The sequence below is a fragment of the Rhinolophus sinicus genome, linkage group LG10, assembly GCF_036562045.2.
Source record: "Rhinolophus sinicus isolate RSC01 linkage group LG10, ASM3656204v1, whole genome shotgun sequence".
NCBI lineage: Eukaryota > Metazoa > Chordata > Mammalia > Chiroptera > Rhinolophidae > Rhinolophus > Rhinolophus sinicus.
In genome coordinates, this window is record NC_133759.1 from 110,638,163 (window position 1) to 110,708,434 (window position 70,272).

A 70,272-nucleotide genomic window follows, 5' to 3' on the forward strand; every position below is an offset into this window, starting at 1 on the left:
CTGCACACTCCCTGGGGAGCCACACCTGATACCCCGTGGGTCTGCACCCCCAGGCAGAAGTAAAGATGTGGCGCCTCATTTCCCGTTATTATTCAGATGGACGGAATTTTTAATACGATAATAAAGTGACAATTTCCATTTTCCCAGGCAATTCATTTCAGCAAAATGACCAGGGTCAGGACCCACTTTGCAAAAACCAGCACTCAGTGATTAAATCAAATACGTAAGCTGAGTTTTAACAGGGCTGTTTCTTTAAATGGGGCCTAGCTGTGGGCACCCCCTGCCCTCCGGAGGTGCGGTGGGAAGGTGGGGGGCCAGGGCAGGGTGGGGGCACCCTGCTAGCTGCAGGCCCCTTCCAGAAACCTACTCAAGTCTCAGCTTCATCTGCTTCTTTAGAATGGGACGCTAGCAGCACCTGCCTCCTAGGGTGGAGGGAAATGTCATGAGAAAAACTAAAGCATCAGGTGCTGGATCCAGGCAATTGTTCCACTGATTATAATTATCTGGGCCCTGCGTGGGGAGTGACTTCATTGGGCTGGGACCCAGGCCAGTGTGACGTCCACCATGGACATCGCTCAGGAAGAAGCTGGGCCCCTCTCCTGGCCAGGACCACCTGGGGGCCCGCAGGCAAGCTCCACACCATGGAGGAGCCCAGGCCCTTCCTGGGAGCCAGCCGCCACGTGGACCTGTGTCAGGGTGCTGCTGCGGCAGCAAGCACGCCATAGTTCTATTTTATTGGTAATTCTGATTTTCAGCATTTTGGGATCATTATCGCATGCGATCCTCACCCCCACGCAGTGAGGCAGGCAGCATTATCCCCAATTTACAGATGGGGACACTGAGGGCGCACAGAAAGGCCCCAGGTGAGCAGGTGGTGGGGGCAGGATGCAGCCTGGCCCCCTCGCCCCTGTTCTCTGAGAGCCCTCCTCCCTCAGAGCCCCGCAGAGCGAGACCCCACATCGGTGCTGCTGCCAGAGGGGCGGGGGTCTCACCCCCACTCTCCAGATGTGGCCTCTGAGGCTAGAGCTGCCCAGGGACACAAGTGTGCTCTCCCCTCGGGGGCTCTCCCCTGGGCCCCCGAATGGCTGTGTGCTGGGGCTGCTCCCTGAGCACCCACTGACCCCAGCACGCAGATATGGGCCCCCCAGGCACACCCATGTGGGTGAGAAATAACTGTTGGGGTCAGGACGTGGGACTGGGGGTCTCAGCACCGCTAAGGAGACTGACTTCACTCCAGGAGTGCTGTGAGCCATGGAGGAGTCTGGAGCAGGAGAGAAACCTGATGGCTGAACCTCGAGAATGGAGGGGTTGTTGAGGAAGGGAGGAAACACGGGGGGCAGTGGCCCAGTGACCACAGGGAGGAGGGGGAGCTGACAGGTGCAGCGGGGGAAGAGGTGTGAGGGAAAGAGCAGAGTTACAGGGTGGGAGCCTGTGGATGGAGGGTCTGTCCTGAGGTCCAGGCAGCCTGCATGGGCAGCCCCACCCTGTGCATCCCAGAACTCCCACAGCGGGTGGATGTGAGACATTACACTGGCCTGTGGGCTGGGGCTCGTCCAGGGAGGTCCCTTCCTTCCCTGAGTGGTGGGTGTGCATGCCGAGTGAGGCTGCAGAGGCCCTAAAGCTGCCTGAGCTGTGGGTGGAGAGCAAGACCACCAGGCCTGAGGGGCCTCGCGGGGGGCCCTGGGTTCTCATTCCAAGAGCAATGGAAATCACTGCTATGAGGCTGAATATGACTCAGGTCTGTGAGTCACAGGGAGGCCCTCTGTGGCTGGGGATGGGGCCGAGGGGCCGGAATAGCTGCAGGGATATCGAGGAATCATTGAAGGTGGCAACGGGGGCCGGACTAGGTGGCTGGGCACTCAGTGGGGGTCATGGAGGCTCAAGCAGGCTAGGAGGGCATCCGTGCCAATGCCACCTGTCAACCCGGAGAGAGCCCTCCTGGGCCAGTGGCTGGGTGAGGGTCCGCCCATGCCCCCTGGCCCTGGCCGCCTGTGCTGCAGGTAACACAGTCGACTGGTAATTCTCCTGATCCCTTTATCCTGCACTTTAATAAATAATTTACCTGAATTATTCACAGGGAAATTTCAACATTATTAAAAATTAACCACCTTAAATGAGTCCATGGTAAATAGCTGGGGTGGCTCTTCTGAGGGTAGGAAGCTGCCCCCATGTCTGGCAGCAGGCACAGGCCAGCGGGTGCCCAGCAGGTGAGCAGGGTGGGGCAGGTGGGCCTGTGCAGCCACCTTTGAGGCGGCCACAGGGGCCAGGAGGCAGGCAAGGCACATCCCTCCCAGCCTGAGCCGCCCGGGGCTGTGCCTCTGGGCCCCTGGCATGAGGGGATGGTACTGCTTGTGCTGAGGGCTGCAGGGAGAACGGCACAATGAGGGGAACCGTCACGGGGACCACGGGGACTGGAAGGCGGGAGCGTGCTCCTGGCCTGGCCAGGCTGGCAGGCTGTCCTGACCGCAGGCAGCCGGGAGCTGCAGGGAGAGAGTGCCAACAGCGGGTCGCGGTGGGCGTGACTCCCAGAGGAGTGTGGCCATCAAGGTCTCTTGCACACAAAGTATTGCTGTCTCTTCCCCGAGACAGAGCAGTGTGCCCAGCTGCCCCCAGCGCTCCCTCACCTCTAACATGTAATCACCGCGGAAATCGACAGTGAGGGAGTTCACGTTTCTTTTCAAGACAAAGCTGGAACCCTGACATGCACACACAGCGCACCTCGTTTCAGAACAGCCTTGTCTCAAGCTCTCGGTGGCCCTGCACGGCGAGAGGGGGCCCTTCCAGATGCTGCTGGCTCAGGCGTGTGCACAGTGGTCAAAACTCATTGAACGGTATGCTTAAGGTGGGCGCATTCGTCACATATAAATTATACTTCAATACAATCGATTACTTGTAGAATTAAATAAAATTCATTGATTAAATAGACAGTGATTAAATTTTAAAATCCAGGCCTGCTGCTCAGAGGCAGGTGGGCAGGCAGCTCGGCTGAGAAGGCAGGTGGCCACACGTGTGTTAGAAGCTGCTGTGGGGTCTGCCGCCCAGAGATGCAGAGGGAGGATTTAATTAAAGCAGGCCCAGCCGCACCACACCTGGAGCCGGAGGGCCAGGCGGCCAGGCTTGCGGCCCCCGGGAGGATGGCTGTTTAACCTGCCTCGGCCTGACTTTGCGTTAATAAAATCACATCTCAGGATGACCTCACAGCCGCCTTTCCACGCTCCTGAAGGCCACTGGAAGGCCCTCATAAAAGGTTATTAAGGAAAGTAAATAACTCGAGGGTGGGGGGCTTCCTGGCAGAGGCATCCTGGCCCTGGGCCATGGCAGGAGTGGGAGGGAAGCCCGGAGCAGAGCCATTTAATTAACCATCACAGGAAGGGGGTGGGGCGGGCTATCACCCCCACCGGAAACTGGGGTTATAGATGTGAGGAGAGAATTGTGGGCGGGGCAAACTCAGGGTTCCTCCGAGGTCTGTCCCTCTGGGACGCAGGACGAGTTCGCTGCTGCCCTTCTGGGAGACAGTGCAGGGCTGAGCGGGTTCAGAGTGCCCGGCGAGTTCTGACGACAGGCCACAGAGGCTCCCACATGTTTGACATGGGGACTCCTCAGTCAACAGGGGTACCAGAGGTCCAGATTTCTCATCTCTACATGGCAGCTGGGCCTGGGGGTGGCCCCGTGTGACTTGTTGGGCTGGACAGTGCAGGTACCCACTCTGGGCCTCCCTTTGTGCATCTATAAATGGTGAAGGGTTGCCATAGTGACACGTGACAGGCCCAGCCCAATGCCTGACAGCACAGGCTGGATTCTATCCATCACTGTTCTGGAAACTGCTTTGTAAACTATAAAGGGCTGTGCACGTGTGAAGATGCACAGCTGTAGCTCTCGTGATGCATGGCGGACCCCCTGAGTCTGGGGGTTGAGCTACTTGCGGCTCGGGGTAGCTTGGCCAGAGGTGGGCATCCAGTCCCTCTGCAGGTCCTAGGCTAGCACAGCTGAGGCTAGACCTGTCCCAGGATCTCCACGAGCTGGCCCTTCCTGCTTCTCCAGCAGCTGGGCTTGGGCCTTCTGGACCGAGGGCCTGGAGCAGAGAGGTCCAGAGACTTCAGTTGCCTTGGTGCTGTCACAGTCTTCCCTGAAGCCACCTCCTGTGGTGGTTTTAAAATACATCTGCAGAAAGGTGGAGACTAAGTCCCTTCTTGAGTGTGGACTGAACTTAGTGACCTGCTTCTAATGAAGAGAATGTGGTAAGAGACTGTGCGGATTCTGGACGAGGTCATCAGGTCACTGCAATGTCTCCCACTGGGGGGAAGCCAGACGCCCGGGGTGATGGAGCCCCAGGAGACGCCCGGGGGCCGGGAACTGAGGCCTCCTGCCAACAGCCACGGCGCCAGCAGGAAGTGGAGCCTGCGGCCCCAGTCGGGCCTTCAGATGACGCAGCCTCACCAGGGACCCGAGCGGGCACCTGCCAGCTGAGCTGCCCGGATCCTTACTCCCAGAAACTGTGAGACCACAAGTGTGTGTTGTTATAAGCTGCTAAATTGGGGGGTAATTGGTTATGCAGCAAGACAAGGAATGGTGGATGGATTCTTGCTCCCCTCTAAACCCACCTTTTTCCCCGCCTTCTCCACACCACATGACATTTTTCAATTTCCTAGCAGGAACCAACACCAGAGGGTTTTAAAAGTGTGTGTGCAAAAATAGAATATAATACTCAGGAACAAGTTTAACAAAAGAAGCACACCACGTGTCCTCTGAAGACTATGAAACATTGTTGAAGGAAATGTAAGAAGACCTAGGTAAATGGAAAGACTCCATGTTCATGGGTTAGAAAACTTCATATTGTTAAAATGTTAATACTCCTCAATTTTTACAGATTCAGTGCAATCTCTATCAAAATCCTAGCTGCCTTTTCCCCCAGAAATTAACAAGCTTATCTCAAAATTCATATGGAATTGTAAGGGGCCCAAAATAGCCAAAACGGTCTTGAAAAAGAAAAAAGGTGGAGGACTCACATGCTTTTAAAACTTACTACAAAGCTGCCGTCATCACAACACGTGGCAGTGGCATGAGGACGTGCACAGAGGTCGATGGACTTGAACTGAGAGGCCAGGAAAACCCGCACGTACACTCGCTGCTAACTGATTGCGGACAAGGGAGCCAAGGCCGTTCAATGGGGAAAGAAGAGTGTTTTCAACAAATGGTGCGGGGACACCTGGGTGTCCACATGCAAAGTAAGAAGTAGGATCCCTAACTAGCCATATAAGAAACATTAACTCAAATTGTATCAAAACATAAATGTAACATCTAAAACTATAAAACTCTTAAAAGGAAACGTAGGAGCAAATCTTCATGACTTTGGGTTAGACAATGGTTTCTTAGCCACGACACCAAACGCACAAGCAACAAAAGAAAAAATAGATAAAACGGGCATCTTCAAAATGTACAACTTTTATGTTTCAAAAACGCGAGAAGACAACCTACAGAATGGGAGAAAATCTCTGCAAATCAGATATCTAATAAAGGACTTGTACCTAGAAAATATGATGAAAAAACAAACCACCCAATTTTTAAAATGAGCAAAGGAGCTAAATAGATGTATCTCCACAGAAGATATACAAATGGGCAACCCACACATGAAAAGACGCCTCACTAGCCTGTGGCGAATGCAAATCGAAGCCGGCCCAAGTGAGCCTTCAGATGACGCAGCCACCCTTGCAAGGGACCACGAAACACTGAGGCGCCACCTCACGCCCACGCATGGACCGAGCAGAACCCTCTTGTGCACGGCTGGTGGGATGTAAAATGGTGCCACCCCGTGGAAGAGTCTGTCTGGTGGGTCTTCAGATGATTACACAGAGAGACACTGCATGGCCCAGCCCTGCCACTGGGGCCACATGTCCACACAAAACTCTACACGGGTGTTCACAGCAGCTTGCTCCTGATATTCCTGAATGGGAAACAACCCAAGTGTCCATCAACCAGTGGTGGACAGCGTGGCCCATCCCCACAGCGGAATGTCATTCAGCCGTGAAAAGGTATCAAGTGCTGCTCCGCGACCACATGGAGGAGACCCTGGAAATACTTCACTAAGTGAGAGAAGCCAGACACACAAACCACATGTCACCCGTGAGTTCCTTTACACGACGTGTGCACAACAGACACATCTGTAAACACCAAGCAGAGCTGGAGTGCTGGAGTTGTGGGGGGCTCGGAGGGAAATGTGGAATGACTGCTAAGGGGACGGGCTGCTTTTGGGGGTCATGAAGGCTCTACAACTGGCTGGTAAAGGTCGCACAACTCTGTGAATGTACTGAAACTCACTGAATTGCACCCTGTAAACGGGTGAGTTCTATCTCCATGCAGCTGCCCAGACCCATGTCGTGTATGCACACGACCTACTAAGCTAGGTGCCCTTGGCCTCGCCGAGCTCCACGCCCAAGCTCAGGCCTCCGCCTCCTCTCTGTGCAGTCCGATGGCATGTGCTGCCCCAGCGGCCACGGCCCCTGCAGTGGTCCCCCTACTGGCCAAGCGGAGCAACCTGGTCTGGAGGTGCCTGGGCTCACGCCCCTCTCCCCAGGCAGCCCGCGCCCCAACTGAGTGATGTGGGTGAGAAAGTCCCAGCCTCTAGTCCCAGGAAGGGGTGTTGCTCCCACTGCACAGCCCCGGGGGCCAGGTCTCTGCCCAGCTCCCCCATCTTATCCTCATCCCCCGGGAGACCTCTCCCCTGACACGCGCATTGCTCGCCCAACAAGCTGTGACCTCACGAGCCCTCCTGGGGCTGGTGGCTGGATTCAGGGTGCGTCCAGAGCACTTCCTCTGCAAGCACCCCTGGCCAGTGGCGCTCTGCCAGGACCGCCCCGTCCTCCTGCCCTAGTCAGCTCCTTTCCTATCTCTGTGGGATGGATGGTGGACGCAGAGTCCAGCTCAGAGAGGACGAAGGACAGGCACCCCTCATCCAAGGGGTCGGCTTCCAGGATGGGAGCGGGACCAGAGCCTCCGGCCTCAGGCGTGGTGCAGGCTGCTGCCAGCCGCTGGCCCAGCTCGCTCTGTGCCCCCAGGGTCCCGCCCCAGAAGTCCTAACTCTGCCCCAGGGAGTTTGCTGTGCTGTGAGGATGGACCCCTCATGGTGTGAAGCAGGGTACAAACACCTCACCCCCACACTGCCCACGCTGGGGTCAGGACTCCATTGTCCAAATGGGGAAACTGAGGCTCAAAGATGGGAAGGGAGAAGTCCAAGTAAGTGAGGGAGGAGCGAGACCTGTACCTGGCGGGGCCGGGCTCCAGGGTCCTCACTCACCTCGTCGGTTCCCCTCCATGGTGACTGCCCCCCACTATGGGCGGATACTCCAGAATCTGCAGGACGGCAGAGCCAGGGTATATGATGAAGACGGGTCTCCCTGGCTGGTCCAGGCTGAAGGTGCCATATCTCTATGTGACCTGGAAGTGCCCTTGGCCTCTTCGCTTTAGTTTCTCCAGCTGTTACCCAGGAGGGGGTGCCGGGCTGTGCAGAGCCCGGCCTGGGGGAGGGGCAGGGGCTGCACAGGCTCTTCCCACACTCACCTGCCTGCTCACTGCAGGGTGCTGGGCCAGTGGGTGCCCCAGCTTTCTCACCTATGAAACGGGCTCATCTGGAACCCACGTGTGCCGCGAGGAGTGGGTGCAGCTCGCATGGCAGTTCCAGCTGCGTCTGCTCCCCCTGCCCAGCCAGGCTCCGGCCCCTGGGTGCAGAGGCTCTCCCGCCACCTGGCTGAGTGCAGACAGCACCCGTGCAGCCTCCAGCTCTGGACCAGGGCCCATCGACTGCACACCCCACAGCCGACACCGCCTCTGAATTAATCTGGATTTTTTAGCACAATTAACGAGGTAATCGGGGTCAGCAGAGCCTTTGAAGCACCGTTCAGCACAAAATCCTAATGCGGGAATTACACAAATGGATCCTGTCGATATAATGGATCCCACCACTCGCATGGAACAAGCTGCAGGGGCCTGTGCCGGCTGATTCAGCCACCTCGTCTCCATCTTCGAGGGGCAGGCGGAGGCCTGGGCTGCCCGCCCTCCACATCCCCATTACTGCGAGCTTGTGACACATTGCAGAGAATTCATTAGGGAGAAATGGTAACATTTGAAGGTATTTGTAAACCTGACCAGAAACCGCACCACTTGGAGGAAGGAAATGTGTCGATTCCAGACGAAGACCAGGGGGAGTAGAGCACGAGGGGCCCGGAGTCCGAGGCTGCAGGCAGGACAGAGGACACTCCTGGCACCCCAGGGAGCAGGGGGGTTGTGGTGCGGTTTCCATGGAGCTCACAGCAGAGGGACCACGAGGGCCAATGGGGCAGGAGCCCAGAGAGGGCAGGGCCTTGCCCAAAGTCACACAGCACAGAAGCGAAGCCAGATGGACTCCTGGGGTCTGTGGCAGAGGCACAGGGCTGGGCCCAGGTGAGTTGTGACAGAGGCCTGGCCAGGGTGGCCCTGACCACACCGGTCTCCTGGGAGGTGCAGGTCAGAGTGGGGAGCCCTTGTCCTCTCTGCCCGCCATTCCTCCGGGCCGTCAGCGGGACCTCCTTTAGCTGACGAATCTGGTGTGTGTCTGAAGCCCTGCTCCTGCCATTGCTCTGCCTCCTCTGCTCCTACCTCATCCCCAGGCACCAGGCTCTTTCCTGCTTCCCGCCCTGTCATAGGCCATCCCCCACGCATGCAGCTCCTGTCCAGCTCCAAGCCTAAGCCCCCTTCCGGGGCTCCCTGCAAATGTCCCCTAATGCCTCCTTTCCTTCCCTCCTTTCCTTTCCTAATGCCTCCTTTTCTTCCCTGGCGACAATTCCAACGGTGCTCACTGCCTTCTGGTCTGTCTGCGGCTCCAGACCCCATGCGCCACCCTGTACCTGGAACGATGGGCCCCACGAGCACGGGCCGGGCTCCTGGGTGAGGCCCCATGTGTGGACGTGCCGTGGGCCCCACATGCGTCTTCCTGTCCACCCCTGTGAGGATGGCAGAGGAGATGGACCCACAGGGTCACACACGCAGGGGGCGCCCATGGAAACCTGCCCTTCGTCCAGCCCACCGGTCATTCTGGGTGGGGACGACGGGGGCTGACTGCATCCTGGTGAGACTTGGCTGGGGGGTCTGGGGTCTTGGTGGACGGTGTGTGCTCAGGGCAGAGCCCCCACATGTAACCAGCGGGTGACCCTGCCGCTGTGACCACAGAGCATGAACCCCATACCCTTGCAGGCGGGTGGCAAGCCCCACTGTGACCAGCGCAAGGACAACTATGGGGAGCAAGGCCCATCGCTGCACAGAGCAAGGGGAGCCAGCTCGTGGCCCTGGGGCAGGGCTGTGGGTGGGAATGCCAGCAGGGGCCGTCCCCAGCAGGTGGGGGGGAGGGTGACTCCCCTGTCACAGCAGGCATTGGAGCTGCAAAGGGATGCTGCTCCCGGCCAACCTGGGATGGGACAAGCCGCAGGGAGACATTCAGGCCTGAAAGGGGCCGGGGGTCACAGGGAGTGAGTGGGACAGTGGATGGGAAATGGACTTGGTGGGGCTTCTTCCTGGGGGAGGGGGAGGCCCTCAGACAGCAGGGACGTCACCCTTACTGGCAGGTGACAGGCCAGTCCTGGCTCTGGACAAGAAGATGGGCCTGGGGGTCCAGGCTGAAGCTGTCACTGCCACACTCAGTCTTCTAGCGTTTGGGGTATCCAAGGGCCTGGGCTGCTCAGGATGGCTGCTGGGGGTGGTGCCCCTTGGGGCTGTCTCCTGGTCCCTCCCCAGCAGCACATTCTCCCAGGTGGGCTCTCAGGCCCCCCTTGGGAACTGTGGGCACTGAAGCCACCCCTTCCGGCTGGAGTGCAGAGGTTAATGAAGGCAGTGAGGGGTGGGCTGGGAGGAGCCGCTGTCTCTTCCGGCAGGACCAGGACACGATGGGGACATCAAAGCTCAGGGCTTTATGAGCCGTGGGGGCACCAAGCAGAACGAACTGGGGGTGGCTCTGGGGCTGGCGCTGGGCTTCCAAGACCTGCAGCCTTGAGGGGCGGGGCTGGGGGGTGGCAGGCAAGCCCCTGGGGAGGGTACCCATGGTGCAGCTGTGCTGAGGGCATCACAGCAGCGTAGGAGGAGGGCTCTCCCCACACTTGACAGATGGGGAAACTGAAGCTCGGGACAGACGATTTGCCCAAAGCTACACAGCTGGCAAGTGGCCAAACCAGTGTTAGACCCAGGCCTGGCTGACCCATAGGATTCCCGAGACCCCAGTGGGTGCTGCCTGCCCTGCGGTGGAGGTCTCCCTGCCAGTGGGCAGATGGGTCCTGGGGTGCTGTGGTGGCAACACCTGGGTTCTCAGGACTGGCATTGGGGGACAATACCACTGTGTGATTCCTGCAGGGCTCAGGGAGTGTGCAGGCCTGGGACCACAAGGAGGGGACCCTTCTGCCCCGAAGGCCAGGGACGGTCTCTCCTCTCTATCTCTGACATTTTCTCCGTCTCTGTCTGTCCCAGCCCCTCAAATCCTCCCCAGCACCTCCCTCCCGACAGCACCACCTGGCTCCTCCGCCATGTTTTCCCCAGGACATTGGGGCCCCTTCAGGTCCCATGGGGCTCCAGCCATAAGGGCAGCAGTGACTCAGCACTGGGAGGTCAGAAGCTATGCCCACAGCCAGGGAGCTCCTTCCCACTCCCACCCAGCCCGTCCCCATGGCCACCCCCTCAGGGCGAGACGCAGAGACGGACCCAAGCATCCCTTGAGGCTCCAGCAGCCCCGCTGCTCTGCCTGCCCATCACTGAGCCCCAGACCCCAGGCCCGGCATTCAGAGCAGCCTCGCCCGTCGAGTCCTGCTTCCCCCCTGTCCTGCCCCGGGCTGCAGCCTGTCTGAATCACCACCCGTCCAGGCCCCTGCCACCCCTCCAACAGTCTCCTGGACTGTTCTTCAGCAAATGAGCCCAGCTCATCCTGTAAGACCTGGCTCCACCATCACCTTCCCCAGAGGTTCTGTGGCCCCAGGTCCCCAGCTCATCAGATTGTGTGTGCCCTTGCTGCATTCTCGGTGAGGACAGACCACACCCACCCTGTGTGGGTCAGGCCTGGAAAGGAAGCCCCTATCACCCCAAGGGTCTGGTTCAGCCCTGCTAGTTACTGCTGTGTGACTCAGGAGGGGCCCTTTGCCTCTCTGAGCATGTCAACCCTCTTCATCCAATGCCCCCACAGCCCTTTTGGGCCAGCTGTTAATATCATCCTTATCTTACGGCTGGGGAAACCGAGGCCCGGAGCAATGAAGCCATCCCCCCTCCATCCCTGCCGGGACCACCCACCACTGCTTTCTGAGGGCAGATTTTAATTAAGCCAGTTTGTAATTACCTAACTGCATCTCTACTTAATAAAACTCGGGGGAGTCTTAATTTTTTTTTTTTTTTTTGCCTTATTTAAAAATTTCATCACCTCCTGCCGACATGGGGGAGAAGGGTCCTCGCAGAGTCAGCTCATGGGCCTGGTTCTGGGTTCAGAAGGGGTCTTGGAGAGCTGGCCGGCAGAGAGGGGCACCGGGCAGCCCCATGCCTGCCCATCCTGGGTGTCCCCACCCCACCTGATTGTCACCCCCATCTGGGTAATACCTGCCCCAGGATACCCTGCAGGGTCTCACGGGCCCCTCCTCCACCTACAGCCCTGCCTGCCTGCCGGAAACATGCTGAGGATCAGATGAGAGTTCTGCTCACTTTCTCAGTGGAGACACAGAATGTGCAAAGGTCCAGGGGCTTTCTGGGAGCAGACAGCAGGGTGCTCATGAGGGTGGGGGCATGGACCAGGCCTTGGAGGCTGCGACATGTGGTAGTGTGGCCCCTTCCACACCACCTGAGACAGCCAGCTCCAGCTTGCACTCCTCACCCTTCCGTGTACCCATCCCTCGAGAGTTCTCTGAGGACCAGCATGTGCGGGGGCCGGTGTGGGTGCTGCCATGGGTGACTCATCCACACACGGGTCAGGCTTGCCCAGCTGTTTAGAATCTGGAATCTGCTATCGACTGAAAGGCCAGGAGAGCTCACGGTAAAACTTGCCTTTCTGGCTTCTTGTAAAGCACGGGCAGACCCCCAGAGGGAGCATCGCGCTGGTGCTGAGCGGTGGTGGCCAGGTGTGGCTACCAGGTTGTGCTGTTGGCCTGGCAGCACTTCCTGTCCCAGCCGGGCCTGCCTGGCGCAACGCCCAGCAGCTCCGACCTCAGCAAGGAGCCACCCCCAAACCCTAGGCCCCAGTGCTTTGCCCCCACAAGTCCGCACCAGGCTGGGGAGCCTGGGCTGGAAGCAGGCCCATGAGCGGTGCCCCAGGACTGCCCTGCCATGAAGAGTACCCCATGACCTCCAACTCAGGCTCAGGGGCCTGGCCAGGGATGCCCTAAGCTCAGCGTACAGACCTTCATGCAGCCCAGGGTGGGGGCACCTCCTCCCTGGCCCTGGTCGGGCCAGTCTTGATGGGGGTTGCTCCTGGTCCAGGAAGCCCCGGGGGCTGGACGTGCCGGTCACTACTCCTCCTCTTCCCTAGCACGCTGTCTGTCCCAGACCCATCCCAGACCCATCCCAGACCAGCGCTGACGGATTGACGCAGCAGGTTAATAAGCGCTCTGCCTCCCTCCTGAAGGCTAATGAAATATTAATCGGCCTGGTGAGGTCAGCAGAAATTGCTCGGTGGTGGCAGTGAGATGTGTGTAATTAATTCTCCCGCCGAGGGTCTGGCTGAGGGGCCCCACGTGCACCCAGCTGCCCCCCACATCCGCCCAGCCTCTGCTCCCTCACCCTGCTGCTGGGGGCCCTCTATAGCCCCTCTCATTCACAACACCCAGCAGAGGTGAGCAGTGGGGCCACGTGCCTGTTCACCACCAGCCACCCCCACGTGGTCTCCGCCTGGCGGGAACCCTCTCCTCCCCTGCCCAGTACCCTCACTTTGTGCCCAGGACACCATCCACGTGGCGGGCTGGACCACGGCTGCCACTCTGGTCAGCCCTTGTGCGTCCGCCAGGCAGGGCCTTGGTGGGGGCTTCCTCCCATCCGTCTGCTGGGGCTGGACTCACAGAGCCAAAGGGGCTGGACTGTGACGTCCCTGCCTCCCCCTGCCACCTGGTTACTGTCAGAGAAGCCCCCACTGCCCACACCACAGCTGGCAGATCTGGGACTGGGGGGCAGGCTCACCTGGAGGTCCCCCAAAGAGGCTTCCAGACCAGAGGGCTCAGAGGTGCCCAGACACAGCCAGTGTGATCCCTAGGCCAGTGCAAAGGGAAGGCTGGGCCCCGTGGGCAGCGGCTGGATGCCAGAGTGGAAAGAGCCTTTAGAGGTCACCTCTTGCTCGTTTATTTAGGGAGGACACAAAGAGGCCTGCCTGGGGGTTGCTCAGCTGAGTGGGTGGCGTGGGAAGGAGGCTGTGGCCAGGACACCTGCCCGGGTACAGGCCTAGGCCCACAGGAAGGTCCCAGCAGCCGCCTGCAGGGCAGGGTCACCTGGAAGAAGCCCTACAATGTGACAGGTGGGTCCTGGGTCCGGGGTCAGAGACGGGACAGGGCAGCCAGCTCCTTCCCTGACCGATGGCTTCAGCTGGGCTGGGGGACACGGGGCTCCCAGGAATGTGGCCCCAGCCTGGCTCAGGTACCTCCGGGAGGCGGTGGGAGCCCTGCACCAGGTCTCTGATCCAGTTCCATGTCAATTTTTTATTTATTTGAAAGTGGGACTGGAAGCGGTTTCAAAGTGAGTCTAACGTAATTAGGAGCTCCCGCTGACGGAACACACTGGAGGGACATGGGGATTATTTATTACCGAGTGACTTGCTGGAAAGGTTAGAGGCTGAGAAGTAATTATTGTTCATCCCCCCATCCCCATCCTCTCTGTTGGAAGGGGATGTGTTGTAGGGGGAGCAGTCGGGAGGTCTGGGCCTATGCCCCCTCCCTGTCCTGCTCCGGGGAGGTGGGCCAACAATTGGTTCCAGAAAGTTCTGGGTTAACAGGGGCCTCTAAGCAGCCCACCCCACCCATCTTCTCTTTTATTCTCTCCCTGGTGTAAGGTCCCCAGGAGGTGAAAGGTGCTACCTTGCTGTGTGAGCAGCCTTGTGTGGGGTTTGGGGCATCTTGAGGCACAGATAACCGAGGCAAAGCAGCCTTGGAAGTTGGCCCAGAAGGTGCCAAGACCCTGGGGTGGGAACACGCTGGCAGCCTGTGGGCTGGGGCAGGGGAGTGGGGCAGGAGGGGACTGACAGAGGCCAGGCTATGGAGAGGGCATACATGTGACCCATCCACTCTCCTCACTTGGCCAGGGTGGGTTTTCAAAAACACAAAACTCACCCCATACCCCCAAACCTGTCCCAGCCTGACACTCACCTCCTGCTTTTTCCTATAACTGCTTTTCCCACCTTCAGGGGGCTTCCTGGTGCGGCTAAGCCTGGGTAAGAAGTGGCAGTACCAAGGGAAGAAAGCCTAGCCTGACTGGCTCGAACGAAAGAGGGATCTGTTGCTTCTTAGAGATGAACTGTCTGGGCTAGACCTCTAGCTTCAGGCATGGCTTGATCCAGGGCTCAAATGTCATCACCAGGTTCCGTGTCTGGGCTCTGACTTTTGTGCAATGGTGGGTCTACCCTCAGGCTCCAAAAACTATCTGAGGATTTCCACTTCCTTCCAAGATAAAGATAACAGGGACTAGATTTATCTTCCCTGTTAGGGGAAGAAAGAAAAAAACAAACAAAAATTTTAATGACCAGACAAAATATAAGCAACAATGGTTTTCAAGACACTGGACATCAGGTTGTGAAGTACAGAGATCCCTGAGAGATGGGAGAAATGAGGGAATTCTGCCACTGAGAGAATTTCCAGGCCAAGAGGCAGAAGGAGAGAACCCAGGTGTAGACTGTCAAGCTTCCCGAGACAGAGTTAAGAGTCTGGAGAGACCAAGATGGAATTTGCAGGACAGAGTACCCAGAAGGAGAGACCTCCACAGACAACAAGGACCCCAGGGACCTGCAGAGGGTCCCTCTTGAGTATTCAGGAGAGTACTGATCACTGCATGCACATGGGGAAATTATCCAATACCCAGGAAAGAACCATCTGAAAGGGACACGAGGACAATGCTCACACAGGGCTGGGAAAGCCAGACTCACAATAGAAAAACTCATCATTCACAGGCCCTGAGAAAGAATATTCAGGAAGGTCTTGCCTTGGTGTGGGGGAAATTAACACTAGACTGAGGACAGCTCCAGATGCACAGGTAGACAATAACAGCAAGATTCAAAAGGATCCCAGTAACTTAACTGCATCCCAAAACACAGCTCAAGTATATTTACAGGAATACAAAATTCAACAACCAGCAAGGCAAAATCCACAACATCTAACATCAAGTCACAGGTTATCAGGCATTAAAAGAAGCAGAAAAACATGACCCACAATGAGGAGAATACTCAATTAATTAAAACTGACCCAAAACTGACACACATGTTAGAATGAAAAGACAAGACTATTAAATCAGTTATTGTAACTATATATGTTTGAAACATTAAATAGCGACATGGAAGATATGAAAAAAAAAGAACCAAATTGAACTTTTAGACTTGAAAATTATCATGTTGCATGTGAAAAATACACCAGATGATATCAATAGCAGATTAGACATGATAGAAGAAAAGTTTAGTGAACTTGACGGCATTGTAATAGAAGCTCTCCAGATGAAAGACAGAGAATGAAAACATTTTTTTGATAATGAAAAATATTAGTTGCCTGTGAGACTACTTCCAGTAACCTAATATATGTATGATTGTAGTTCCTGAAGAAAAGCGGAGACAGAAAAACTATTTGAAGAAGTTTGGCTGAAAATTTGCCAAATTTGATGAATACTATAAACTCATAGATAAAAGCTCAACATATCTCAAGTTTAAGAAACATGAAGAAAACTACAACAAGGCACATCAAGTTCAAATTGCTCAAAATCTGTGATAAAATCTTAAAAGCAGTCAGAGAAAAAAAGATGTGTATATAGAAGAATAAAGACAAGAATGGAAACCACGAGGCAAGGAGACAGTGGAGCAACATCTTTAAAATACAGAAAAACCCATCAATCTAGAATTCTATACCCAGCGAAAACATCTTTCAAAACCGAACCTGAAATAAAGATGTTTCCAGAAAAACAAAAGCTGAAAGAATCCATTACCAGCTGACCGATACTAGTGGAAATCAAATGTTAAAGGAAGTCCTTCCAGCAGAAGGAAATCATACCAGATGGATGTGATTCCACACGAGTGAGAAGCACTGGAAATGGTCCCTATGTGGGTAACTAATGGTAACTATATGTGATACCTTTATTATGTAGATCTATTTAAAAGATAATCGACCAAACAAAAATGATAACAATGTATTGTGGAGTTTATAACACAAATATAAGTAAAAAGTATTTTAACACTAGCATAAACACTATGGGGAAAATGGAAGTTACTACATAATAGCAATGATGAGGCTCTTGTACAGAAGCTGTCCAAAAGAGTGAGTCAGTGTCAGGGCTAGTTTTGTAGACATCGCCATCGAGGAAAACTGGGGAAGGGCTCACCACAGTGCTTCCCGCAACTGCACGTGAGTCTACAATTATCTCAAAATTAAAACTTTAAAATTTTAAACTTTCTATGTTAAAAAATCAATAAAAAGGAATGGAAAAAGCCACGATGCACAAAATATCTAAGTTTCAAGTAAAGACAGGACCTGAAGGGGAAAAACTGTCAGAGAGAGAGAGAGCGAGAGAAAATAGTCCAGGCCACCCCTTCGTCCCGACCACACCACTTCCAATATTTTACTTCCTGAGACCATAAGCTCAGAAGACAAATCTTTCTGATGCTCAGTTTCTACGTCTGTAAAGTGAACATAAAAATACCTCCTTCAAAAGCTGGGTGATCTCCACACACTGGGATATCTATCACCAGTCCTACAAAGGGGTGAAGCGCTGACATCGCCGTAACATGGATGAATCTTGAGGACATGATGCTGAGTGACAGCAGCCAGACCCAAAAGGTTACGTATGGTGATTCCACTTACACAAACTGTCCAGAACAGGCAAACCCACAGAGACAAGAAGCAGATTGGCGGTGGCCAGGGGCTGGGGGAGGGGAGTGGAAGTGACTGCTAGTGGGTGTGGGGTCTCCTTTGGAGGTGATGAAGGTTTAGGACCCAGACACAGTAGGTGGCTGGAGAACATTGGGAATGTGCCAGATGCCGCTGAACTGTTCCTTGAAAATGGTTGGTTGTTCCTTTTACGTTGTATGAATTTTACCTCCATTAAAAGAAAAGATGGCTGCAAGGCTGAGCTTATATGAGGTGACTGACCACTGTGCAGACCAAGGCCAGGCCGGGCGGTTGCCGGGTGCCCCATGGACGGGCCATTCACATGATCATCCCCCAATTCATCCTTCCGGCTTCAGCGCCTGGGTTCGCCCCCACAGTAGCCCAGTCACCGGGAATTATTTTTACCCCCATTGCCCAGATGAGCTCATGAGGCTCAGGAACGATAAGGGGTTTGCCCAGGTGATGTGGCTTTCAGAGGAGGAAACATACACCTTCACCTCTCTCATCTCCCCCAGAAACAAGAAAGCAGGTGTGGGGGCTGAAGCCAACTGCTGTCCTGGGGCACAAAGAAGTGCCGACGAGGGTGGAGCCTGGGAGTGGAGGGGTGCACGTGGCCCTCCCTGGTCCACAGCACCCCCACCTCTCACCTGGATACCTGCACAGGTATCTCAGTTTCCCCTCAGCCCCCTGCCCACCCGCCTTATAGAGGGTCTTTTTAAAATGTCAGTCAGCTACCATCATGCACTGCCCCCCAGTAAGCCACCTCAGAGGCCTGACGACTCTTAAGAGGAATCCAGTGACCCCGCTGGCATCACCAGGCCCACCTGTCCCACGTACTTGCCCCACAGCGGCAGCCCCAGGGTCTCCTGCCTTCCCTCCTGCCTCAGGGACTTTGCACTTGCTGTCTTGCTCACCGGAAATGCATCTTCCTCCCCATCCCACCTGGTTGATTCCGGCCATTCTTTCAGGTCCCTGCTCAAGCATGAGGGACCCCTCTCCCCACCCCTGGTTCCACTTCCTCCATAAAGACCCTCACAGCATGTTCGCCTCATCAGAGGGCCTTGAGGACATTGGTGGGAGTGGGAGTCAGGTCCAGTTTGTTCACTGTTGTGCCAGCCCCAGCACAGAGCCTGGCATGGGGCAGGTACTGCGTACAAGGGTCAGCTGCAGAGCAGTGAGATAGTGACCAGTGTCTGGGGCAGCAGGTGGTCTTTCACTCCCGGCAGCAGATACCACACAGGGGACTGTGCCTGCCGGCTGCCTTCCTCCATGGGGGCCAGGGCTCCTGCTAACATCCCTTAGTGCCAGAGGCTGACGGCCAAACATCTGGGCGGAAGGTGGGGTTCTGGCAGGGGAAGGGAGCAGGCGGGCTGTGTTGTTGGGCCCGGGGGGCTGTTGATCAGCGGGGAGACCTGGATGGATTCCAGGCGGCTTTGCCCTTCTGGCCTGTTTCCACGTCTGTAAAATGGGCACGTTTCCGGTCTTCACCTTGCAGGGCTGTGATGAGTCAAGGAGACTCGTGCATGTGTGCCTGCTTTGTAAATTGCGAAGGGCTGTGCAGGTGGGGGCCACTCCTGACGTGCCTGAGCACTCTTCTGCAGGGTAGACCACCCATACCACTCCTTACACCTCCAGGGACTCTGCCTGTCCCCTGCCCCTGGAGTCCCAGCTGCCAGGCTCCCTGGCAGGGGGGAAGGATAGAAGACGGGGGGCCCTGCTGGCTGGAGGACCCCTTCTGGCTCAAGGGAGATGCACAGCAGCCCAGGGGAGAGGGTGGCCAGGGGGCGGGCGGGGTGGACTGCGGCCCCTCCCACCACCCTGTGCCTGCAGCCCCTCCCACTGCCCCGCGTCTGTCTGCGGCCCAGCAGTGGCTGTCTGTCCATCCGTCTGCGTGGGGCGGCCTGCTCAGCCAGAGCTGGCGGGCGGCTGCAGGGCACGCAGCTGTTTGCTGGGCCTTGTCAGGAACCAAACACGTAACTGTTTAACGATTGAACCACACTAATGAATATTGGGCCAGATATTTTCGAGGCCTGTTCCGACTGATTACTTGGAGAGCTGAGTACGTCTCCCAATTACCCAGGCAATTAGGCGACTAATTAAACACTTACCCTCCGCTTCATAAACAGGCGTACGCGGGTGGGAGCAGGAGCGGGAGCTGGCTCGATGCCTGTGCACCGTGGGCAGACCAGCCGGGGGCAGGCGAGTAAGAGGCCTGGCGTCCACACAGGCCAAGGGTCTCTCCTGACCTGCCTGGGGCAGAGTCCAGTTTTCGCAAACCCTGTCAGTTGCCTCCTGCTCCCGGAAGCCCTCTGGCCTGCCCTGGCCCAAAGGTCCGCTGCCTGCTGACTGTGGGGTCCTGGCCCCACCTGGCCTTGCCCACTGCCTGCAGGACACCTCTGCTCTCCAGGCCCACCCTCTGCTCCGCTGCCCCAAGCCGTTTCTATCTGCTCAGAGGAGCAAAGCCTGCAGGCTTCCCAGCCTCTGGCCGCCACTGCCTGCTTCCAGCCACAGTGAGTTCGCTGGAGAGTCTACCCAGCTGTGTCAGGTATGGTAGTTTAGGACGTGGCCCACCGTTACCTCCTGTCAGGCGTGCCTCCCCTAGCAGGGGCAGGGTGTGCTCCCTCCCGGCAGACGGCAGACGAGCCAGGCTTAGTGCCTGGTTCTGCTGAGGATGAAGAGGAGGCTCTGGGCCTTCCCGCTGCAGCAGGCGAGGCCCATTCCGGGACCGGCCTCCATCATGTGTGGAGGCCCAGGCCATGCAGGGAGGCCACACGGGGTCCCAGCATGTGAGTGAGCAGCAAGCAGGTCATTCCAGCTGGCACCAGGTAGAGACCAGCCAGTGCAGCCAAGTGCAGATTTGTGAGTAAACAGACGTGGTTGTAAGCCACTAGGTTTGGGAGCAGTTTCCTGGGGAGCGATAGGAAGCAGAACGTCTCCAAGACCCTCACACGCTATCCCCCCAGACGTCCACCCAGAAAGGACAGAACTGGAGTTCAGTAAGCGAAGGGCTTGCCCTAACGTGCTCTGCCAGCAAGTGCTGCATCTGGACTCGAACCCAGGCCTGCCTGTCCAGCTTAGCTTGACTCGTGCAGTGTCCCTGTCTCACTGCACCAGGCCAGTACCCAGGGGACATCAAAGAGGGAAGGATGGCCCAAACAACCCACAGGGACAGAGGGAGTGCTCCAGGAGCCCTAGGGGGTGGGCCCTCACGTGCTGGTCAACCCTCAGGGCTTGGACTGGAGGGTCACCTGTCACAGGCCAGCTGGGCCATGTCACTGACTCCGTGTGGCCCTGGGTGGACCTTGTCCTTCTCTGGGCCCATGTCTTTGGCTTTACAGGAAGGACTTGGAATGCTGTCCCCACCTGGTTCCCAATGCTCCCTGGAGAAGTTAGGCTATGGGGTCTGGCCTGGGCACCCACATTTCCCTCCCTCACAGCCCCCCACCCTGATTCATGCCAGGACCCTGCAGCCACATCCTCGAGGCCGCTCCATGCCACCCTGACCCCGCAGCCCCCTTCTCATCTGCATTCTGCCAACAGGAGTCAGGTCAGGCTGTCTCATCGTGGTGGCCAGGGCTTCTGCCTGTCCTTCAGCTTTCCTCCCTCCAGGCCCTTGCCCAGCCAGGCCACCTGCCCAGATCCTCTGCAAGGTCCCACAGAGGGTGCTGGAGCCCCAGCAGTGTCAGACGTGTAAGTAAACACAGCAGGAAAAAAGGGAGGGTAGGAGAAAAATGAACCCGTGTGAAAAGAGTGTGTGAATGAATGAATGAGTGAGTGAATGAATGAGGAAGCAGATGAGGCAGCAGGCCGCACAGGGGTGTTCCAAGAGTGAGGGCTCCACACAAACCCATGTGACTCGGCAGGTCACGGCATCACTCTGAGCCTCAGTGTCCTCATCTCTAAATGGGGTGACATCCTCCCTACCTCTCAGGGTTGCTGCAAGCTGGTGAGATGATGCCGACAGCGCTTAGCACAGGGCCTGGAGCCAGGCGCACGGGGACCATGAGTGTCCACGTTCCCCGATGCGGGATGGGGTTCCTGCCATCCCCAGCTGAGGTCCAGGCAGCAGGAAGATAGGGCCTGGCTCCGGGCCACTGGATGGGGTGCTGTGGCCTCCTGACACAGCTACTTGGCCCGGAGCATGAGGTTCTGCCTTTGCTTCTGGATTGTCCCATCTCCCTGCCCCTCTGAGCCTGGGGCGCGTCTGGTCAGTGCTTGCCCACAGGCCCGGCAGCCAGGACCCCCAAGACTGCCCTCCCTATTCAGGAGCACCCCCAGAGCCCAGAGGCCAGCCAGGCAGGGCGGCCAGTGCTGGGCCTCGGAGGGAAGCCCAGCCAGACAAAGGCGCTGTGTCGGCCCAGCTGGCAGGACGCATTGACGCATTTACCGCGGCGGCCGGGAGCTTAGGAAAACAGGACCTTGGGTCCGCGCGAGCGGCGGCGGGGAAGCCGGAGCTAATTAAATCTGTGTCTGGCCACAGAGGCCGATTGTGCAGCCAGAGGATGTTAATGCGCATTTTAAATATTTATTGTGACTGAGGCAGGTTATGAAAACAGACATTCCTCCTTTCAACACTCCGTGCATCAGATTTAGGGCTTGTCTGGCCGCTGAGTGATTTTGCAGCAGCCATGAGGCCGGGGCCCATCCATCATGCCCACGAGGGGCCGCGGAGGTGAAAGATCAGCGGCGGATTCAGGGCCTGGTGGCGAGTGGGGGCGGCACACACCTGTCCACTGTCCCGGCCTGTGGGCAGCAGGGAGCCGTGCATGGGTGGCTCTACCCAGGAATGTCCTTTTCTCTGGTGCAGAGGGGCCACCCTCCCACAGGGGCAGCCCCGTGTCTTGGTGACGGCAGCAAAGGCTGCAAATCCACCCTCCTGGGTCCCCCACAGCTGGCTGGGGGTTCCAGCACCCTGCTCCCCTCTGGGCCTCAGTTTCCTCATCCAGACTGTGGGACAGAGTGGCACTGGGCACAGTTGTCGGGAGTAGAAGGCGGTGGGAAATGACGTGGCAGTGTCTGTGGTGTGGATGCCCCACCGGCCGGTGTCAAGCTGCCCTCTGTGTCACGGGCGGCAGAGCACAGATCCATGAACAAGCGGCTCTGTGGCTGGACGGCCGCAGGCGGGTCCGCTCATGCCCTGGGGGCCCAGTGTTTGGTGGTGCCTCCCTGGCGCACAGTCAGACCACAGCAAGCGGCTGCCTCTCCCTTCATACTGAGACAAAAGGTCCTGGATGGCCCTAAGGGAGGGCTGATGAGGCTCGGAGTGCAGGGGACCCCAGGGCCCTGGCAGACTGTTGGAGTGTGGGATACTCATCTGGGGGATAGAGGGGGCAGGAGCAGTGGGGAGCCAGGCCAGGAAGGGCTTGGCTGGGGGTCTTGGAGCGGTCAGTCCTGCTGTCCTCTGGGCATTAATGTCCCCACCTGTGGAGCAGGTTGTGGAGTGTCTGTTGTAACTGGAGCCACACTGGGGTGATGGCTGGTCTGATGGGAGGGCAGCTGGATCCTGGTGAGGCTGGGGAATTGGGATGAGGAGGCCCCCAGGCCATGCAGGTGCTGACTCTGCTGCAGAGTGAGAAGCCCAGCTACATCCTCCCACTTGCTTGTCATCTTTTAGGGAGGGGTTTCTGGGGACAAGGATCCTGCCTCCTACAACCACCCTAGAGCTGTGCTCAGCTGAGCAGGTCCCCAGGGGACACTGCTGAGGTCTGTTATCCCCACTCTAACATGCAGGGCAGGAATCTTCTCTCAGACCTCCTGCTTGCATGCTCCCAGTGACAGGCAGCTCACTACCTTACAGGCAGCTTCAGATTCCCATCCCTCATTTACCGAAGTCCACAAGGGGAGCAAGCGGGACCTCATCCCACATGGGCAGGCCCCAACTTGATGAGGGAAGTGACTGCCTTCCTGAGCCTGCAGCTGCTGCCCCAACTCTGCCCCATTCTGGGGCTGCCCCCATCTTCCTTCCTGTGCCAAGACACCCCATGTCCTCCTTTCCCAACTGTGCCAGGGTGCCTCCAGAGTCCCCTCACCATCCTACCCCCCAGCCCTCACCATGCCTCCACTGTGAGATGGCTCCAGGCTGCCTCTGGGCTCCTAGGGACCATCCTCGGTGTGGAGTGGGCGACCAGTGCCTCCCAGGGATGCCCACTGATGGGCCTGCTCTCCTGCTGACATCCCTGCTCACGACCCTCCTTTGGGTGTTTCCTCCAGACCAGGTAGCTTTGGCCTGCAGCCCGATGGACGGACGCTGAGGCCGGGTCCCAGCACTGCTGCCCCGAGCAGTGGGCACAGCGGCTGGGCTCCCAGACAGACAGCACGTGCCCATCCTGCCAATTAGGACCAGCCGTAACATCAGGTCGGCTCATTAGCAGAGCGCGGAGGGAGCCGGCAGACGGTGCAGCCGGTCGATGGGGGACACGCTGCCCGCCGCTAGGACGGCCCCCCACCTTGAGATCGATGGTCCCCCCATCATGGAGCTGAGGGGACAGCGGAGGCTCCCTGAGGCTCAGGCCCAGCAGGAGGCAGTCTCCCAGTCCCCAGGCCCGACTGCAGGCTCCCCCAAGTCCCCTGGCCAGTCCTGAGCAGATAAGACTGGACCATGTCCCTCAATTTACAGAAACAGGACCGAGGCTGGGGACTTCCCTCTGCCAGCAGGCATCTGGGCTCAGCCTTGGAAAAGAGCCTTTCTCTGGTGCACACAGAAGAGCCACCCTCCGACTGGGTGGGGGGGTGTCCAGGGGGTGGGGGGTGGCGAGTGCTCTGAGCCTGGGGAGGCAGGGCCCTGACTGCTGTGCACCCTTGGACAAGCCCACTGACCTCTCTGGGCCTCTCAGCCTCCTCCTGCTCTCCCCTGCCAGGACCCTGGGGACTGTGCCCCAAAGGCAGGGCCCCTCTGGAGGCCGGCTCAGGTTTGAGATCACGGACAGCAGACGTGCTGACATTACTCATAGCTGCTCCAGCCACAGAAATAGAACATAAGCCACATAGGCAAGTAATTTCAAATGTTCTAGAAGCCAGAGTGAAAAATGTCAAAAGAGCAGGTGCAATTAATTTGAATAATATTTTTTCCTTATCCCAGCAGACCTTGAACACCATCATTTCAACATGCAGTAAATACAAGCAGGAGTGGGACTGAGACGCTGTGTGTGCTTTTCCTCGTACTTTGTGCGTTTTGCACGCCCAGCTCACCCTGTCAAGATGCATAGTGTTTGGGCGGCCGGCGGCTCCCATTTTGGGCAGCGCAGGTCTGTGAGTGATGAGTGAAAGGCAGGCTGCGTGTGGCCAGCCCCATCCCCACCTGGTGCCAGGGTCCCTGCCAGCCCCGTGGGCCCACGTGATGGATGCCCAGAGGAGCAGGTGTCTGGCCAGGCGGTGCTGCGTTAAAAGGCCGCGGCCGTTCCTAACCCTCAGAAAAATAGTGAACCTGGCCGAAGTTTCAAACACACAAACACCCACTTAGCGTGATGGCCTGATGGTCGGGGCTGAGCCCTGCCCACCGCTCCTCTCGCTGGGGTCTCCCCACGGCACTCATGTGGGCAGTGCCTGGGCTGGGGCTCCCTGTCTCTCCTGGTGACCTCAGAGCAGCTGTCACGTTCTCGCTGGCAGGGCCGAGCTCTCCCCATTTCACAGACAGGGGCACTTAGCTGCCATTGTTGCCTGGCCAGTGAGCAGACTTTGAGACTAGAGCCCAGGTGTGGCTGACATGAGTCGGTCTCATGAGCGGGCAGGAGGTGGGGGCTGCAGCGGCCCCAGGCCAGCCTCCCAGGGGAGCGCCATGATCCCCACAAGGGGTTCCCAAGACACACCCCAGACCTTGGACAGGCCCCTGTGCACCCAGTTTCCCAGCAGGTGACCTCAGTGGCAGGATGGGGCTCTGGGAGCCCCCGACCCCGCTTCCTCCTGGGAACACATGGGCAAACACGGGACTGGGAGGTCATCCTGGCTTTCCCGCCACCTCCTCAGCGCCTGGCTTTTGGTCTTTGCTCCAAATCCAATCAATTTCTCACTGCCACTGCCTAACAGACTTTCCTGATGTGGCTGTCAGTGTTAAAAATAGTCAGGTGTCCCCACAAGCCACCCCTGCTCTGGCCCATCCCAGTCCCCAAGTCCTGGCCTAGTGTGTGCCTCCAGCCCAAGGGTCAGGTCTCCCTGGTACACACCCATGCAGTCCCCAGTCCCCACTGGTCACCAGGCATGCCAGGCTGGCCACTGGGCCCCCATTCCCACTCACTGTCCCCTGAGGAGAGGAGGGCAAACAGAGCAGTGAAGGGACAGGGTGCCTACCCTGTCCCCGGAAATCAGCCACAGTGGGCTTTCAAAGGACGGTGAGTTGGCCCCGCAACACTCCAATCTCCCCAAAGCTGGTGGCCCCATTTCGTTTTTTACTGTGGTAAAATACACATAACATTTACACCTTAATCATTTCTAAGTGTCCAGTTCAGGGGCCTTAAGTCCATCCATACTGATGTGCAGCTGTAATCACCGTCTGTCTCCAGAACTTTCCATCTTCCCAAACTGACACTCTGTCCCCATGAAACACTCACTCCCCTCCCCTCCCCCAGCCCCAGGCACCCAACAGCTACTTCCTGTCCCTGTGAATCTGCCTCCTCTAGGGACCTCATATAAGGGGAATCACACAGTCTGTGTCCTTTGTGACTGGTTTACGTCATTGAGCATAATGTCCTCAGGAGCCATCCATGTTTTATGTGTCAGAATGTCCTTCCTTTTAAGACTGAGTAATGTCCACTGTGTGGCTGGACCACATTGTGTCATCCTCTCGCCCACTAGCAGACACCGGGCTGCTTCCACCTGTTGGCTGCTGTGAAGAATGCTGCGGGGAACATGGGCTGCAGGTGTCTTTTCGTTAGTGTTCTCATTTTCTCCAGATAAATACCTAGGAGTGGACTTGCTGGGTCATAAGACAGTTCTAGTTTTATACTGATTTCCATAGTGGTTGCACCAATTTGCCATCCCACCGACTGTGCACGAGGGCTCCCTTTTCCCCACGTCCTTGCCAACACTTGTTTTGTCCATTTTTCTTTAGTAATAGCCATCCTACTAGTATGAAGTGTTCCCGTGTGATTTTTGAAACAGTGTATTTCCGAGAAGAGCGTTCTGGTGCCCCTGCTTTGTTGATGCTACGCACTCCGGATCTGCCCCACAAGCTCCCAGCCCATCCCTGCTTCCCCGCTCCAGCGCTGACCGCCCAGCCCTCGTGCATCTGCGAATCTGTATGGGTCGCACAGCCAGTTCCAGCCCTGCCTTCCTGGTGCAGACTCCTTTATCCTCCCACCTCCCAGCCGAGTGGCCAGGCTGCCAGAAGAAGGCGCCTGAAAAGACAGGCATGGAGCAGAGCCCCCGCCAACCCAGGCGCAAGTCGGGTGAGATCCCAAATCTGCTTGACTCTACTAAGCCTCTGAGACATGGGAGCTCGTTACAGCCGCTCGTGGCTCTTCTGCCCACGTGCTGGTACGTAGGTGACTCTGGGGGGCGTGCTCTGTGCACACATAGGCACAGCTTGTGTACGAGGCAGACAATTAAGTTCCCAAACTCACCCTAGAAAAAGTGCCACATACCTCATTGCTGAATGTCACTACGGTCACCTTCGAAGTACACGCCTTGGGAAGCTGTGCACCAACGCCAGCACCTAGTCCACCCTTCAAAGCAATTTTGGAACTCTTTCTGGAATGGCCATCAGAGCTGTCATCGTGTTACCCTTGATGTCCTGAATGTCATCAAAATGTCTTCCTTTCAATATTTCCTTTATCTTCAAGTAAATAAAGAAGTCATTGGGGGCCAGATCAGGAGAGTAGGCAGGGTGTTCCAATACGGTTATGTGTTTACTGGCTAAAAACTCCTTCACAGGCAGTGCCGTGTGAGCTGGTGCATTGTTGTGATGCAAGAGCCGTGAATTGTTGGCAAAAAGTTCAGGTTGTCTAACTTTTTCACACAGCCTTTTCAGCATTTCCAAATAGTAAACTTGGTTAAGTGTTTGTCCAGTTGGTACAAATTCATGATGAACAATCCCTCTGATATCAAAAAAGGTTAGCAACATCATTGCAACAATTTCACAAACTTAATTGTCTGACCTCACATGTGCCTGTGTGTGTGTGTACATAGGCACATATGCCTGTGACACAGGAGCCCAGTGGGGGCCAGTGCCCAGGCTGAAGACCGCGTGGGGCGCGAGCAGGCCCTGTTTGGGCCAGTCTTCCACTCTGCTGTGTGCCAGGAGGGCCAGGGCTGTGGGAAGCCACCCACGCCTGCAGGGTTTGGAGAGCCAGCTCGGTGCCCCTGGGAGCTCTGAGCCTTGTGCTCGCCTCCCATCCACGCCCCACCCAAGCCTCTCCCCACAGTCTGGAGACCAGGGCCCACGAGGGAGACCCGGAGTGACACAAGGGGAGGTCCCGGCTGCCTGTGGGCTTCCCCAGCATGGCTCAGCCGTGATTCTCCGGGTCAGTGTATCAGCCCAGCCGCCGGTCCGCCAGCCAGATGGTCGCTTCAGCAGGGAGAGAAAAACCTGACACGCCATTTCAAACCGATTTCATGGCGGGCCTCCAGAGAGCCCCAGCGAGCTCCTGACAATCCGATCTGTTGTGAATAAATATGACAAAATTGCCAATTACGGGAGAGAGGCTTCAATGTCGGGCAGCCGGCTGGCCATGGCCACGCACTCGGGGGCTGACACCACCGGGGACACAGCCCAGTGGACCGAGAGCTCTGAGTCTGATGAACAGGAGCTGGGCCAGGGCCAGAAGTGGTACCAGCAGGCACAGGGCTATGGCTGTGGCCAGGGGCCTGCCAGCCTGGGCAGAGGGAAACCCACTGCCCCATGGCCAGCTTCCGCAACGGCCCTCGGCCCACATGGCTCCACCATGAAGGGGACGAGGGCAGGCGGGGAGGCCCATGCATGACCTGGGCCGCAGGTCCACAGCCCTCACCAGCCCGGCTTGGACGCAGCCTCCTGTCTGTCAGCAGCCAGGCCCAGATTTCATAACATAATCCTCCTCCCCCGTGTCCCCAGAGGAGGCCCGGAGATGGCAGGGGCCTGCCCAGCTGCCCAGCAGCAGGAGAGGAGCAGATGACAGAAGCACCTGTCTCCCCGCAGCCCATGCCCCCCCCCACAGGACCCAGCAGGCCCCTGGTGAGACCAGTGCGCCTCTGCTCCACCCACTTCGGCTCCGAGGAGCCAGACAGCAGGTCTGTGTCTGAGCCCAGAGCTGCCTGGCCACGCGACACTAGGCCACCCCTGCCATCTTGAAATTTGTTTTCGTCAGTTATGGTAAGATGACAGACACGGAGACCACTGCCTTGACAGCAAAGTGTAGTGTTCGCACATCCCCAGAGAGTGGCACGTCACACCACGCACTGGTCAGGAGGCAGAGGGCTGGTGGGTGGGGCGTGGCCCAGAGCCTATGCTGTGGTTTTCGGGGGAGGGGAGGGGTGAGGCAGGGTCAGCCGGGGAGCAAACTTAGGGTTGGACAGCTTAAATAATTTGGGGCTATAGGATGATCTCTAGTTGTCTGGTACCTGGCCCTGGGTGATTTAGGAGTGTGAGAGCTAGGTAGAGGAGGCGGTTAGGTGTGGGCTCTGCATCGTGTGGTTTGCATGTGACAGACGTGCCCATGGAGCGGGGGAGTCCTGCTATGTCTAGGATTCGCTAGCCCAGGGAGGGCAGTTTCTCCCCTGAGATGTCAACACATCATAAATACAGACGATAAGAAACATGACTGACACATCTGCTCCTCTCCAGGCCTCAACTTTCATCCGCAGAATAGGAACTCCGAGGAGGTGGGCCCCACCCAGCGCCAGCCGTCTGCACCCCTACAGCTTTCTGCCCCAGCTCCTTTTGTCCCCTCTGCTGCTGACCTGCCCTTACCCCTCCAGGGGCAGGCATAGCTGGGAGGTCACCTCTGTGGACCGGATCTGCCAGCTTGCTCTCCTCTCCCTCTGCCAGCGGGCGAGCAGGCTCCAGAAGCACAGCCCCAGTCCTACCCCTGACACCCGGCCGCCCTCAGCCTTGGTCCAGCCCAGGCACTGGAATCTCATGGCCTTGGGTTAAAACACGAGCTATCAGCCCTGCCCTTTAATAGCTGAATGACCAGGGCAGAACAGTACCCACACCAAAACATAGCCTCCTGTCTTGTGCATAGAGAGCACCAAATAAATGGCAGCCACCATTACCACCATCACCACCATCACCACCGTCACCACCGTCACCACCATCGCCACCGCCTGCATCATATTCGTGATTGTCATTCTCATCTCCTCATCTCTCCCTAGTTTCTGAGCTGCCTGGTGACTAGGATTTCTTCCCGTTCTTGTGGGTCTTATGGTTCTAGAACAGGGCCTGAGGTCACATGGGAAAAGCCCAGACTCTGAACTCAGGCTGACCTGGATTTGAATCCCAACACAGGCTTTGGACAGTGGTGTGAGCTGTGGACTGCAAAATCCGAGGAGAACCATTCCAGGGTGCTCACCACTTACCAACTGCTTGCCTCTGGACAAGTTATTTGATGTCTCTGAGCCTCCATTTCCCCCTTGAAATACAAGCTTGATTTTCACAGGATTGTCTGAGGCTTAAATGGGGTGATGCAGGTAAAGTCTGGGCACAAAGCAGGCACAGAACCAGCAACCTCCAGTTGGTTCCCCCGCCCCCCAAGAGAGCAGCTGGCAGCCCCCTGACACCCCGGTTACCCTTGGTAGAGACCCCTCCATAATAGCCGAGAGCTTCTCCTGGAGCCCTCACAGCACCCGCCCCCTCATGATTCCTGCCAAGGGGGCTCCACGCTCAGGGTCGTGTGGGCACATCTGCTCCTCTGCCTGGATGGCCCTTCTGAGGCAATGCCCCTGTGAGAGGTGGCATCCCAGCCTCCCTGCCTCTCTTCAGTCCTGCCCACCTTCCCCCAATCACAGACCCAGAGCTTTTTCGTAGGAGAACATTTGGAAAATACAGAAAAGCACAAAGAGAAAAACCAGAGTTACCCATAATCCTGCCATCTGGCAATAAACCCTGTTTGTTAAGTATTTTAAATGACCAATGTGATGATAACACTTTAGGGAAAAGTCAGAAAACAGAAAAAAAAAAAAAGCCCCTGTCCATCTCCCCACTGCCCTGTCCCGTCCAGGCCGGTCCGGCTGCCTATGTTTTCACTTCGTCACACCCTTGACACGCACAGAAGTCTGTACGCCCCACCATCCGTGTCACAGGGCTCCTAGCGCTCACGCCCCAGGACTGCCTGCTGTTCCCTCGAGTGGGCACCTTGATGCACTAGACTGCTGGACACTTCAGCTGCTTCCAATTTTTTTTGTCATTAAAAATAATATTTCAGTGAATATCGTTGGGCTAACACTCCTATATTTTGGATAATTTCACAGAAGAGTGTCCGAGGTGGCGTTAGTGGGTCAAAGACAGCAAGTACCTGCATGGCGCTTTATTCAAGCTGCCAGATCGCTTTCTGGGGCTGCCTGGTTGCCAGCAACCCCGGCAATGGGTGCCTTTGTGAACTGGGGACTCGGAGTCTCAAGGGCTTATCTGCTAAGCAGTGGGGCCCCCCCAACCCCCTGCCAGGTCAGGGTCCACCCCTCCCGTCAGGCCCCATCCAACACCACTCAGTGCCCTTCGACTCTAACCATGCACCTGGATCAAAAGGTGAGCGAGACAGTGGCAGGTTTGGGGTTCACGGTGCAGTGGGGAGAGGCATCTGGGAGTCTGTGTGCAACTAGTTCCCAGTTATACCTCCAGCCCTCCCCCCACAGAAGCTCATCTACAACCAGCAGCTCCACCTGGACGTCTGCTGGACACCCGCCTCCTGTGGCCCAGCTGGTGCTGGACTTAGGCCCTCGTGTTGCCTCTGTCCTCGTGCTCAGCTTGGTGCCACTGGCCACTCAGGCCAGGAACCAGGTAGCAGCTTTTGTACTCATCACTCCCACCGTTGCTCCCTCCCCCCTGAGCAAGGTTGGACAGCTCTCCCGGCTGCTATGTCCCCAGGCCGAGCTGCCAACCCCACACAGGACGCCTCAGCACCGTCCTCACTGGTCTCCTGCTTCTCGACCGCTTGAGTCACGGTGCACGTTTTGAATCAAGGTATGCCATGATGGGAACCTCCAACACTTTCCCACTAAGAAGCTGACTCTCACGTCTCACCAGGCCTCTCGGGACCTAAAGATCTAGCCCCTGGTGGCCCTCCCCACCTTGTCTCGTTCCCTGTCCCATGTCCAGGACGCCCAGCCACACAGGCCTTCTTCCTGCTCTGAGTGTGATGTGCTGTTTCCAGCCTCCCAGCCCTCACTTGTGCGGGTGCCTCCCCCAGATCCCACACGCCCGTTTCTGCCTCACCTTCACATCTCGGCTGAACACCTGAGTAAATGCCCTCTTTCCTCAGATCCCATCGACACCCAGTCCTTCCTTCATGTGTAATCCACACATTTCTTATTTCCTTGCTTTTCTCCCTCATGGAGCATAAAAGTGCCATGAAGTCAGGCCCTTGTTGCTCATTACTGAACAATGAACCAGCACAAAGCCCGGCATTTAAGTTGCTTCATAAATGGATGGATGAATGGATGGATGGATGGATGGATGGTGGGTGGTGCGTGGGTGGATGGGAGGATGGACCACACAGTGCACTTAGTTCCCCCCTCCCTGAGCTGCCTTCATCCCGCGACAGTTTCTCTGACTTTGTTTTCCACAGCAGTGACATCTCTGGCTAGTTATTAGGTTGGTGCAAAGTAATTGCGGTTCAAAAGGTTAAAAAATTGCAAAAAACCGCAACTACTTTTGCACCAATCTACTATTTTGCAGAACAGCCTCCATTTGGCTTTGTGGGGCTTCCGCATTAGCAGGTACTTCTGTGCGGGAATATCACAGAAATGATGCTGTGTCTTCCCAGGGCCCCGGGTCAGGAGAGCCTGGGACAGCTATCCCATCACAGGTATTGTTGACCACTTGCTGACACCTGTTGGGTTTCTCCAGTTTGAAGGTACTATTTTTCTCTTTTTAATCAGTTAAGTACATTCAGCTTTCAAAAGGAAGCACATTCTGTCACCTGCTACAGCGTGGATGGACCCTGAGGACACTGTGCTGATGAAACCAGCCAGTCACAAAGGACACACTGTGTGATCCCACTGACACGAGGACCTAGAGATGGTGGGTGCCTGGGGGCTGGGGAGAGGTGGGGAGTGAGTACTGAATGGGGACAGAGTGTCAGTTTGTGAAGATGGAAAGTTCTGGAGATGACAGTGGGGAAGTCAGTGTAGGTGGACTTAATGCCCCTGAACTGGACGCTTGGAAATGTTAAGACGGTAAATGTTACATTATGTATGTTTTATCTCCAAAAGGTGAAAAAAATAAAACATAAAATAAAAAAATGTAAGGGTCTGGAGGGGGCACCTAACGCCACTGGGTTCCTGTGTGTGTCACACTGTCGCCCCCTAATGCCGGCATCCATCATGGTTCTTCCTCAAGCTGGGTTTCGAAGACATCTAGAGGCAAACCAGCTTCCTTCTCACATTCAGAGAGGCAAGCTGCTTAATAACCCCAGGGCGTGATGGGTCCTGGTGACACAGGAACCAGGACAGAAATGGTGGCCGGCAGCCGTTTCCTGCGGGCTCCTGGTGATAGTGCTCTATACCAAGCTTTCTTTCGTCCCCTCAGCAGATGCACAGCCGGGCTCCAAGCTCGCTCTGCCTTCTGGCCCACAGAGTAGGTTCAGAGGAGGCCAGGTCCCTGTTCCTGGTAGGGAGGCTGCTCTGGCCTTGGCCTGGGGCCTGGCCATGGGCCCACTTTCCCAAATGAGCTATAAATATCTTGCTGGGAGGAAGAGGAAGGAGGAGCTGTAGAAGGGACCTCTGGCCCCCGCAGGTTGCTGTCACCCCAGGTCCCTGCTGCACCCCAGAACACAGCCACCTCAGGGGGCAGCCTGAGACGTCAGGGCACCGGCCAGGCCTCGCACCCCATTACAGTTTATGGTCCCGACAGCCTGTTCAATCCTCGCTCGGCATGCCCGTGGGGCTGGCTGGCCCGGCTTTGATTCTCTCCCACCCATCCAAGCGTTTTAGGAAGGTTCTTACAACCCTCTCCAGTGTTGTCCAGCCCTTCCTGCCATGTTCTCTTTTTAGGGACAGAGAGACAGACGGGCTGGTGGCCCTTCCCCTTCCCAAGGCGGCAGCTGTCTTTTCCACCCCGTGTCTGGACTTCTGCCTGGTTTCTCCAGAGCTTCATCTCATCTCTCCCAGGCCTTTGAACCAAAGCTGGCAGCCATGCATCATGGCCAGATAAATGCTGTCCTACGTGGGAAGCCAGAGGCCCAGGTGATGAAAGGGTCTGAGTCCCTGGCCCCCTTCCCACAGGCCACCACAGTCCCTGGGGGCCGAGCGTGAAACTCCATCTGTGACAAGCGTGACAACCACAACACACCTTGTATTCTCATCTTTGCCCGGCCCGGCCCTCAAAGCCTGGCTCATTCACCTTCCCCCCACAGCCGTGAGGGAGGGGGAAACACCCGCTTTCCAGGAGAAGAAACTGAGGTCCAGAGGGGCAAAGCCACTTGCTCAGTGAGTTGGCAGAACCCAAAAAGCCTGGCTAAGATCCTGCTGTCCTCCCTCCAGCTGCTCCAGCCGTTCTGTGGGAGTGTCCCCAGGGGAGTGAACCTTGGAAGCTCGGGGGGTGCCCAGAGACGGAGCCCATCATGCAGAGCCCAAGATCCCCCAGCGCCCTCCGCAGGTGGGGCCTCACCCCTGCAGCTGGGCCCCATGTGCTGGGACTGCCGGCTGCTCTAAATGTTAGTTATGGGTGGCCTGTGTGCTGGCAGCCCCAGGTAGCAGGGTCACCCTGTTTGTTCTGTTCATGAGAACTTCCCATGGCTGGCCTTCTCACCTGCCTCTGTCACCGCCCCGAGCCCCTGAACCTGACCCCACCGCACCACCCCCCAAGCTGGCCAGAAACCTTATCCACCTAGCTGGAGGCTGCTGCCTGGCCCTGGGGGATGGGCTTGGGGTGGGGAGGGGATGGACACCAGCCTGTGCCTCTGCTGCCACCAGCTTCCTGTGTGACCTTGGCTGGCCCCAGCCTCTCTCTGGGCCACAGTTCTCCAATCTGAAAAATGAGGATGTGGCCCGATGCTGGCAGTTCAGACAAGCAGCTGTGGCTGTCTGGATTCTAGTCGCAGAGGGGCCACTCACCCGTTGTCTGAGGCACAGCACTCCCACCCCTGGGCCTCCATTATCTGGTCTATAAAATGGACTAAGGCGTCCTTTCCTGGGCCTCCAGGTCGCAGTGACTGCAGCAAGGCAGTAAAAGCTTACAAACTCGGGGGGCCCTGGGCCTGGCAAGGAGTTTTTGCCTTACGGGGGGCCTATGACCTGGATTTCCCACCAGGCTCCAGGCCCCATCTCCATGTGTCACCTGACCCGTGCAGTGCCCCCCGCAGCCCCTCCCTGCCCGTCTGGGGCTTCTCTGTTCTGAGGCCTCCCGCCCACCTGCTGGGCTCAGATGAAACCCACCATGTGTTTTTTCTGAAGGGGGGGCGCTAATCTGCTGGAACAGGGGCCTCTCAAGCAGCGGGGGTAGGGGTGAAGGCTGCCAGTTCTCAGAGCAGCCAGAGGTCAGGGTTCAGGAAGGTGAGGACAGGGAGGGTGGTGGGGCCCCTTGACTCCTGCCGAGCACTGTGCATGGGGCCACCGAGCACCCCACCCCCTGGGTGCTCCAGGCCGGGCTCTGGCTGCTTCCTCCCCTCCATCCAGGCTTGCACTCTTCCTGGATGGGCCACTCAGCACCCGTCCAGCAATGTGTCCCCATCACCCTCTGAAGGAGACAACTAAGAGACGCCTCACCAGGGGGACATTTGGGCCCCGCCCACTCCCTGTGGTCTCCATGCACCCCCACAGATCCCAGGGGAGGCCCCGCCCAGCCCTGAGAGGCTTAGCCCGAGGCTATAGGATCCCTGTCTCATCTTGGTGGCATGAGGGTCTCTGAAAAGCTGCACAGAAGGGTGAGTTCAGCAGCCTCTTCCATCTTGTTGAGGCCAGAGCTAGGAAGCAGACGGGTGATGGAGCCCCATGCTGTTGGAGCACGGTCCCCACAGCCCACACCCCCCCAGGGCCCGGCTGGGGCCAGGCCAGGGAGCAGACCGCACACGTGTGGGTGGAGGGCTGGCTGAGCCCCTCAGAGAAGCCTAGCCCTCTGCCTCGCTGTGACCTGGCCCATGCCCAGCCCTCCTACTGCTTCATCTGTGGAATGGAGCTGCAGAGCTCCCCAGGTGCTCTGTGGACTGCAGAGTGCTGTTGGCATGTTTGTGGAAAGAGCTCTTGATGAGAAGGCATGGTGCCCACCTACTGTGCAGCCACAGGACCCCATGGGATTTCTAGCCATGGGGAGCGCAGCCCCTCTGCTGCCCAGGGCATCTCGTACGCCTCTCCTCCACCCCTGGGTTTGGGCCAAACAATGGCCGGGGCTCTTTGGGGAGCTCCCCAGGCTGGGCCCCAGGGTTCCCTTTTCATGCTCTCACTGACCTGCCTGGTGACACAGCTAGACCCATCCCCCTGCCACCCTGGGGCCCAGAGCAGATGGGGAGGCAGGCTCCTCAAAGCTGGAGCGTTTCTTCCCCTGTGTTACCTGCCATGACATGGGGAAGCTCAACAGCCTGTGAGAGCCAGGGGAGGGGGCTCCTGCCTGGTCAAGGGCGGAAGGACCCGAGAAGCCTAGGAAGGGGCCCAGGCGGTGAGCTCAGGAGGAGTGGGAGAGAGGCTCCCTGCAGAGTCCTCAGCAGGGCAAAGGCCACCATCGCATCCTAGGTGCCACAGGGAGAGGGACTCAGCGGTGTCCCCACAGGCTGAGCCTCGGCCAGAGATGTCTCACAGGTGTGTGCTGGGTGGCCCAGCGATTCCGGACTCAGGAGCCATGTGCCCTCTGCCGCCAACATCTGGGTGTGTCCAGCGTGTGTCTGGGGGATGCTCCTGCTGGCCCTCGGGGCCTGGCTTGGAGCAGGGCCCCAGAATGGCACAGCAGCACAGGCTCACCACACAGGACTGGGCCAGGAGTGCCCACCGGCTACCACAGCTGTGTGACTCCATCTCTCCATCTGGACAAGGTGGGGGGAGAGTCACCCAACCCAAGCTTGTGCTGGTCATTAGGACTCTGCAGGGATAAGCAGGGGTGCTGGCACCAGACGCCCTGTACCTTGGCCCGGCCCACAGCAAGCAGACCTGCTGGGAGCCATGTGCTCACCCCAGACCTTACCTTTGCCCCAAGGGCCACCCCACTCCTGCTCTTCTGCCATTGGCCCTGCTCTCCTTCCAGAACTCGGCATGGCCCATGGGTCTCAGCCCAGAACGCCACTCGAGGCTGTCGTGGCAGCCTGAGCCTCAGTGTCCCTTTGTGAAATGGGGCAAGAACAGTACATGCCCCCCAGGCTATGGGAGGGCTCAGTGGGCCCTCCCGCTCAAAGCCCTCATCTGCGGCTCAGTAGCGGCTCCCAGCCCATGGCAGGAGTCCCCTCTGGGCACCCTTTTCCAGGGTCTGCTGCTGCCCACCAGACACATGGCACCTTTGGCTGGATTTACGGGTCCCAACCTCACCTGTCCCTGCAGCCTCCAATGGGACAGCTGCTGGCAGCACCTCCAAACAGCGGGGGAGGCTGTCCATGGGGATTGCCGAGGGGGTGGGGGGCCCTCTCAGGCAGCCCAGGCCCTGACACTATTGCACACACACCACCTACTAGGTGTGTTTTCACACCCTGTCACCACTGGGACGTTTTGCATCAGCTTCCAGGGAGGATGACAATCTCACTATATGGAGAATGGGCTGGTGACGGCTAATTGATTTTACAGCGGCACCGAAGGACAGACAATGAAAGTGCCATCAATTTAATCCACTATTTAATGGTTCCAATTTAGCCTCTGTAAATGCTCACTAAACTAATTTCTCTGGGTTCAGCAATCTGAAAAGCTATCATATCTCTAATCTCCTTCAATATATTCATCTGGAAAAGGGAATTTAGCCAATTGTGATGTGCGGAGATGGTCTGTTAGCACAGTGTAAATGTTTATAACACGGCAATCGAGTTCGTTTATAAGGATATGAAAAGTTTTATTGGGGAGGGCACTGGAGTGGAACCGGCGGATAATAGGCAGTTACCCAGCAGGCCCCGGGCGCCCGGGAGCGGGCAGGCATGCAGAAAAACACTCGGATTTGCTCTAATCCCAAATTGTGAGCTCAAGTTCGGCCCAGCGCACAATGCGCCTGGAACTTGGCGGCACAAAGGAGTGGATGCCACCCCCCAGACCCCACCTCCCGCCAGCACTGTGCCCCCACCCACACGAAGGCGGCTGGTGAGTGGGGCAGCGGGACCAGTCGGGGGCTTGGGTCCCAACCGGGTTCTCCCCTTCCAACCTCCAGGGCCCAGGGCATACAGAGATCTGGCCTTTCTGCTCCAGCCATGGCGGCTGGGCCTGTGTGGCAGTGGGTCTGTCCCCAGCAGGGTAGTCGGATGGGATTTATTAGAAAAAGAGAGGTGACCAGCTGTTCTCCATCTTTTCTGAGGCCTGGAGCAGAGGAAGCAGGCTTAAATTACGGAGCGGACTTAGGTTCCACACAAAGGGTTTCCTCCCTGGGAGGGGCTGGGAGGCCTGACACACACCCCCATCCCAGTGACCTTTCCCAGGGTGGGTGCCCGGCACAGGGGCACAGGCGGCTGGGGACAGTGAACCGGAGCCCTCCTCCAGGCGGGGACCCAGGCTCGGGTGCTGAGTGGCCCAGGCCTGAGCCTGCTTGCGCGTGTTTATTTTTGTTTCCCGGGGTGGTTGAAGACCCATTATTCAGCGCTAACGAGCAGCTAACCCACCCATTAAGTGTGGTTTTGGGGCATTGTTGTTCTTCTCACATCCATCCTGTTTTTAGAGAAAATACCCCACAGCAGCAGCACATAAATTAGGGTACCGGGTTCTGGGAAGTGCCACAGGCCTCCTGCAAATTTGAGAGTAACCAGGCGACTTGTGGAAAGGCAGAGAGAGCGGCCCTGGGAGAGACAGCGGGAGGCAGGGCGCTGGGAGGGGCAGCAGCCCAGAGACCACCCCCGCCCCAGGCCTGGGGACCCAGGTGGCCCATCTTGGGCCCAGCCCTTCCGCAGGGCCTGGATGATGAGGACAGAAATCGATTGGCCACACGGCCGTGACAGATTCTCCTGTCCCACCTCCAAGACAGGGGACCCCGGAGGGCAGGGCCCACATCTGGTCCTGGGGTCTCAGGTCCCAGCAGGGCCTGGTGTGCAGCGGGCACTCACACAATTTGGTAAATGGGAAGATGGATGCCTACCTGCTTGCACTTGGTTGGGGGCAGGAGTGGAGAGCAGGGGGCACGGTCAGAGGCTGGCAAGCAGTCCAGTTCTGGGCCCTCCAGTGCCCCTGTGCCAGGTGCAGGGTGCCAGGGAAAGGTGACCTCTCACCAGCGCACTTGGGTGGGACCCCTCACAGCTCAGGCAGGCTGGGTCCCGGCTGCCCAGAGCTGCCCATACAACCACATTGACACCTGGAAGCTGGCTGTGACTCTGGCCCCTGGCGCTGCTGCTCTGGGGTCAACTGCTTTCCCCAGAGCTGCAAAGGCAGAGACCCAGACGCCAGTCAGAACTCGCCCGGGATGACTGGTGCGGCTCCCTCCTGCTCTCCCGCTCTTGCTGTGCCAGCATGTTTCCAGGGTCAACAAAACCACTTCCCTATTCCACTGCCTGCGGCAGGAGGCCCAGTGGGGAGCTGGTTCTCACTACAGTGGCAACGACTGCCGACTGCCTGGCGAGGCTCTCTTCCTGGGAGGGGCTGGACTGGGAGGACACAGGTGCCCTGCGTCACCCTCTGCCTGGGGCTGGTGTCTGGTGGGGAGTTCTCCAGGCCTGCACTGCACCTGGCCATGTTGGGGCAGGGGCCCCAGGGCCAAGGCCAGGTAGGGCCAGGAACCCATCAGCACCTAGGGCCACTCAGCGTCTGCCTTCCTGTTAGCAGGTGGCTCCTCCCTCCGTTTGGCCAAATCAGAGCTTGACCGACATCCAGTCTGGGAAGAGCTGGGGACTGGGCCGCAGTGAGCATCCACTGCCCTCAGGCCTCTGGCCTGGGGGTGGCCAGCGAGCTCGGCTCCTGGACAGTGACACGGTGTGGGCCAGCGGGTGGGTCTGTGACGGCAGGAACATGCTTCCCACTGTAAACTCTGTTTAACATTCCACAGAGCTTCACTGCACTTGTGTTTGTGTCTGAAAAAGTCTGTGTTTAACGTCAAGGGCTGGTAAACTTCCCTGCTTATGTTGTCACGCGACTCCTTATTTGAGTATTTCGATTTAATTTCACAGTTCATATACCTTAAGGTTTTGGCTTTCCCCCTCCCCTCGCCACTCACTCAGAGATGCCAGCCCATCGTGCCCATCCTAGGATGGCTCTGTGGCAAGGGCAGGACCACGCCACCCCAGGATCGGGGCCTGATGGCCTGGGGCAGAGCACGGGATGTCTAGGCGTCCAGGGTGGCACCCTGTTGGGGACAGGAACACGTGAAGAGCAGGGAGGGAGCCAGGAAGTGGGTTCAGAGCCAGCCATCACCCTGTGACTCAGTTTCCGCAGCTGTGGAAGGAGGGGAGGGGCTGTGGGACCTGTTTTCTGCAGTGCCTGCCGGCCCCTTATCTCGTGGTCCACGCCGTGCTGCTGGGGTGGATGGGGACGAGGGAAGAGCAGGAGGCCAGAGAGAGGCCAGGGGCCAGATCCCCTGCCTGCCCTGCCCACCTGCCACTCTTCTGCCCAGGGGGCATCCAGACCACTGTGGCAGGGTGGCTGTGGGCAGGCTCACTCCCTCCGGGCCTGCAGCTCTATCCACCAGGAGCCCATCGGCTCATGGTCAGGCCAGGCTGGCACGGCTCTGCTGAGGCCCACACTTCACCCCCGCCATTCTGGCTCGGGCAGAAACTCTTTTTGGAAGCAGGCGAGACCCTGCGAGGTGGAGGAGCCAGGGGTGCTGCACAGCACCCTAGGGCATCGCTGGGCCAGCCTGGCCCCAGCCACCCCCTGTTGGTCAAATGGACCAGATGGGAAAGGCGCCAGGGCACATGTCATCAGTCAGCACCATGGGAACACCATCTCCATTCTGTGCCTGAAAGTGAAAATCTTCCCAGGGCCTCCGGGCATCTGAAGGCCTCAGGGAAGGGAAGGCGAGGACATGCCTACAACACCTATCTGAGCCGCCCTGACACAGGGCACCCATGGCAGACGCCCCCTGGGACAGGGACTGGAGCCATCAAACAGCCTTCTCCTTCCCGGGGGTACTGAAGCGGGGGGTGTCTAGCTCCACAGTCTTTCCAGAAGTGGAGGAGGCAGGTGGGGGCCCTGGTGTCCCCAGGACTCACACCTGAGGCTCCGAGAGGTCCATTTACTTGCCCAGGATCGCGCCACCGCTCACCCTTCCCCACGAGGCTGCCCATCCCGTTGGGGACCTGTCTGTCCTCAGTGGCCCTGTGCTCCTCATGCTATGGTTCTTCCCCAAGGACCAGCAGTGAGAAGCCCAAGACCTGCCCCAGGTCTGGCCACCCCAGGCCCCGTGCACCCCTGGGGGGGGTGTTCTCCCCAGCACAGGGGACAGTGCTGGAGAGCAGGCCTCTCTATGGTTAGGCAGCACCCTGGAGCATTCTCTGAACAGGACGGGGAAGGAGGGAGGCTGGGGGCCTGGTGAGCGCAGCTCCCGTGAAGCCTGCCCTCCAGCCCCAGATGGCGAGTAAGAGGCAGCCTGAGCCGACGGCCTGTGCCACACGCATGCCGGCTGAGCACGTCCTCTTTCACAGACAGGACCACCGGCCTCCTCTGGCAAGCGCGCCACCAAATGGCAAAAGGAATGAAGTTTGCCGCCTCTGGACTTCATCCCCATCTCTGCGATGGCTTCCCTGGGAGCCGCCCTGAACCAAACCTCCCAGGGACCCCCTTTCACACCCCCCTTTCACACTTCCGCCTCCTACCAGCAGGAATGCCCAGTGTCCCTCCTGTCATGCACTGGTGCCAGCCCTGGTGGCCCCGCATGGAGCCCATGGGGGCATCTAGCAAGTGAAAAGGGAATGGAGAGTGTGGATACACACCCCAAGAGGCTCTCACCTTCACCAAACTCCCGTCATGCCATTCCCCGCAGGATCTGAAACACGCAGGAAGGATGGGACACAACACTCAATTGCCTGAATCTGGAGAGAAGCTGGAGGTAAGGTCAGCATTTGTAAGTGCATGCGTGCTGTGAGTGAACAACAGGCTGTGGTTGACTCTAGCTTCCTAGGGGCCAAGGCAAAAAGGGGAAACACACTCCACTGCAGTGTATCCACGGCAGCACCGGTGAGAAAGAAGCCAGGCACTCAGGAGGAACGCAGCTTTTTTGTTCAGGAGGCCTGAGAGGCTTTCAGCTATCGCTCCAGGAAACGGATTTCTGGAGCTGCTTTAGGCAGTCTCTGAAGGCTGCACAGTGCCATGGAGGGGACACTGGCCGGGGCATCTGGGTCACGTAATCCCAGTGGGAATTGGTTTGCTTGGTGGTCTGTCTCAGTTTTCCCATCTGGAGACAGGTGATGCTTCGTGCCATGTGTGAGCAGCTGGGGAGGCCCTGGCAAGGGGCCGTGGCATGAGGCTGGCTGCGTGGCCATGAACCAGGGGGCTGTGGCTCGCCTGCCCAAACGCGTGCTCACCGTGCGTGTAATTTAGCATCATTGTTTCATCAGTCACAAAATCCAAATGGAAAAACAGACATAAATACGCTCGCCCAGGGAGCTGTGGAGCGAATGTGGGCTCTGAGACGTAAGTGTGGGTGCCTCAGCGAAGGAGCTGCAGGGTCCCTGGGGGGTCAGAGGCTGAGCCTGGGCTGGGCGGTCCCAGCCAGTTCTGAGCAGCAGGAGGGCCCTACGGGGATCCTGCTCTGTCTCTTCACAGATTCGCTCCTTCCCCAGGAGGCCCAGAAAAATCCATGGCCTGAAAAACCAATTTGGGTTTCAAGGCCAGCCTGAGCCAGCTGCCCCTACCAGCCTGGGGTGGGGTGGGGGAAGCCCCTGGGGTGGGGGGCTGGGCTCCACGCAGCATGGTGGGAGCCCCACTCAGCAAAAGGGCTCAGGATGTTTGGAGGCAAAGCCCCAGAGGAGGAGGCCCAGGCTCTGGCTTTGAGACCCTGGGCAAACCCACCCCTGCCTCAGTTTCCCCTTCTGTACAACATATATTTCTGTAAAAGTAGTCATTGTCCCGAGTGTCTGGCTGGGGTGATAAGAATGGGCGCCTCCAGCTGCGCAAATTGTAAGGTGGGGGAAGGGGGCCTGTGAGTCCAGCCCGCAGTAATGGGATGGCCCGAAAGATGCTGTTCCTGGACGGTGCTGTGTGTCTGCGGCTGTTGTGTGACACCCACACCCCGCCAGACTTGTTTTCAAACGGCACTTCCTCAGCCAGCGTAAACGCAATCCCACGCGTGCCAGCCTCTCTTCTCTTTCCCTGCCAACCTCAAGGGTGGCACTGCGGCTTCCAAAATCTCATTACCATCACCATTTCCCGTCCCCGGCAGCTCCCTCCTCTGCTGCCCCCTCTCCTTTTGGAGGATAAATTTCTGTAGCAGCCAATTACAGCCATTTGATGTGCATAATGATGAAACCGTGGAAATTGGAATTGACACCTCGGAGGATCGCGGAGGGAGACCACCAGGTACATGAATCGAGCATTTTCTGAGTTTTCTCCCATTGCCAACCAACGCGGGGCTGGGCTCGGCTGGCGGGGGGTGGGGGGGCATGGCCGGTGGGGGACGTGGGCAGCCCGGCGCCTGCTCTAAGCACCGATCAATTACAGCGCAGACAAGCCAGTGTCACATGTGATTCACAATGTCAATTTCATGCTCGTGGTAACCATTTAAGAAAGCGCCGGGCCGGTTTTACATTTGATAAGAAATCAGCAGCGTTTGTGTTTGTAAAAAGACCGATCACAGAGTGTGACAGGTCCCCGAGATTGCCAGCCAGCGTCGAAGGCCCGTCTGGAGTCTGTCAGGGACCCGCAAGTATTTATTTCAAATGGGTTCCCCCCCGCCACCCCCCTCAAGCCAGGACGTGAAAATAAACTGTCAGTCTCTATTTACAGCTGTACAAGCTGGAAATACAGAGGATTTTAGGTTAAATTGTCAGTTAACAGAATTCAAAATAGAAAAAAGAAATGGGCCTCGCTGCTTTTATTGCCCATTTTGATAGGGAAAGTCATCTGCTCTGGGACGGTGGAAGGAGCCAACAGAGGTGGGGGCCGGGCAGAGGGCTCCCAGCGTCAGGCGGAATCGGGCAATATTAGGGCTAATTAGATGGAGACGGGAGCTGTGGAGCTGCCCTGGCTCTCGCCTTGCTTCTTGCCAACGTGCAGATTTAGTGTCTTCAGGAGCGTGGGCACGGCTAATCCAGCCCAGATGACATCCTTGGGCGCTCGGCTCCTGCTAAAGAGCTGGGAGCTGCCCGGACTTGGTCTGGACAGGGGCCCGTCGGCTCTGCCCTGACACAGGGACACAGAGGCTGAGGGAGGGCCTTGGGGCCGTGCCCACGGACCCATTTCCTCCCCTCCTGGTCCAGGATGGGGTCCGTGGAGCCGGTGCACGACGGCCCTACTTAACTACCAGAGCTGTGCCTGGCTGGATGTGGGTGTGAGGTGCGGGTGCAGCCCTGGCACGAGGACAAGGAGGCAGGTTTCCCATGGCATCTCCAGGGCAACCAGCGGACAAGCAGGCTCACTTCTCTGGTTTCCAGGAGCTAAGGCTCCTTGGCACAAGCCTGGTAGGCAGGGGGGCTGCAGGCCCCAGGGAGCTCGCTGCTCCAGGCCTTGGCGGGAAGTGGCTGCATGGGGAGGAACCGCACTGAGGAGGCTCGGCTCCATGTTAGGGGCCCAGAATGTGACTTTGGAAGCCTTGGTTTTCTTATCTGTAAAATGGGGCGAGACAGGTGCTAAGAAGTGGGGCCTCCTACGTGCTGTGTGACCATGAGCCCTTCCCTGCCCTACCCACCTGCCTAAGAGGAGTGAGGCTTGGGCTGTGGATGGCAGGGGCTTGATCTCATCTTTCTGTCAGCGGAGGGCCCCTCCCCAGCCCCTGCTGGGCACCAGTCGGCTGCATCCAGTACCAAGCCTCTCTCTCAGGGGCCTCGGCGGGGAGCACAAAGAACTCAGTTCAGCCACCATCTAAGTGGCTCGAGGAACCCAGGAGTGACACAGAATCAGGGCCCCTGGCCTATGACTCCCCCCCCCCCGTGGAGCCCATGCTCTGAAGACCCCTGAGGCTCTTGGCCCACCACTTCTTGACAGGTTGGGTTTCAGCCCGTTTAATGCCCAGACCTTGCCCAGCCACGGGGGCTGGCGCTGCAGTGGGAGCCTGCCCACTAGGTAGGAGGCACCGTGCGCACAGACCCCACCCACCTGGTTCCTCTGGGGCCCCAGATGTCCAAGCAGCCGAATCTCCATGGGTTGGGCGAGTCCACCAGTTGCCCAGGCGTCATGAAGGCCACGCCTCAAGCAGGGGCGGAACCAGGAGGTGGGGGCATCTGCAGAGAGGCCAGTCACAGCAGATGGGAAGCAGAGCCTGAGCGCGATGTCCCGGCCATGTGGCACCCTTGAGGCCGGCCGGGCAGGCAGCCCATGGTACTCTGCCACTGGCACGGGAGGGGATGGGCAAGCCTCTGTCTGGACAGACCCACTGCTCCTGGGAGCCCCTCCCCTCAGTGAACTTGCACTTGTACAGCCCTCTGGTTTGCAAACAGGCCGATGTGGTTTCTCACAAGGTCTCCAGTGCGCCTGGATGCCCACCAGACAGAGGAAGACCCAGGCTTGAGGAGGTCGGGCACCCAAGGGTCACGGGCACGCAGACCTCCTGACACGTGAACTCCTGCTCTGGGGGCCACCCCTGTCCCCTACCCTGGCCTGGAGAAGCCAGAGGGAAGCAGTTCAGCAGAGGTCATAGGACCCCAGCCGCTCTCACTCGAGGGTGGGGAGACTGAAGGTGGGCAGGCCTGGCCGTCCTGTCCCATCAGCTCTGCTTGCAGCAAACTCCTCAGAGCCGAATCCCGCCCGCCCGCCCGCCCTCCGCAGGGCAGCCACAGGCCCTGCCAGCCTACAGCATCCCTCCCTCTGTCATGCCCCCACCTCCTGGCACCTGCCCCTCCCCTGACACTGTCCAGGGCTCCACCTCAACCCTTCCCCCACCCGCCCCCTCTCCAGGTGGCTTTAAACACCGCAGATGCCACCCACCCTCCCTCAGCCCCAGTGTCTGCTGAGCCCATCTAAGCCTGTCTTGTCCCCGCCCACACGTGGCCTGCTGAGAGTGAAACGTGGCCCAGGAAACTGAACTTTCTGTTGTATTTAACTTTATTTTAAATTGAATATGAGAACTAAAGCGATGTACAATGTCTCTCCTTCCTTTAATTACAGGGCTGAGCATGGGAGTGGGCGGGATTGTGGGGAAACGCTCCGGCTTTCCAGACCTCGGCCCAAAACAGAGCAGAAAGCTCCTCACCGACAGACTCGTGTACACCGACGACGGCTTGCAGTGAAATATTTGGGATCTATAAACAGAATGTAACATTAAAACAATGCCACCTGTTTCTTTTGACCTCTTTTTTTTAACATGGCGACTACAAAATGAACAATCCCAGATGTGGCTTGTGTGGTATTTCTACTGGACGGCACTGGGCCAGTCTCCTGTTTCCCCGTGGCTGTAACAAAGCACCTCCCACCTGATGGACAACAAGCAGAGCTGTCTTTTCACTCTGCCCCCGTCTGCCTGCCGGTCACCCCGTCTCTAAATCACTGGCCTGTCACGACCTTTGTCGCTCTGTCTCCCTCCCGCTCAGATCCCCACTCCACTCTGACCACGCTGGCCCCTCCCTGAGCCTGAGAACATCCAGCTCCTTCCCACCTCAGGACCTCTGCACAGGCTGCTCCCTCTGCCTGGATCGCCCTCCCAATGCTGCCTCTGCTCCACGTCACCCCGAGAGACCACCATGCACAATGCACCCCCACCTCACTGCGCCCCCCATCACACACTGAGTCCCTGCGTGCGTGTCTCTCCACTCCTACCCAACTTCACCACGCCTCCCCGACACCCGGGACAGCTCCAGGCCCAGCATAGACCTCCACAGTGTTTGTTGAATGACTGAAAAACCTCACCCTGCCCCACTCACCATGCAGATGTAGAGGAGTCCTGAGGTCAGGTAAAAAGAATTGGGAAGGAGCCAGGGCTGCGGGGGAGGAGGCACATAAAGCCGGGTGGTGGGAGGTGGAGGGGCCCGGAGATGACGATGGAGACCCCAGCTGGAAGGGAGATGTGAGCCCCAAATCACAGCCTGGCCCTACGGACAAGGCTGCACCTGTGTTGGCCTCAGAAGCCTCGGCTGCTCCAGACAGGCACAGAGGGTGCCCAATGCCCCATTCCGCCCTGGGCAGGAGGACCCCAAGTTGGTGGACTGGACACACCTGGGCTCCTGCTGCCCCCACCCCCGTCTGCCTCCTGTGGAGGCTGCCCTGGGGACCCCCACCCTGGAGAAGCCTGCGAGGTGGCAGGGGCGGGGGCTCCTGTCTCCCGCACAAGCGTTGTGGTTTACTGACAGTGCAGCTTATCGATTTGTTAAGAGCTTTTGTACTTCCCTCCGTTGGGAAGCAGTGTTCTCTCGCCCTGTCCAGCAGGGGCCCTAGGTGAGAGGTTCTCTCCCCTTCACCATAAATTTCCATCTGGGTCTCCGGAGTGTGGGGCCGGGCAGGGCTGCTGAATGGTCTAACGGCGCCTCTGGGTCAGGCCAACCAGAGCCACCGCCACTGCTGAGAAAATCACCCCGAACCCACTGGCCCGGCAGGTCCCCTGATCATACCCTCAGCAGCTCCAGGGCCCTGGGGCAGAACTGACCAGGACCCCCTGACCCACAGAGCTACAGCCAGAATTGAACAGGGCCCAAAGCTCCGTGGAGGCCCCCGTCTCTTAGCCTTCCCGAAACACTGGCCACCCCGGCTCAAGCCGTCCATACATCCTGCCTCCGAGCTTTCCTACGAGCTGTCCTCTTGCCCCACTTGTCACCGCGACCCACCATCTTCATGATCCAGCCCAGCTGACCTGCCCACGGGGCCTCCCTCACCTCCAGGCCAAGCAGGCCTGTCCCTGGCCTGTGCACCTGCTCCACTCTGACCCCCACCTCGTGACACATGGTCTTAGCCTGTTTTGGGGTCCAATGCCCAAGAGTGGGAAGAGGCTCCTGAGGGGGTCATAGAGTCTGCATGGTCTCCAGAGCCCCTTCCCAGGCTGCCTGGGGGGTTGGGGGATACTACGCCAGACCTGCCAGCTTTCTAGCTCATCGGAGGGGAGCCCTGTTGGTTCTCTGTTCACAGGGAGCCTGGGTTGCTCCAGGCCCTTCCCGGTCACTGTCCTGTGAGGTCAGCTCTAGGGGAAGAACAGAGGCCTAGAGCAGGGAGGCCCTCTGCCCGGGGACCCTGTGCCCAGTCAGCTCCCTGCTCTGGTCAAAGGTCCCTGATGGGCAGGTGCCTGGGGGGCCGAGGGGGTATTGCCAGGGCCACTCTGAGCAGGCAGGGGTGTGTGGCTGTGCTCAGACAGTGCCCAGCCTGACAGAACCACACGGTCAGCAGGGGCCCAGCTCCATTCCAAATATAGCCCTGGCTGAGACCCCCTGCCTGCACCGGGTCTGACTGAGGCTGAAGTGGTGGGGGTCCCCCAGATTAGGTGCAGAGATGAGGTCAGAGAGTGGCCAGGCCAGCCCCAAGCTCCCCATTCACCCCTGGTTGTCCTCAGGCTGCCCAAAGGCTCTGCAGCAGCCTTGAGCACCAAGGGCACCCAGGGCCGCCATCACACCTGGCCGTGTGAGGCCCTTAGGTACACGAAGACGCCACACAGCTGGGGCCAGAGCCCTCGTCTTGTTTCTCCTAATTATATTTTCTGTACTTTAAACACTTGTCCAATCATTTAAAACAGATGTTCAAACAAAAATTTGTACTCGGATGTTCACAGTAGCTCTGTTCAGAGCCAAAAGGTGGACACAGCCCGAACATGCACAACAAGTGGAGGAACACAGCGCGGTTGGTCCACGCCATGGGGCAGCGTTCGGCCAACAAACCAGGGAGGCACTGACACCCGCCACCACGTGAATGGACCGAGGACAGGACGCTCAGCCAGCGACCACTCGGGTGTGATTCCATGCACATGACACATCCCGAATGGGGACATCCAGACAGCAAGTAGCTTGCTGGTGGCCAGGGGGTGGAGGGAGAGAGCGGGTGATTGCAGGTAGGGATGGGCTCCATTTGGGGTGGTGAAGGTGTTTCAGAACAAGAACGACAGAGGTGATGGTGGCCCAACCCAGCGAATGTGCTAAATGCCACTGAGCCATGCACTGATGTGGTTTGACCGGCGACTTCCATGTGATGTGGGGGTCGCTCTGAAGTCGGGAGGAGCTGGGGCTCTGACCTCATGTGCTTGAGCCTTTTCTGCATTTTCTAGGTCGGCACCGTCCAAAAGAAACACCGCATGCAGCACATTTTCTAATTTTCACGAAACCACGATAGAAAGTGAAAGAGACAGGTGATGTGATTTAAATAATATATTTTATTTAACTTAATACACCAAAAATACAATCACTTCAACATGTAACTGATATAATATATTAATAAGCCGTTTGCGCTCTTCTCACAAGAGTCGAGGAGCTGTGGGTACTTCCCGCTTTCCTCACACCTCGGTTTGCACGGGCCACCTGTCTGGTGCTCTGTAACCACAGGTGGCCAGTGGCCCTTGGGGACGACTCTAGTGTCGGGTGGGGGGGGTCCCACCATCACCCATCTCCACTTGGGGTCTGGAACTTCCCATTAATTCTCCCAGGATTCCAGACCACCTCAGCAGGCAGAGGTGAGCACAGAGGCTGAGCGTCACCCCTTTCCCGGGACCCAGGGCCCCCAGCACATCTCCCCACTGGCACCACTCACACTGCCCTCGACCCCTCCCGAGGGCTCAGCGAGTGCGAGACAACTCGTCGCTGGCCGGTTCCATCAGGTATCATCACCCACAGGCCCCACGCCCCACCGGAATCCCAAGACAAGGCCCAGGTGTGGAACCCCTGCTGGCTGAGTACTCCCACATCCCAGCCGATGGCTTCCCCCTCACACCGGTGGGACGGGGGCTTGGGGGAGTCCTGCCCTCCACCCAGCATGACACCCTTCTCCTCCCAGGCCACGTGTCATCATTCACCCGTTTTGCTGACACTCCAGAAGCACCTCCACTGTCTGTGGTCCCTTGTGAGCCTGACATGGTGCAGGTCATGACAGAGCTGACAGCTGGGGTGAAAAAGACTGAGCAGAGAGTCCTTGGTGAATTCTCCAGTTGGGGGGCAGGCTGGGGAGCGAGAGGCCTCCGCTAAGGAGCAGCACTGAAGCAGAGATGGGAGGAGGCGTCCAGGGCCCCAGGGCTGGAAGCACTGGGGAGCCCCAGCATAGCACGTGCAAAGGCCCGGGGGCCTGAGCGGGCTTGGAGTCCTCAAGAAGTGGTAACTGGCAGGTAGATGTGAGTGGAACGTGTGAGGGGAAGGGGTCACTGGGACTGACCAGCCTGGGGCCCTGGAGACTTTGGACCCGGGAGCAACAGAATCAGTCAGGTCTGCATTCTTACTGTCCTGCAGCTTTTGATTTTCATTCACATGACACAGAACTCCCCGTTTTGCAGTGAACAGTCAAGCAGCATCTGGCACATTCACCGCGTTGGGCAACCACCCCTCTGTCTGGGTCCAAAACATTTCCAGCCACCAGAGGAGACCCCACGCCCACCAGAGTCACCCCATTACCCCCGACCCCCCCCCCCCCCCGGCGACCACCCGTCTGCTTCCTGTCTCTGCAGATGTGCCTGTTCTGGACATTTCACACAAATGGAATCACACGCTGTGTGGCCTTCGGGTCTGGCTTATTTCACTCAGCCTATGTTTTTTATAGCTTTTTATTTTTAACTTTTTATTTTGGAAGAATTTCAAATTTAGAGAGAAATCGCAAGAATCGTACACAGGACTGCACGGCCCCTCTGTCCAGGTTCCCCGGGGTCCAAGGACATCCGTTGTAGTGAAGGACCCTGTCCAGGGTCATGTATTGGTCAGCCGGCCGGCAGGCCCCTCCGCTCCCCTCCAGGGTTCCTGACTTGGGCAGCTCGACACTGGAGGCTGCGGCCTCCTCGGGGCAGCACAGTGTGTGGACGCGCGGCGCACGTACATGTCTAGGATAACAAGACCATGGAGCGCATGCCTGACCCCTCCCCCACCCTCTTGTATTGCCCATCTTTGGAAATGAGAAGCCTGGTCCCATCATCTTCAGGTTGCTCAGTCTCCACACATAACCTATCTCCTGGCTGCACAGGACACCCTCCCCACAGGGGCCCTGGTCACTGCCAGGCGGCCTTCCCACTGGCAGGGAACGTGCATGTGCATGTCCAGAACTCACTCTGTGAACAGTGACGGGGCAGGAGAAGGCTGCAGAGGTGAGGGCTGACAGCACCATAGACGAGCACAGGAAGCGTGCATAGCAGGGCTATTGCAGCAGCCCAAGCCAGACACCAGCGTGGAAGGCAGGCCTGCTGCTCCTCGTCACACGGTGGAATGCTACACAGCAATGAACACAGGACCAACTACAGACGACACAACACTGTGAACTCAGCCGAAAAATCCACACACCAAACTTGCACACTGGGTCACTCCACAAATAAGAAGTGCAAAAGCAGGGAAAACTAATCTGATGTGATCAGAGCAGCAGTGACGCTGCTGGAAGGGGCCAGGGGCCTCCCAGGGGCTGGGAGGTCCTCGTCCTACATCTGAGGGCTCCATGGGCTCACACACAGGAAAACTGATCACGCTGCTCTCTTGATATGTATGCACTTTCTGTATGGACTTCAATTAACGAAGAAAAAGCATCCAGTTGGAAACTGAGATCTCCAGGGTCTCTTTAAACTCTGCCATGTTGTGTCTGCATCTAATCCCCATCAGCAGCCCTCAGTTTCCCCATCTGTCGAATGGGCGCACATTCCACTCTTGATCCCAGCTGATACCTCACAAGCCCAGAGCCCCCGACCCCTGCTGCTCCCCCTACGTTGGGGTCCCCAGTCCCCGGGTCCCCAGGCCAGGACGAGCCAGCAGGGCGCTGATCCTGCAGGCCAGCCGATTAGCACACCGTGGGCTGTTCTGTGAGCGAGATACGCCAGGCAGGCGAGGGCGCGGGCAGAGGAAGGGTTTATAATGATGATTAGGCCCGAAATTGGCGGAGATTTACAGCGCGGGCCAGGAATGGAGGGAGAGGGGCCGGCGCTGGGAGCGGCCTAATGGATCCGTCACCTCGTTCTGCTGCTCAGCGGGCCGAGGCCGGTCACCCGGCTTTCCGCTGGCAGCACAAAGCACTTCAATTTCGTTAGGAAATGTATCAATTTAACTGACTTGAGCGGCACACTGAAAAACCTAATGAATCTGGACTCAATTTTCCGCCACACTGCTCCTGAGAACTGTCGGAAACAATGTCTGTGGTCGGAGGTGACGGGGTGGCCGCCGATAGGCCGCCTGGGCGCCCCTTGCCTTCCCACCCTGGCTCCCTGCCCGTCCCTGTCAGGGTTAGTGGAGAGAGACGGACCTGTCTCCACAACCTGGTGACAGCCCAGCCCGCCACTTCCCTAACAATGATGTCATTATAGGTAAATTGGCCTCCATTTCAGCAGGATGATAGTGCTAATTGAGTGAGAAAATGTAATACAGGGAGCTGTTGTCTGCAGCTGAAGGGAGGAGGGGACAGACTAAATGGCCCACGATTGTTGGTGGCAGGGAGGCAGATGTTGCTTTCTGCTGATAACTGCACTGACATATCTCGGCTGGTCGTGCAGCTTCTGCCCGGAGACTCACGGCACTGGCGGCAGATGGCCTCACTGAATGGCCAAGGAGGGTCCGGGCAGCCTGGTGGCGCAAAAGGTGGCCCCCTGGAAACCAGGAAGGGGCTCCAAGGACTCCCCCAGGTCCCCTGGGGGACCGGACCCAGACTTCCTCTCTGGGAGTGGACTGTCTGAGGCCAGAACAGGGTCACTGGAGAGTTCTGGAAGAGAGTCTGGGTGGCGTGCGGATCCCAGTGCTGGGGGAGGAGGTGGCGGGAGGACACGGCAAGGAGTGGACCCTCTAGTCCAGTCCCTCGGGCTCGAAGCTGCTCCAAGAGTGGGGGGGGGGTCCCCGGGTAGGGCGTCTAGGACACAGGGCTGGAGGGACCAGGCTCCCACAGGGCCCCCTGCAGAGCTGGCCCAGACGCCTGGCCCAGAGCCTCACCTTCCCCCACGTGCCCATGATGCACACACTGGGCTGCAAGCCGGAGCCCCAGGCTCGCCTCCAGGGGACAGGGCCCATTATGATCTCAGCCTCGGCCCCTCTCACCACCCCTCGCACACGCTGGGACCCTCCCTCCAGCCCCATCCCAACACCCTGGGCTCCTTCTAATCCACACCTATCGCCAGGTCATGAGAAGCTTCCGGACCTGTGTGGCTGGTGTTGCAGAGACAGAGCTACTGCTGGCTCGGCTCCTTCTAGAGTGGAGCGATGCCCCCGACACTCCCTGGCCACCCAAGCCTCGGCTACGGCAGAGGGTTCCCCAGCCCAGCCCACCCCACCCAGCTGGAGCAGCTAGACCAGGTGACAGAAAGGCCATCTTGGGCCCAGGTCTGGGCCAGATGAACCAGAGAGGAATTGATCCCACTTCTGGGGGCTCCTGACGAGGCTTCACCAGAGCCACATCTGTTCCTGACCCTGGGCTGGGCTGGGCTGGGCTGAGGACACAGTCGGACGTGGCCCCTGTCCTAGGAGCTCCAGACTTACAGGTAGCGCAGGTCCCCAAGCCGTCACATCTGCCATCACAGAAGCATGCCCCGGGACTTGGGGACCCCAGGACCCCAGGAGAGCCTTCCCAGAGGAGGTGCTAAGGGAACAGGCCTTGAGGGATGAGTAGGAGTTCAGGGGGCTGGGGGAGTGGGAAGGGCACTCCAAGCAGGAGACATAACACGAGTTGGGTGTGGTGGCCTTGGGCAGAGGCCCCAAGAGGCAAAGACCCGCAGGCCCAGGTGTCCACGTGGCCCAGGGTGTACAGGACCCCAGAATAACTGTCACCATTCGCAGAGCGCCCCCGAGTGCTGGCACAAAGTGCCTCCTGCGCCCCCCCTTCACGCTCACATGTGCCTACCACCTGATTCCATGTGGGGCCCCCGCTCCCCTTTATGAGGAAAAGACAGGCCATGGGGTGCTCTGCTCAAGGGCACTTGGCGGGCGGAGTGCGAGGCCCCTGCCGTCTGCCACCAAACGGCTCCTGCACCCTCCACAGACCTCCCGGTGCTGACAGGGCCCGAGGAAGGAGGGGGGCAGAGGACAAGTACCTGGGCAGCCAGTCACCCCTGACCTCCAGGCTCAAGGGAATCCCTAGCGGGCGTCCAGGGCTGGAGGACTTCCAATTTCAGCTCCACACGCTCTGCCCCCCCCAGGCAGAATGCGGGAGGCGGCTCTGAGTGAGGTGAGGGCAGGTGCCCCCAAGCCTGGCCTGAGTGGGTGGGGGAGGGTTGGGCCCCCAGGTAGGGCCCCCAGGCACTACCACGCCTCTTCCCCAAAGCCTCAGAAGGTCTAGAACACGCTGACCCCGTCCCGGGGTTGGGGGTGGAGGATCCCACCTGTGTGTGAGAGCAGCTGCCGTCAGGCACGTCCACCTGTCCCACAGCCACAAAGCCCACCCACCCACCCTCTTCCCTAATCTGGGCCCCTAATCATGGCTGAGGCCCCTCAGGAAATGGTTGAGCCTGTCGGAACCTCAGTTTCCCCATCTGTAAACTGGGGGCTGCCTGGTTCTCCAAAGACAGCTAAAAAGTGGATTGTGGGCATGTAACAGGCCCTAGCGAGGGAAGGCGCTCCGTGCCACTTCCTGGGGCCTGTGTCCCCCTCAACTCCAGGGCTCCTCCCTCCCTCATCACCATGCTGCCTGGCCAGGACGCCTGGCTTTCTACAGAAGAGAGTTTCTGAGCACCTACTGCCCACACAGGTGACCCTGCCCTCGACCCCTTCTAGTCACCCACACCACATGACCTCTGGGAGGGCGCAGGCACAGCCAGGCCCAGTGGCCTGGGCGGGGGCATGTGGTAACAAGACAGGGCTTGCAACAGTGAGGAGCAAATGCTGTGGGTTTGTGCTGTGGTCCTGGGTGCCCTGAACCAGGAGGGTGGGGTCCATTCTGCGGTCCAGCTGGGTGGCCGGGGGAGGCTTCCTTCATCCCGGCCTCTGCATCACACCTGTGAGCGGCGAGAGTGCCCACACTGACCACCTGCCAGGGGACTGACAGGGCAAACTGGAATGCTGGACACACATGAGAAATCATCGCTCTCTGGGGTGTGCAGCCTGACGGTGGCTGCAGTGGCCGGCAGTGACTCCCAGGAAACAGCCCCGAAGACCTGTCCGCGCGGGCAGTGAGCAGGGCTGCAGGCCCTGGGTGTTGTGGGACTAGGGAGGCAGCAGCGGGAGCCGAGGCCGTCAGAGTGGCTGCTGCGGCCCAGGGCAGGTCCCAGCACAACGAGGGCAGTGCTCCGGGAGCCGAATCAGGCCCCACAGGGCAGCGGAGGGGCGGCCAGCCGCCAGGGTCTGGGCAGGGCTGCAGCACCTTCAGGGGACTGTTCCCAGTTCTCCCCTGGGCAGGGGTGAGGCCCCACCCAGCCAGCCCGGCACTTAGAGTCATCAAGAATGATTCAGTTGACAGGTTTGTGTGCTGTTTGTTAATTTACTCCATTCATTCGTGGGAACAGCTGGCTGGTCTCAGCAGGGCAGCCTCACCGCCCACCTGCCGCCACTCAGCCGGCAGTGCAGAGGTACTTACAGCTCAGCGGGAGCAGCCGTGGCCTGCCGGGGCCACCCCACTTTTCTGAGGGTGCTAGCCAGGGCAGGTGGGAAGGGATTGGCCTTGCAGCCTGAGGCCCCTAACTGGCAGCTGGAGGAGGGCGGGAGGGGTGTGGAGGGTGGGCCATGTCCCAGGGGAGAGCTGACCTGCAGGGGTAAGCACTTCCAGGAAAAGTGACCAGAACAGACCCTGAAGAACCTCGAGCAGGGCTGAGGCGTGCACCAAGCTCAGCCCCACACTCTCTGGCCACCATGTTGCTCCTGGGGCCAGACAGCCAGAGCGCCCACATCCTGGGACGGGTGTCCTCGGGCTTACCCCGGGATGCCTGGCCCCCGCCAGGCTGTCAGCCAGCTCAGTAAGTCACTAAGAGAGAAGGAGGGGAAAGCGGGCAGGACCCTGGCACTCCCCATGCATCAGCACGAGCCCCATGGGAGTGGGCCCTCGAGCCCAACCAGGCTGGCCTGCCTGCGCTCAGAGTAGGAGGGCAGTGGGCAGCGGGCACAGCTTCCCTGCTGGCGGGTTCAGGATGGTAGTGAGGTCCTGTCAACGGGCGCCCATTAATAGAACAGACGGCTCTCCCCGCTCATCTCCCCGTCCCCATAGCTTTGTTATTTAAAGTCAGGTTAAGGGAAGAAAAAAACCCACAGACAGGTTTGGCGGGGAAGCCCGAGGACAGGAAAAGTTAGAGATATTTATTTGACAGGGTCAAGGTTGGCGCCTTCCTCTTCTCTCTCCCCAGGTCCCATAGGTGTTAGGCTGAGAGACATTTAATCGTGGGAGTAGCGGTTTCATATCTATAACAAAAATCAAATAATGCAAGATGATTTACTCCCCCTAGCAACCACGGAGCTCACCCTTAGCAACCAGGCTAGCCTCGGGCTGCGGTGTAATCAGCTTGAAAATATTTCAATTATTGTGTTGATTTTAGTGGATTTGAGAAGCGCTGTGTGGAGAGTCGGGCACATTCTCCCCGCGACCTGGAGAGGAAGATATTGATTTAAACAGGTGTCAGGGAGGGAAAGTGGAGTAAATTTAAATGCAACGGGAGAGCAGCACACCGCACGCGGAACAGAGCGGGGGTGACATTTTGTGCGCTGCCTTGAACGAAAGTGACTCAAGTGAACTAGAAATTTCACCTTGAAAATCATCTCCCATCGACACAATCAAGGCAGGCCTGGCAGCATCCCCACGTCCCGCTGGCGCAGTCGGAGAGAGCCCGGCCCACCTGGACCGGGGCCTGTGACTGTCCCCAGGCTTCAGAGATGGGAGCGGGGACAGCATCTGCCGGAGGCCCTTTGGAGGCCAGGGAAAGACAGGTCACAGTCCCTCTCCCAGCCTCAGTTTCCCCTCTAAACCAGGCAAGTGTTTTCTGCAGGCCCTGGGCTGGGCTGTCTTTTCTGAGACCTGCCACCAGGCTTTCCGGCCCCTCCCTGAACCCAGACACAGCCAGGTGCTCCAGCCTCGGCACTGGACAGTGTCTCTGGCCCCCCCTCCCCCGCCATCCTCACAACATTTACCCCGCTGGACGTTGCAGAACCATCTGTCTTCCTCCCCATCGCGCCCTCTGCCATGGGGCTTTCCGGGGCCTAGAGCCAGGATCCTCCAGACGGTGACCAGGCAGAAGGGGACACAACTGAGTACCCACATGCACAGGGCGCCCCAGCTCTCAAGGAACAACCAGCTCCCCAGGGTCCCGGGAAGTCCCCGGTCCTGGGCCATCCCCCAAGCAATGCCCCACACTCAGGCTGACCCCCACACGGGCACTCAAATCAGGCATTCTCAATCCCTCTCAGGGCCTCGAGAACTCCCTGACCTTGTCGCTAAATGCCATGCACATGTCGCCTTTCTGGGGAAGGCTCCCAGCTCTCACTAGATTCTCTAAGGCAGGGGTGTCCAAACTGCGGCCCACGGGCCAACTGCAGCCTGCAATCCAGTTTTTATTGGCCCGCAGCAAATTCCAAAGTATATATTTAGTTTACTTAAATAAACCAGGTGAGGCAATACGTACTTCACCTCGAGTGAGTGGCCCGGCTATGTGTGTATTTTACCGCATATGGCCCTTGGTGAAAACTGTTGACAAAAGTTTGGACACCCTGGTCTAAGGGGTCTCTGGCCTCCAAAGACCTACATCCCACAGATAATCCTACAGATCAGGAAGCAGGTGGGGAAACTGAGGTCAGACTTACTGAGCACCGGACACGCCAAAGTCACCTATAAATGGGACCCAAACGTGCCGGCCAGACGTGGCTGAGGTGTGGCAGCCTTAGCCCCACATGCCCACACACTGCGCTGCCAGGCTGCCAGCCCGGCTTAGTTCTGGCTCTGAATTTACAGTGAAACTCAGTTCTCTCCCAGGTTCCCCCGGACTCTTTAGAACAGCAATATGCTACTTAAATATATGTTTTTATTACTTTCTTGACTATAAGTAAAATATCGTAATGCCGTGTGACGACTCGCCAGCTATCTGTGCGATGGGTGGCGCCATTCCAGCATGAGACTCGGCGAGCGGGCGGGCCTGGGCTGCTGTCTGGGGAGGCACATTTGGATCTCTGCTCAGGTTGGCCCCACATATGCCAGGCCACATGTCCCCAGTCTGGGAGCAGGATAATTGCGCCCATTTATCTTGCTGTAGTTGAAAGTGCAAACATTATACAATAACACCAGGTTAGTGGCAGTTTGTAGAACAGTGGGGGTGCAGAGAAGCTGCAGGCCAGAGAGGTGGCCTGGTCCTGGTGAACGCTGAGGTGCAGGGAGGAAGGGACGGCTGGGAGGGGAAAAGGACCCCACCCTGGTACAGGTATCACAGCACTCACAGTGGACACCCACAGCGTCGCAGTGAGGCTGGCCGCTCAGCCAATGACAGTAGTGGGCACGGCACGTGCTTGTCAAACAGCGTGGTTCATGTCTGAGAGACGGCAGCTCAGGGCAGAGCGACAAGAGCCAGCAGCCCCGCAGTCTGGACCCGACGCTGCAGACCAAACCTCTAGGCTGAACCTGCGCAGCTTCCCAGCTTCTCTTGAAGAGCCTGGACCTCCCCAGTGCTGAGCCCCCACCTCTGCTGGGTGAAAATGGCCCACTGTCCCCAAGCCCCGTCCAGCCTGAGAGGCAGTGACCACGCTGGCTGTTGGCTCCCTCATGCCAGCCCCTGGGACCCAGAGGAACCCAGAGCATCCCTGGGGCAAGTCCAGCCCTAGTCCTGGCTCTTACCTGCTGGGCCATCTTAGGCAGCGTCTCAGAAGGAGGCAAGGACCTCTGAGGACAGCAGCCTCCTGGAGCCTGTCTCCAGCTCCCCCACCTGCACCCCCAGACCTGCTGTTTCTCCATCCCCAGGGCAGTGTCGTCCCGTGAATGTAACCCACTAGGACCGGGGCTGTGGGCCGTTTGTGCCTGCTGCACCCCCAACCCCTAGGACAGTGCCTGGCACACAGTGGCCGCCACACTCCGCCAGCCCCCCCGTGCACGAGACTCGCCTGGTCCCTGTTGGCCCCTGAGCTATGGCCCTGCTCTGAGCCAGACACCCATTTTACTGATGACAAAACTGAGGCCCTGGATGGAGCTAGGGCAGGACCCACTGCGCCAGGAACCCTCTCCCCTGTGTTCACCATCCTTGGAAGTCTATACTAAAATGCATGTCACACGCACGCCCTCAGTGCACCTGGCCTGCCCGAGGCCTGGGATGCAGCAAGGCTGGGTGGGGGTGAAGAGGGTGCTGGTAACAACTCAGCAAGTGGCAGGTGGGGAGAAGGAGGGGGGGCATGCACAACAGTCCCTGCGAGCACTTTGATGTCCGGCCCATGAAACATCTCAAATTATGAAAGAGAATCACTTCTGAGGTTTTAAGTGGCTCCGACTAAACCGACTGTCCAAAGACACAATGAAAACCGACCCGTGCTCCTATAACAAGGCAGGAAAAATTGTCATTGCTGAGACGAATATTAAAAGCCCAATCCATGAAAAACACCCTGGAAATATATTTTAAAGAAGCCAAGGGAGGGCAGAAGGCTGGGAGGGCGATTATCTCAGGGGGCTGGAGAGGCCCCGCCCTGGGCAAGGGCGGACTCTGGGAAACTGGGAGGGGGGCAGCGAGCTGACGAGGAGCTGGCATCACCCAGAACGCCTGGCCGGGGACTGCAGGTGCAGGAGGGGGCCCTGCGGGCCCTTGTGTAACGGCCGGCCTCTCGTCAAGGTTTGGGGCACAGCCACACTATTGTGCGGAGCAAAGCCTCGTCTATGCCTCTCCCCTCTGGGGGCAGGGGTGCACCAGGGTCAGCGGGGCTACACTGGCTGTCGGCTCCCTCGTGCCAGCCCCTGGGGACCCAGAGGGGAACAGAGGGGATGGGGAAAGGCGGGTATGAAGGGTCAAGGCCTGGACGCCAGAGGGGTGTGGAGTCCTGCTGGAGTGGAGGTGGGACTGGCCTCCCAGGATGGAGCAGCCTCGGCAAGCACCCACCTCCTCCTGTGTCGGGCACCCACGGCCTGGCAGAATCCTGGAGCCACGTCCCTTCCCACTTGCACCCCATGCCCTGTCCTGCTTCCTACTGGGCTGCCATTTGCTGTGTACACAGCTGCCTCCCTCCCTGCAGCCCATGGTGTTCCTCCTGGTGAGACACCACCCTGCACCCCCGACCCCCAGTGCCCTGACACCTGGCTGGGGCTCCAGAGCACCAGGAGGGCAGGCAGCACCTGTGTCACCCTCACATGCCACCAGGAGGAGGACATGGGTCTCTGCTTTCAGGGCATTAAAAGGTTGAGGCAATCGAACCCTGAGGGTCCCCAGAACCAATCTGCTACTGGCATGCGTGCCGGGGGGGTCCTGAGGAGGCGCTCTGAAAGCGGGACCAATAGCAACGGGCAGCACAGGCGGAGGAGGGCTCCCTTAGGGCCCCCACGCCACCCTGAGACCTGGCTGCCTCTTCCTGGCTCCTGTACACTGTCTCCTTGGGCCCCCCTGGCTGCGTGGAAAGGACAAGAGGACCCTCCAGTTACACCTGCAGGCCACCACCTCTCCCTCTGTTGAAGGCCCTTTGCACCGAGCCCCCCTGGAGCCCATGGCTCCCCGTGGGGTCCAGCTCCTCTGTGGGCCCTTCCCAGCCCACCCTTGGCCATGCTGGGTAATCTGGCAAAAAATCCCACCACCAAGTACCGTCTGGACCTTAGAGAAGAGGCCAAGGAGGCTTCTAGAGGCTAAGTCATTGCCTGGGTCCCCCAGGGAGGAAAGGGGGACTTGGGGATTCAGGAGGCCACAGCCCAGGGCTCAAGCACCTGCCCCAGTGACAGCCCAGACGCGTGGTCTCCTGGAAGCCCCTGGGACCTAAACCCGGGGAGGGGCACGGGAGGTGGGAGAATGGGGGAGGAGGGAGGCAGCCGAGGGGGAAGGGGCGCAGCCTTGTTTTGTCCTCAGAGCCCGCTTCTTGGTAATTAAGAGTAAACTTTGTAGCAGCGTCTGCCTTGCTGTGGTCTCCCTCTGCCTCCCAAATGATAAATTGTTAATGTGCACCTGTTACAATGCTAATGAAAGTAGGATCCGTACGTAAATAAAGGAAATTTAATAACTTAACAAGGTGGATTAAAATGTCCCAACCTCCTCCTCGATGCTAATCTGGGCCAAGCAGGAGAGCTGCCATCTAAGCAGGGGACAGCGGCTAATGCATTCACCTCAGCACACTTTCCAAAATATAATTAATATTTTAAAAATTTATAAAACTGAAATCAGAGGTCTTGATTGTAACAAACAAAATATCCATCTTTAATCTGCTACCCAAGGGCCAACGGTGCCCCCCCAGCACCACCACTCCCCCTCGCCGGTTCCACTGGGAAAATACAAACCAGGATCAAGGCGGGGGCCAGAGATGGGCTGGCCAAGCACCCCACCTGGGAGGGCCAGCGAGGGCCGAGGCTCCAGCTGGGACACGTCACACACACCCCCACACACACAGCCACTGTTCTAGTACAGTCCCGAAGGGGAGCCCCAGAGGAGCGGCAGCCTGGGGGGCAGGTCTGTGAGTGCCTCACCATCCTGGACTGACGGCTTGCTGGCGGAAGAGAGTTCAAGAGCCCCAAGCAGCAGCGCCCCCATCCGACAGGAGAGGGCACTGAGGTGCACAGGGACGGGCTCTGCCCAGATTCCCACAGCCAGTCCTGAGGAGCTGCCCCGGCCCAAACCAGCTTCTGGCCACTGACCAGCTGGGGGGCCTTGGGCAAGTTAGCCAAGCGCCCTGAGCCTCAGTTTCCCACCTCATAAGCGGGAATGATCGTGGGGCCACCACATGGGGCCCAGTGATTACTTCACAACCCATGGCCCCTCTGGAGGACTTGGGGTGCTGCTGGAAGGTGGGGACAAGGCCTCTCCTTCGTGGGGCTCCCATCCTGCTTCCCTGTGGGATGCCCACTAGATCAACACCTCCTGGGGTGGACTGCTGGATCTACTGTCCTCCCAAGGCAGGGAAGAGGGGGTGTCGGGATCTAAGCCCCACCCTGTGGCCCCCAAAGGGCTGCCTCCCGGGCAGGGCCACTGAGCTTTCAACCATTCCATTAGCCTGGACACATCAGGAAGGTGGGCGCCTCTGAGCGGAGGCTGGGCTCTCCTGAAGCAGCCAGTGGCAATGTCACCACTCTGAGCCAGGCAGCAAATGATGCCTCTGGCTGCAGCGTCCCTCCAGCTGTCCCACAAAGGAGAGGACAGTGCACTGTCAGAAGTGACCTTCAGGGCGAGGAGCCACAGGCCTGCCTTCTGGGTCTCTGCTGACCAGGACGAGTGAGGGAGAGAAAACAGGCAGAGCCTGCCAGCCGCTCAGCCAGGACCCTCCCCCTTCCCCCTCCCTGCTCAGGGGATCAGCAGCCTCCACCGGTGCCAGGCGCTGTCCTTGGTGCTGGGTCACAGGGGACCCAGGCAAAGGCTCTGCCTCATATTCTAGCTGGAGTGAACGGGCATGGGGCAGGTGGACGGCACTCTAGCCAGTGTGGACCAGCCAGGTGACATCTGAGCAGAGACCTGAATGGAGTGACGAGGCCAGCCAAGCAGATATCGGGGGAAGAAGGTTCCAGAAAGAATACACACAGACCTACAGCAGGATGGAGCTGGTGTGTCTGGGGAACACAGGGCGGCGGGGAGCTGGAGGGAAGGGAGCCCTCAGGGGCGACAGTGGAGGTGAGATCAGGGAGCAGGGCTGACCCTAGGGACCGGGAGGCTGGCTCTAGGGGTCTACCCAGCCACTTCTCCTGCACTCAGAGACTCTCTCCCCAGGGTGCACCCTGCTGCCTGCATGCAGACCAAGGCCCGGCAGTTTTGGTGTGTGACCTGGAGCCCCCTGCCTGTCTGCCTCAGACCCGCCAATAATTTAATGTATCACGGTGCTACTGGACGTTCAGCCATTTTTCATGGCTTGACCTCACTTTTAATTAGAGACTAAATTATTCATGCCGTTTGATGGGAGACGATGCTTGGGAGGTGCCTGGGCCCTGGGCCGGCTCAGCCAGGCTGAAACCAACCCTTCAAATCAAATGTAAGTGGCCAGGGGAGAGACAACTTGCCCACGTGGCTCCTGTGCCTGGCATCTATCACTTGCCTGCCTGCTGGCGGGCTGATGTAAGGACTCAGCAAGAAGGGAACCCAGGTTGCCCTGAAGGCCCAACACCCTTCTCTCCTGCACCCCAACCTGCCCCATTCAGAAGTCACCTGGTGTTCAACTGTTGGGCAGAACTGGCCAGGTTGGTACCCCAGCCCATGTGGGGCTTGTATCTTCATTCTGGCCACCGGCTCTCAGGTAGCCAGCAGGATACTATTTTGGATGAGCAGAACTGCCCCGTCAGAGGCAAGATGGATGAGGGTAGGGGCCACTTGCCACTCTCAGCCCCAAGCCTTGGCTCAGGGACTGCCCACCCTGCACCCTCATCAGGCCCAGCCTGCCCTCCCACAGCCTGGTCAGGCCTCACGGCCCTGGGGCCATCAGTCTTCCTGGGCAGGCAGAGTGGGAATGGGTCCCACTGCAGGGTTAGACCATCTGCCTTCACATCCCTGCTCAGCCACTGCCCAGCTGTGTGTCCGCTGGCAAGTAGCTGAACCTCTCTGAGCCTCTCCTTTTATCAGCCTCTCAGGGGTGCCAATAGGCCCTCGGACAGGAGGCTAGAAAGGGCTTTTAAACATGCAGCCCCCTAAGGGTGGGGTTCACCATCACCCCTGGGTGGGGGAGAGACAGTTAGACAAGTGCTCACTGAAACTTGTGCGTCCTGGAGGTGGGGGGGACACATGGACCCCCGAGGACCAGCCTGGGGTTTCAGGGCTCTGGGGGTGGGAGGATGGGGATGAGAGACTTGGGAAGGAGAGGCCTGGTGCGGGGGTGAAGAAGTCTGCCCTTCCCCAGTGCTAGGAGGGCCATCCCTTCATGACAAGACTCCAGCCTGCCTGGCCCCCAGCTGGCGGCGGGCAGCATGCAGCCTCCTTTGTCTGCAAAGGAGTGTGGGGGGAGGGCAGGGGAAGGTGGTCCAGCAGTGTTCCCACGGCGGCCCCCTGGCAGGTCTGAAGAGGAATAAATCAATCGGGGATGTGAGCCCCTGCATGTCCGGGGGGAGGGGGGACACAGGTGATCCACACCGAGCACCCAGGTCCTCACCCTATCCTCGGCAGTATTCACAAGAAAATAAATTAGATGCAACAAGAGTGTCCTACAGTGCTATCCCCGTGGCACCATAGTGCTAAATGACAGATGTTTCGCTCTGAAAAGTGGCTCTAATGCCTGTGCAGTAACTTTGTCTCAAATGATTTCAGCAGACGTCAATAGAGGGGGGACTCCCAGTACGGCTGACACAGATGCAACAGGAGGCCTGGTGGGTGAGGGGCAGGGCCAGGGCCCCCTGGCCTTCCCCCACTTCCTGAATGGCTCTGGGAATACCCTGAGGAGCTGGTGCCCAGGGATGGTGGCCGGGCAGGAAGAGGCATGTGTAAGTAGAGGTAAGCACTGGACCCAGCCCAGCGGGAGGGGCCGGATGAGGTTATGTTGAGAGCAGGCCTCTAGGACACCTGTCACAGAGCTCAGGGCAAAAGGAAAGACGTCCGAGCTGAGGCACCAGGAGGCCTGGGTCCCAGACCAGTGGAGCTACCTGCACAAGTCAATGCCTCTCCCTGGACCTCACGTGTCCTCATCCATAAGATGGGTGTGTGGGGGACCTCACTTGTGCGGTGCTGCCTGTGACAGGTGTTAACACAGACCCGGGACTGACACGGGATGCCTGAGGGAACAAGAGGGCTCCCAGAGGAGAGGGCACTTGAGCAGGGCCTCGGAGGATGCGTAGGAGTTTGCCAGATAGGCAGGGAAAGGAGCAAGAGCGTTCAGAGCAGCAGATGTGGCACGAGTGGTGTGACTCAGGGCGCCAGCGGGCTTTGGGCGGGGGTGGGGCGCAGTTTGTATTGGGGCTGTGAATGCCTGGTCTTCATTACTCAGTGACCAGGAAGCCCCAGGGGGTTTTCAACGCAGGCTGTAAACCGAATCAGATCTGCGACCTGGAACATTCAGGGTGGGTGAGTTTTTTCTGTTTTGTTGTCCCACATCTGCACTTTCCAGATTTCTCATAATACATGGAGATAGATTAGTTTACTTATCAGAAGAAAAACGAAAGGGAGAAACGACAGGGAGGAAGAGGCAGCCATTCTGTGGTGGCCTCGGGTACCACCCCTGTGCTGCTTTGTTCTCCAGTTGACCTGGGACCAGACGGGAGTGGACAGCCAGGGAGCAGCCGTGGAGCAGGGACGCCCCTGTACCTGACCCCCACTGTCACGCCGGGGACAGTTCCTGGGTGAGGGCAGGGAGGGGACGTAAGGGTTGAGAAGCGTAGACCTGGGGCCCAGAGATTGGTGTTTCTGCCCCACTCACTGTCCATCGTCCTCTGGGCCTGCTTCCCCTTCTTTAAATGGAGAAGGTGGACTCAGGGACCTGGAAGACCTCCTGCAGTTCACATGGGATTCTGTGCCCCTGAGGAAGGCAGACTGACAGGGAGACACCCCACGATGTCCTGGAAGCTGTCTGAAGTGGCCTTGGGCTATGGGGGAACCTCTGCGTCCCCTCCAAGCTAATTCAGCACCGCACACTTACAGAGAGGCTGGCCATGGCCAGGTGCAGTCTGAACACCTCATAGCACTGCCACACTTAATACTCCCACAAGCCTACCACGTCCTTATGGCATCTCCATTTTATAGTGTGGAAACCCAGGCACAGAGAGGTTAAGCAATTTGCCTCAGGTCACACAGCTGACAAGCAGCGCGGCTGGACCCTGCTGTTGTGTCCTTCCACGACAGGGCTCACTGAGAGCAGCGAGGTGCTTCACCAATCTGCAGGGGTGAGGCAGGGCGTCACGGCAGGAAGCTGGGCAGCCGGCCTTGGCCAGCCCTGGCCAGATACCGAGCCAATCCTCATAGCTGGCCAGAGGGCCTCTGCAGCTTCTCCAGGACTCACATATAACTCTGTCGAACCTCAAAATGTAATGATATTTATAGAAAGCATTTCCCAAACAGCTGTTCAAATAAGACACCTGTTACTGGGGGGGAGGGGGGGAAGGGGCGGGCAGGGGACACAACAGCTTGCTTTTCTTTCTGCTGAAATCATGGTCTTATTTTTCAAAACAGGACAGATCAAGTCCTGGACTGGGAAGCGCCACCGTCCCCCACCCAGCACCTAATCCTCTAATGCCCTTTCTCACACACCCAGTCGCTTAGAGTGTTATTAAATGCCTTTTTTTGGATTATAACTTTTACTCTTGATTATATGATGACTATATAATCAAATATTCATTGGATAATGATGATTAAAATATATAATCCCCCAAAAGATGTTTAGAACAATTTAGGCTACCATTGACTTAATTAAGGGAGTTAGGGGATTAGCAGTGGAATGAAGGGGTAAGTTTTCAGAACTAATTTCCTGGTTCTTGGTCTCTGAAACCAGCGGGAAAAAGGGATTAAAGGGGAGGAGGGAAAACAAGGGTACAATGGTCACCTCTGTCACCGAGGGGACCTCAGGCCCCTGGGTGCAACTGGGACGGTCTCTCTTTTGCAGAACAGAGCCTGGGCCATACACGCTGGACAGCAGCGGTCAGTCCTTGGGAACTAAGCACGTGGGACCCGAGGTCAGAGCCGACTCACAAACCGAAGCAGGCCACCTGCCGTCCCCCTGGATGTGTCTTTTCACACTGCAGCCCCTGTGAGCATCGCCACACCTTGCTTCTGCACACGCCCTCCCAAGTCCTGCGGCGGCAGCTGTCTCGGCCACTGAGCCGGCCTTCCCAGCTGGGCCAGCATGCGGCAGGCCGTGCTCGTCATGCCTGGTTTTAGCTTGGTACGTGCCTGTTCCCTGCATCTTTCTAAACCAGAGTTGGCAGAGAACAGAACTGTGCCCTCCTCGGCTTCCAGGTGACAGGTTCACTAGCCTTGTCCCTAAGCCACTGTGCAAGGCAGTTGCCTGTCCCCTGAGGGCCAGATAGGAAAGCTGAACCTCAGAGAGGAAAGGAACCTGCCTAGAGTGACAGGCAGAAAGCGGTTGGCCTCATTGCTGGGCGCTTCCTCTCCCCCCACCCACCCCAGCTGTGTGGCTATTAGGATGAAGCCAGAGAAGCCAAGGCCGCTCCCCCTTCTCTGGGGCCTGGCTGTGCCCCTCCTTCCCCCTTGCACCCCTTTCGGGCTGAGCAGGCGGTCCCCAAATGCCCAAGCCTACCGCAGAGTGAGATAAGTACACGCTTGCCTGAGAATTAAGTGCCGCTGACAGGCTGCAAAATCCCACCCACCAACGGGCCCTAACGCCCAGTATGCTTGGGGCAGGGGAGGAGGGAAAGGGAAGGGAGAACTGGGGCCAAATTCCACGATCCATATTTACATAAGTCTGTCGCTAAACGCTGCGAACATCCCTGCACAGCAGCCACGCCACGACCACGCCACACCTTTCTTCCTGCCCGCAAGCAGTTCCCCCCGAAAGAGACATCCTTTACACATACATCTACCGACTTCCTCAGGCCCAGAGAAGCCCCTGCCCCCGCTTCCATCCAGAGGAGCTGGGCACAAGGAACCCTCCTCTGTCTGGGGTGCTTGGTCTGGGGGTTGCCCTGGGCCTTCGTGTCCTGGGGGAGACAGAGGGTCCCCAACCCTGGGAGAGGCCTGAAGAGAGTGATTTCCCCAGTGAGGACAGAGGATGTCAGAGCCCCGAGTCCAGCTGAGACTGACTAGTGGCACCTCCTGAAGGCCAGGCCTGTACCCTCCCTGTAACATAAGCTGTCTAGCCCGGGAGAGATGGGACTCAGACAACAGGAATGCATTGTCCTTCAGCCCTGGAGACCAGCGGTCTGAAATCAGGGGTCACGGGGCGGCTCCTCCTGAGGCCGCCTGGGCCTGCAGACGCCGTCTGCTCCCCGTGTCCTCACACGGCCGTTCCTCTGTGTGTGTCTGTATCCTCACCTCCTCTTCTTGCAGGACCCATCCTACTGGATCGGGGCTCACCCTAGTGACCTCATTTTATCTTAATCGCCTCTTTAGTGCCCCCATATCCAAATACAGTCACTTTCAAAGGTGCTGGGGGTCAGGGCTCCAACATGTGGGTTTTGAGGGAAGGACACAGTTCAGACCATAACAGGTCACCCCCTAAATCCTCACTGCCACCCCGGAGGAACCTCCCCATGCTCCTAGACCCTGCTGGTCCTGCTGCTCAGCCCCACGCTCTCAGCTTTCCAAGGGAGGCAGAATCAGGTGCCAGAACTCAAACCTCTGTCAGCCCTGAGGGCTCTGAGGAAGTCTGGGAACAGGGAACAGATGATGGAGACACCCAGGTAATCGGTGGGGACCTGAGATTGCTCCCTGCAGAAGAGGGGTGAGGACTCCCGGGAAATGAGGGGTCCTGCTCACTGAGCCAGCTGCTTCACAGACAGCTCCCACCACCACAGCCCCACTGCCCACCCTGCCAGGCTGCTGCCCAGAAAGGTGCTGGCAGGGACTTCGGTCAGCTCCACCCTGGCCCCCATGTTCCTCCAACATCTGAGCTGCCACCTTCCGTTCTGTGCAAAGCACCCCGAATGGCTGCACTCGCCCACACCTGGCTGGGCTGCCGTGAGACCACACAAGGTGTGCAGTGCCAAGCCTGAGTGCAGTGATGGAGTGCAGGGGTCTTGCTGCCTCCCCAGCCCCCCCAGCACCTGCTCAGGGAGCTGAGCAGCGCCTGGTTTCTGGAGAGACAGGCTCACACAGCTGAGAGCGGGCTCTACAGAAGAGCACACATGCGGGGTGCAGTGTGGGCCGAGCCTCCAGGGCCCCGGCGTCAAGGTCATGGCTCTGAGTAGGGCGCTCCAGCATCCAGAGCATCCGGGCCTGCCTCCCACAGTGTGTCCCCAAGCAGGGTCCCATGGACGCTCAGCTCTCCAGCCCTCCTCAAATCATGCCCTTGGCCCACTGGGTGTAAACGGGCTCGGCCAGCAGCCTCCCACCCCCGCCGAGCTCCAGGAGGCTGGGGCTACACGCAGTAACCATGTGTTCTCACTTTCTGTGTTCACATCCCCGAGTGACCAGCTGGTGGGGACAGTAAGTGCCTTGTCCCAGGACCGTGCCTTCCAGGGCACACCCCCACTGCGGAGCCCACACTGAACCACCTCCTCTATGGCTCTTACCCTGAGAGGCACTCACTACCCTTCTGTCCTCGTCATCCAGGGCCGAGGACCAGACAACCAGGGACAGCCCCAGAGCCCAGAGCCTGCCCAATGATCCAGACTAGCCAGGCCTCAGCTTGCTCACACTTGCCTACCCGCCTGGCTCATTCCCCCGCTTGGAAACCACAGTATAAGCTCTGGGCCACGCTTCACCCTCCCCCCACCCTGCCTCCCCACTGCTGCTTCCCTGGGTGGCGTTCCTGGCCTCCTGTCTAGGGACCTGTGTATAAACTTCTTCCTTCATGACAGTCATTTCCGTGTCTCTGGGTCTTCCCACACCAGATTAAACAAACATTTTAACACCTGAAGGCCTCCCTGTCATCCTAGAGGCCAATGTGGTTGGGGTGTGGCCTCTGGGCTGTAGCATGGGGGACAGGATGGGGTGCGTTCAGATGGGGCGCTGACACCCCCTGAAACTCTAAGTCTGCGAGGGGACAGCCTCTGCAGAGCTGGCTAGCGTGCTGTTGCGCACAGCACTGTTTTGTTGGCTGGAACTGACTGTCAGAAATCAAACTCACAACTGATAAAGACGAAGGGGTTTGGGTGACCGTGACATGCACTTGCAGGAAAAAAGCAAATCCAGGCACGCCCCTTCCCTGCCACATACAGATTACAAAGCTTTCCCAGGCTCCTGGGACAAGCCCCCCCTGGGACAAGCCCACCTGGGACTAGCCCACCTGGGACAAGCCCACCTGGGACAAGCCCACCTGGGACAAGCCCATGTGACTTGGGTGAGGAGGGTGGAGTTGAGGGCCCTTCAGTCCAGCTGAGGGCTTCTTGCCCAAGGCTCTGAAACAGACTCCAATGTCACTGCTGTGCCCTTCCTCGTTTTCTAGTTCAAGCCTTGCTCCCTTGGAATGTGAGCCCGCGGACCCTAGGGAAGCTGCAGGGTTCAGAACAACCCCTCAGACTTGGTCGCACTTTTCCATGGTGCCTTGAGGCCTGCCTACTGGACGCAGCAGCAGAGGTGGGAGAAGCAGAGGGGAGGCTGGTGAGGCCTCCCCCTCTCAGGCCTGGCCTCATCCCTGTCAGGGTCTGCCGGTCTCAGGGGTCCCAGCTGGCACTTCCCAGCTCCAGCAGCAGCCCTTCCGGCCCTTCTACCATCCCCGACCACGGGCCCCAGAGTGCAAAGGGCTAGGTCAACACCAGCATCCTGGGGTGAGGGCTGCCTTCTCTTTCCTCCCCACCCCCTCAGAACAGGACTGCTTCCAGCCCCCAATGAAGCAGCTGCTTTGCACTTTTCTGAGGTTGGAAGGAAACTCAGAGAGGGCTTGGCCTAGGGTCAGGCCTTAGGTAGGCGGGTAGGAAAAGAACGGGAGAAGAGAAGAATCTGAGATCCTGGGGCCAGGAGGGAGAGAAGGGAGAGCCCCAGAGAAGACAGGAGGAAGGAAAAGGCTGAACAGCATGCGCAAGGAAGGAGCGCCCACTCCCATCTCCAGGGCTCTAGTGCCAGGGACCCAGCAATGGGCATCCTCCTGGACTCCTGCCCCGTTCACCTTCCTCAGCTGGTCCTGTCTGCCAGGCTTCCCAGTAAACAGATCTGAGGCAGCTGTGTGTGAAGGCTTACTGGGGTGGGGGTGGGGAGAAGAAGAGGAGGAGGAGGAGGAGGAGGAAGGGCAGGAGGGAGGGAGGGGGGCTGGACAGAGGGAGA

General features: G+C 58.3%; 2 long non-coding RNA genes across 2 annotated transcripts; both read left to right on the forward strand.

Moving 5' to 3' along the window:
* Window positions 1–19,338: 19,338 nt before the first annotated feature.
* On the forward strand, window positions 19,339–27,944 carry LOC141567330 (uncharacterized). The gene is made up of 3 exons (XR_012489944.1): window positions 19,339–24,035; window positions 24,130–25,900; window positions 26,092–27,944. It is a non-coding gene; the product is annotated as an uncharacterized LOC141567330 (long non-coding RNA).
* A 14,536-nt stretch (window positions 27,945–42,480) lies between these two features.
* LOC141567138 (uncharacterized) lies at window positions 42,481–45,141 on the forward strand. Its single transcript, XR_012489533.1, has 2 exons — window positions 42,481–42,722; window positions 44,819–45,141. It is a non-coding gene; the product is annotated as an uncharacterized LOC141567138 (long non-coding RNA).
* The last annotated feature ends 25,131 nt before the right edge of the window (window positions 45,142–70,272 follow it).